General features: G+C 65.2%; 7 protein-coding genes across 12 annotated transcripts in view; 3 read left to right on the plus strand and 4 right to left on the minus strand.

Annotated features, from left to right (window-relative positions):
- The window catches only part of ZNRD2 (zinc ribbon domain containing 2), a 2441-nt gene extending 1070 nt beyond the window's left edge, over positions 1–1371 (minus strand). Inside the window, 4 exon segments of the mRNA XM_063182387.1 lie at positions 1–133; positions 135–207; positions 1100–1169; positions 1290–1371. The exon segment at positions 1–133 is cut by the window's left edge and continues 63 nt beyond it. Coding sequence (XP_063038457.1) covers positions 1–133; positions 135–207; positions 1100–1169; positions 1290–1349 — 336 coding nt within the window. The 5' untranslated portion in view covers positions 1350–1371.
- A 1281-nt stretch (positions 1372–2652) lies between these two features.
- On the minus strand, positions 2653–5752 carry LOC134433585 (RNA-binding protein 4B-like). The gene is given in 5 exon segments (XM_063182396.1): positions 2653–2688; positions 2691–2872; positions 2874–3348; positions 4999–5420; positions 5527–5752. Coding segments are annotated over 4 exon segments (1104 nt in total). The 5' UTR covers positions 5411–5420; positions 5527–5752; the 3' UTR covers position 2653.
- A 4090-nt stretch (positions 5753–9842) lies between these two features.
- On the plus strand, positions 9843–12982 carry CCS (copper chaperone for superoxide dismutase). The gene is made up of 8 exons (XM_063182386.1): positions 9843–9930; positions 10557–10629; positions 10715–10852; positions 11458–11638; positions 11729–11789; positions 12417–12494; positions 12580–12683; positions 12758–12982. The coding sequence occupies exons 1-8, from the start codon at positions 9895–9897 to the stop codon at positions 12912–12914; spliced, it is 828 nt and encodes a 275-aa protein (XP_063038456.1). The 5' UTR covers positions 9843–9894; the 3' UTR covers positions 12915–12982.
- Positions 12983–13149: 167 nt separating this feature from the next.
- RBM14 (RNA binding motif protein 14) lies at positions 13150–18154 on the plus strand. 2 transcript variants are annotated; one of them, XM_063182394.1, is made up of 3 exons: positions 13150–13569; positions 15662–17285; positions 17642–18154. In XM_063182394.1, the coding sequence occupies exons 1-3, from the start codon at positions 13224–13226 to the stop codon at positions 17847–17849; spliced, it is 2178 nt and encodes a 725-aa protein (XP_063038464.1). In that variant the 5' UTR covers positions 13150–13223; the 3' UTR covers positions 17850–18154. The 2 variants fall into 2 exon arrangements, with proteins under 2 accessions (XP_063038464.1, XP_063038465.1); XM_063182395.1 differs by lacking the exon at positions 15662–17285 and having other exon boundaries at positions 17642–17821.
- Positions 18155–19098: 944 nt separating this feature from the next.
- Positions 19099–23873, minus strand: LOC134433586 (RNA-binding protein 4B-like). Of its 5 annotated transcripts, none has more exons than XM_063182398.1 (4): positions 23795–23849; positions 21821–22242; positions 20076–20777; positions 19099–19610 (listed from the first exon to the last, which is right to left on the minus strand). In XM_063182398.1, the coding sequence occupies exons 2-3, from the start codon at positions 22230–22232 to the stop codon at positions 20083–20085; spliced, it is 1107 nt and encodes a 368-aa protein (XP_063038468.1). In that variant the 5' UTR covers positions 22233–22242; positions 23795–23849; the 3' UTR covers positions 19099–19610; positions 20076–20082. The 5 variants fall into 5 exon arrangements, with proteins under 5 accessions (XP_063038468.1, XP_063038470.1, XP_063038467.1 ...); XM_063182402.1 differs by lacking the exon at positions 19099–19610 and adding an exon at positions 21452–21539 and having other exon boundaries at positions 20641–20777; XM_063182401.1 differs by lacking the exon at positions 19099–19610 and adding an exon at positions 21452–21555 and having other exon boundaries at positions 20641–20777.
- A 1065-nt stretch (positions 23874–24938) lies between these two features.
- Positions 24939–56780, minus strand: LOC134433581 (spectrin beta chain, non-erythrocytic 1-like). Its single transcript, XM_063182390.1, is given in 44 exon segments — positions 24939–25273; positions 26199–26241; positions 26789–26962; positions 27894–28042; positions 28139–28217; positions 28393–28556; positions 29263–29459; positions 30296–30380; positions 31023–31161; positions 32186–32430; positions 33190–33591; positions 34051–34255; positions 34911–35041; positions 35910–36260; positions 36615–36704; positions 37013–37237; positions 37755–38018; positions 38667–38813; positions 39334–39424; positions 39579–39781; positions 39872–40628; positions 41039–41176; positions 41675–42842; positions 43263–43416; positions 43494–43796; positions 44300–44458; positions 45333–45450; positions 46286–46353; positions 46355–46474; positions 47346–47458; positions 47547–47592; positions 47594–47663; positions 48302–48382; positions 48805–48871; positions 48874–48895; positions 49635–49803; positions 50746–50816; positions 50818–50875; positions 50877–50898; positions 52837–52927; positions 52930–53089; positions 54801–54866; positions 55463–55616; positions 56711–56780. Coding segments are annotated over 44 exon segments (7860 nt in total). The 3' UTR covers positions 24939–25042.
- Positions 56781–63648: 6868 nt separating this feature from the next.
- Positions 63649–66458, plus strand: part of RCE1 (Ras converting CAAX endopeptidase 1) — a gene marked incomplete at its 3' end in the record, with an annotated part of 2982 nt that continues 172 nt past the window's right edge. The window contains 6 exon segments of the mRNA XM_063182392.1: positions 63649–63783; positions 63785–63816; positions 64759–64864; positions 64962–65045; positions 65875–65889; positions 65891–65954. Of these exon segments, the coding sequence (XP_063038462.1) occupies positions 63649–63783; positions 63785–63816; positions 64759–64864; positions 64962–65045; positions 65875–65889; positions 65891–65954 (436 nt within the window).

Here is a 66458-nt window from a genome sequence, read left to right on the forward strand (position 1 = left end):
CAGCTCCCGCGCCGCCCACAGCAGCTTCTGCAGCAGCGCCGCCCGCGCCGCCGCCACCGCGGCCCCGGTGGCGCCATCGGGATCGGGATCGGTACCGGCATCAGCACCGGGGGGCTCCGGGGGCTGGGCGGGGGGAGCCCCGGAACGCGGCGGCCGCGCCCTCGCAGCGCTCGGGGCGGGGAGGGCCGGGGGGAGGGGCGGCGGCGGCTGGGGGAGGGGAGGGGAGGGAGGGGTGAGGGGGGGGCACCAAAGGTTTGGGGTTGTCCCAACCCCCTCTCCAAATCCAGTCAGGTGCAAAATCGCCAAAAATTCCTAGCCCCGCCCTCAAATTCTGACATCGCCATCGTGTTCTCAGCCTGTGTGCTCCCCCCCAAAATCCCGCAAATTCCACCCCAAAAAATCTCAAATTCTCTGCCCCAAAATCCCCATTTTCCCCCCCTTCAAAATCCCCAATTCCTCCCAAAAATCATCATTGCCCTCCCCAAAAAACAGAATTCTTCCCCCAAAAATCCCCAATTCCCCCTCCAATTTCCCAATTCCTCCCCTCCCAAATCCCCAATTTCCATCTCCCCAAAATCTCCTGAATTTCCCCCTACTCAAAATCTCCAATTCCCCCCCCCCAAAATCCCCAATTTCCCCCCCACCCAAAATCCCAAATCCCAACTCAAAATCCCCATTTCCCTCCCCAAAAATCCCCAATGCCCTCCTCCCCAAAATCCGGAATTCCCCCCCCAAAATCCCAAACCCTTCCCCCCCCAAAATCCCAATTCCCCCCCCACAAAATCCCCAATTCCCCCCTCCAAAATCCCCAATTCCCCCCCAAATCCTCAATTTCCCCCCCCAAAATCCCCAATTCCCCCCAAATCCTCAATTTCCCCCCCAAAATCCCCAATTCCCCCCCAAATTCCCCAATTCCCGCCCCCCCAACCCCCAAATTCCCAATTTCCCCCCAGATTTTCCCGTTTCCCCCCCAAATTCCCGCATTTCCCCCCCAAATTCCCAATTTCCCCCCAGATTTTCCCGTTTCCCCCCAGATTTTCCCGTTTCCCCGCAGATTTTCCCGTTTCCCCCCAGATTTTCCCGTTTCCCCGTCCCGTACCGTGGCCCTGCTCGGGGTCCTGGCAGCTCACGCACAGCAGCCGCTGCTCCTTGTCCTGCAGCAGAACCGTCTGGGGGGGCACGGGGGGGTCACGGGGGACCGGAACCCCTCCCCCACCCCCTCCGGTACCGCCCAATTCCCGGGGGGGTCCCGGGGGGGGTCCCGGTGCTCCCCTCCCCCCTCCGCTCACCCCGCACTCCGGGCAGGAGCTCCCCAACATTCGGTACCCCCGGAGCAGCAGCGCCCCCATGGCCCGGCTCGCCGGTCCAGCCGCTCCCGCCGCGCCTCGGCCTCGTCCGTGCCTGGGGGGAAGAACCGGAGGGGCTCTGTTACCGGGGGGGGGGTCTCGGTTACCGGAGGGGGTCACGGTTACCGGAGGGGTCCCAAACAGTGGGGAGAGTGGGTGAAGGGGGACTGGGATGAGCTGGGGGGGACTCGGAGCGGCGGGAAGGGGTCACGGGGCGGCCCCGAGATGGCGGCGGGGGTCCTGGGAAGGTCCCGGTAATGGCGGAGGGGGTCACGGAGAGGATTCTCAGGGCTCGGTGCGGTCCCGGTGGCGGGGGCGGGTTCCGGGGTGGCTCCGGTGGTCAGGGGGGTCCCGGGGGGGATCCGCGCCCCGGGGGTTCCCGCCGGTGCCTCACCGCCGTTCAGCGCCATGATGGTCGCTGCGGAGACGGCGTCGCGGCGGAAGTGACGTCACACAGCACAGAAGTCCGGGCAGAAACAGCGACGCGAATTTGTGAAATAAGTTCCGGCGGCAAAATAAGTCCCACGGTCCGTGACTGAAATGGGGTCGGGTCCCCGTGCGGCGCAAATTTGCATAACCCCGCCTCTCTCCCGCCATAGACCGCGCCCATCCCTTCCGGCAATCTGATTCGCCGCTCGCGCCCCCTATTTGCATTCGCTCCGCCCACTCCCGAACAGAGCTGATTTGCATATACCGCGCGGGATTTCAAAAATGCCCGATAGGGCTGCGCGCTGATTGGACAGAACCGGCCCCGCCCATTTCAGACTCCGCCCCCCACGGTCCAGGCACGGAAATTCGGTGAGAGAATTCGGTGACAGCAATCGGTGAAAATGTGAAAATGTTTATTTTGCTGGAAAAGGGGCGGGTGAGGCCGGGGGTGCCCCCGCCCGGGCAGAGGGGCGGGGGAGACCCTGGGGAAGCTCCGTACAAAAAGGGGGGGCTCAGGCGGTGGGGGGACACAGCTCCATCCGAAGCCTCCGCACCTGGAAGAGACCAGAGAGGTGAGGGGACATGGGGGACACCGGGACACTCGGGGACAACCGGGGAGACGCGGGGACATGCGGGCACCGGGACGTGGTGGCTCCGGTGGGGACGGGGGATCCCCGGTGACGGGGAGGGGGACACGGCGGCAGCAGCGACCCGGGGCCTGTCTGACCTGGTGCAGCGACATCCGGGGGCTGCGGAGCCACAGCAACGGTGGCGAGTCCCGGGGGGTCCGCAGCGATCCTGGGGAGGGGGGAAATGCCGTTACCGGGCGCCAGCGGCACGGAAACACCCGGCAGGGCCCAGACCCCCCGGTGCTCACCTCAGAAGGCGGAGTATTGCACCCGCTCCACGTAGGATCCCACCCGAAGCGCTGCAGGTCGTAGAGGGACGCCCGGGCCACCGAGGAGACGGGCGACAGCTGCCCACGCTCGTACGTGTACGCCTCTCCGACGGTGCTGGCCGCAGCGGCCGTGCGGCGCAGGGGGCTCCTGTCCCGGGTGTAATACGTGGAGGACGCGGCGGCGGCCGCGGCGGTGGCGGGCGGCGGCAGCGACGGCGGCCGCCGCGCCCGGGGTGGGCAGCAGCGCTCGGTCGTACGCGTCTAAGGTGGTGGGGATGCGGCCGGCCATGGCCGTGGTGGCGGCCATGGCCGAGGACTGGACCTGGGAGTACTGGGCGTACTGGGAGTACTGGGCCATGGTCTGCTCCGCGTAGGCGTCGTACGCCGAGGCCGTGGCGTAGGAGCGGACGCGGTAGCGCTTGTAGTAGTCGGCCATCCCGCCGTAGGCCTCATCGTAATACACGGTCTCCCCATAGCCTGCGGTGTAGGGAGTGCGCACGGCTCCGTACTGCTCGTTATAGGCCTCGGCAAAGTCCGCCACTTGCCCCGGGCGATCGACCGGGCACTCCTTAGACCAGTGCCCCTCCTTCCCGCAGCGGTAGCAGCCGCTCTTGTCTCCCATCCCGGGCGCCGTCCGCAGCCGGCTGGTGGACAGCTGCACGCGCATCCGCTTGCCTTGGGGAGAGGGAGACGCGGCGTCACCCCCGGGCACCGCGCCCGGCCTGGCCCGGACCTCGGGCATCGGGCAGTGGGATCCCTGGAGCCACCGCGACAGTGACATCAGGCCATGGGATCCCGCACTGCCACAGGTATTGGGCCAGAGGATCCCCCAGAGTCACCTCAACACCGACATCAGGCCATGGGATCCCCCAGAGCCTTGGGCATTGGGCCATGGGATCCCCTGGAGTCACCCTGATATTGGACCATGGGATCCTCAGAGCCACCCTGACGCTGACATTGGGCCATGGGATGCCCCAGTGCCACCCTGGTGCTGTCATCAGCCCATGGGACACCCCACTGCCACGGGCACTGGGCCACGGGATTCCCTGGAGTCACCCCAACATCGGACCATGGGGTCCCCCATGATTGATCCCAGCACTGGCACACGGCCATGGGGACCCCCAGAATTGATCCCAGCACTGGCACAAGGCCGTGGGGTCCCCCAGAATTGATCCCAGCACTGGCACAAGGCCGTGGGGTCCCCCAGAATTGATCCCAGCACTGGCACAAGGCCATGGGGTCCTCCAGAATTGATCCCAGCACTGGCACAAGGCCGTGGGGTCCCCAGAGCCGCACTCACACCAGCACCAAGCACAGAGACCCCCAGAGCCGCCCCCTGCTCTGGCACTGCGGGGTCACACAGGGCTGGCACCACACTGTGACGTCCCCAAGGACCATCCCTGGCATTGGCAATCTGTGTGGGTCCCCTCAGCGTCACCCTGGCACCGTTGGTGACCCCCAGAATCACCCTGACACTGTGGGATTCCCCAGAACCACCACCACCCCTTGGGGACCCTGAGAGCCACCTGTGGCCTGGCCAGTGAGGGACATTTGGGGACACGGAGGAGGTGACAACCCCAAACCTTCCTGCGCACAGCCCGAGGAGATGAAAGCCCAGGAGCTGCTTTGTTTGGGGTCCCTGTCAGAGGCACAAACTCCAGCCATTGTTTTGTTATTAAATTATTTAATTATCACACCAAGATTAAATGATATCGTGGATCAGAACATCTGAGACTGTGGTGGGCTGGGGCTGGTGGTCCATGGGATCCCCAGAAATGGCACCAGCACCAAGGGACCCCCAAGAGGTGGCAGCAGCCATGGGGACCCCCGAGAGCCACTCCTGGCACTGCTGAGGGTGGGGGGTGACAGGAGCCACCAGGGTGGGCACCAGGCCCCGCAGACAAGGGGGGTCCCTGTGGTTGCAGGCAGGACTTGGGGACAGTGGGAGCCAATGGGACAACGGGAGCCAATGGGACACGGCGTTGGCTCCCAGCCCTGTTTTCTCCCAAATTCCAGCAGCAAAAGGACAACACCAATCCCATGAGGTGACCCCAGAGGTGGATCTCACCCTGACCAACCAGGGTGGAGTAAATCCCCTAGAATTCCTACAAACTTTGGTGCTGTGGGGTCACTCTGCCCCGACATGGAGCCACCACAGTGTCCCCAGCCCTGACACTGGATGAGAGCACGGGGACATCCCCAGAGCCAAATTCCAGAGCTCCAGGACGAGAACAGGCTCCAAACACAGCACCAATCACAGAGTGGGGCCGGTAACACCAAAAATCAGCCAAAATCCTCCCAGATCAGAACCTCCCCACGGCTCACCTTGGAACTCGGTGTTGTCCAGCCCCCGGATGGCCTCCACGGCATCCTCGGCCCGCTCCATGTGCACGAAGGCGTAGTCCTTGACGATGTCACATTCAATGACGGGGCCGTACTCCTCGAACTTGGCGCGCAGCTCTAGGTTGGTGCAGGCGGGGCTGATGTTGCCCACGTGCAGCTTGGTGGAGGCCTTGCTCTTGTTCTTGCTGGCCTCCACATTGATGCAGACGCCGTGCAGCTTGTGGTGGTGCAGGTTGCGGATGGCGTCCTCGGCCGCCGTCCTGTCCTCGATGTGCACGAAGCCGTAGTTCTTGATGATGTCGCACTCCAGCACCTTCCCGTACTGCTCGAACAGGGAGCGGATCTCCTGCTCCGTCGCCTCCCGCGGCAGGTTCCCGATGAACAGCTTCACCATCGCGACCCGCCTGAGGGGTGTCAGGGAAAGGGGGGCTTGGTGAGGCCCTCCCCGCACAACCGCCGGTCCTGCTGAGGGGTCGTAGCCGCTCCGGGGATGGGGAAGGTTCCCCCCACCTTTCATCGATTCTCCTCCAGCTGATTCCCGATGGGATCCCCCTCACTCCTCAGGGCACCCCGAAGCAGAGACCCCCTCAGGAAAGACCCCCGGGCCCGGGCTCCTCATAATGAGCCGAGAGACCTTCAAGGTATCGAGCGGAGTCTCAGCCCGGTTGTGATCCGTGAGACCCCAGCCCACGGAGGGGCACCCGGGTCTCCCCCAGACCGCATCCCGCTCCCATCCCGGGTCTGAGCCTCTTCCTGGACGCCTTCCCGAGGCCGCGGGACGCCGTGCAATGCTCCCCCCCAGACAGCAGCACCCCGGTCCCTCTCCGCTCCTCCCGGTTCCACCCGTGTCCGCCCCGGGGCCCCCCGAGTCTCACCGCGCCCCCCCCTCACCCGGTACTCGATGACGGCAACAAATGGCGGTAGCCGCCTCACGCGGGGCCACGCCCACCGCGCGCGCTGATTGGCCGAGAGCGGCAGAGTGGTGCGACGCGATTGGCTAAAGCGCTGCGAAGCCCCGCCCAGAGGCGGTCCAGACAGTGTCTTGCACAAAGCGTTCCCGCCCTCGCGGTGGCCAATGGGGAGCGGCGGCGCGCCGGAAGTGAGGAGGAAGGCGGGGCTTTTAGGGCACGTGAAGGCAGTGCTGACCAATCAGCGCGCGGGGGAGGGGTGTGGCCTGGCGGCACGCGGAGCCGGGAGAGTCCGAGCCGGGAATCGGGACCGAACCGGGAAACCGGGACCGGCAGGAACAGGGACCAATCCGGGGAACCAGGACCGAGTCTGGGAAACCGGGACGAGCCGAGGAACCGAGTCCGGGCCGGGGAACCTGGACCGACAGAAGCAGGGACCGGCACCGGGACAGTGACAGACCGCTCCTGCCGCCATCAGGATCCACCGATACGGGGACAGGGACAGTGACCAACTGCCCCCACCGGCACCGGAACCGACTGGGACAGACCGGGACCAACCGCTGCCATCAGGATCGATCGGCACCGGCACTGGAACCGGTGCGGCATCGATTCGGTCAGAAACAGCGACCCGCCCGCTCTCACCGGGGCGTCGCGGCCACCGGGACTGGCCGGGTATGGCCCCGCCCCTCCAACATTAACCACGCCCCTTCCACCGTAGCCCCGCCCCCGTCATGTCCACGCGGTGCTGCTGCTGCGGCGGCTCCGGCACCGGGAACGGAACCGGGACAGCGACGAGGAACAGGATGGGGACCGGGAGCAGGACTGTGACAGGGACCGGGGCCAGGACTGTGACAGGGACCCGGAGCAGCAGCGGGACCGGGAGCAGGACTGTGACAGGGATCGGGACTGGAATGAACCCACGAACGGGACCGGGATGAACCCCGTGAACGGCCCCGCGATCAGTACCGTGCTCGTGACCGGCACCTCGCACCCACCGGATCTCCCTCCCCGGTGCTGCCCATCCCCGCTCCCCCGCCGCAGCCGCCGCCGCCGCCGCCCGTACCCCGCCCAGCGCATTTACCGGGTGCGCTGCTCCTTCCTGGAGCTCAGCGACGAGCAGGCGCTGCGGCGCTGCCGCCTGGACCGCGCGGCCATCGCGGCGCTGTGCCGGGAGCTCGGGGCCGACCTGCAGAGCCTGACCGGCCGCAGCCACGCTCTGCCCGTGGCCGTCAAGGTCACCTCGGCCTTGGCCTTCCTGGCCTCGGGCTCCTTCCAGACGGCGTCGCGCCTCAGCACGGGCATCAGCCAGTCGGCCATGTCCAACTGCCTGGCGCAGTTCCTGGCGGCCTTGCAGCGGCGGGCCCGGCCGCTACATCGCCTTCCCGCCGCCCGCCGAGCCCCCCGGGACGCCCCGGCGGCGCTGCCCGGTGTGCTGGGCTTGGGTGGGCGCCATGCACGTGGCGCTGAGGGCGCCGGCGGATAACGAGCCGCTGTTCCGCAACGCCGCCAATTTCCACTCCATCAACATGCAGGTGGTGTGCGACGGCCGCGGCCACATCACCAACGTGGTGGCCAAGTTCCCCGGCTCGTGCGCCAACGCCACCGTGCTGGAGAACTCGGCCCTGGCGCGCCTGATGGAGGGCAGCAGGAGCGAGGGGGTCTGGCTGCTGGGTGAGGGGGTTTGGGGGTGGGAAATGGGGAGATGGAGGACGGGGGAGGGGGGTTTGGGGTGGGAAATGGGGGTCTGGCTGCTGGGTGAGGGGTGTGGAGTGGGAAATGGGGGGTTTGGGGTGGGAAATGGGGATATGGGGTGGGAAATGGGGGGTTTGGGAGATGGAGGAGAGGGTTTGGGGTGGGAAATAGGGGGGATGGAGGATGGGGAAAGGGGTTTGGGGGGTTTTTGGGTGTTCTGAGGCAGGGGGATCCCAAAGATCATGGCTCATCGAAGGAATATTGAGATGGAAGAAGGGGGTCTGGGTGCTGGGTGAGGGGGTTTGGGGTGGGAAATGGGGATCTGGCCTGCTGGGTGAGAGGTTCTGGAGTTCAGGTGTGTTCCTGGTGCCCAAGAGTTGATTTAGGGATGTCCCTGCTGCTCCAGGTATCACTCAGGTGTATCCCCACCACTCCAGGTATAACTCAGGTGTATCCCTGCTGCTCTGGGTGTGTCCCTGATGCCCCAAGTGTGACTCAGGTGTATCCCCACCACTCCATGTGTAACTCAGGTGTGCCCCCACCGCCCCAGGTGTAACTCAGGAGTGCCCCTGCTGCTCTGGGTGTAACTCAGGTGTGTCCCCACCACTCCATGTGTCACTGATCTGTATCCCCACCGCCCCAGGTGTCACTCAGGTGTGTTCCTGATGCTCTGAGTGTAACTCAGGTGTGTCCCCACCACTCCATGCGTCACTGATCTGTATCCCCACCGCCCCAGGTGTCACTCAGGTGTGTCCCTGCTGCTCTGGGTGTCACTCAGGTGTGTCCCCACCGCCCCAGGTGTCACTCAGGTGTGTCCCTGATGCTCTGGGTGTCGCTCAGGTGTATCCCCACCGCCCCAGGTGTCACTCACCTCTCTCCCCCGCCCTGCAGGTGACGGCTCGTACCCGCTGAAGCCGTGGCTGCTGACGCCCATCGCGGGCCCGCGGGGCGCGGCCGAGCTGCGCTACAACGCGCTGCACTCCCGCACGCTGGCCCCGCTGCGCCGCACGCTGGGGCTGCTGCGCCGCCGCTTCCGCTGCCTGGCGGGCGGGGGGCTCCAGTACAGCCCCCCCAAGGTGTGCCAGATCTTCCTGGCCTGCTGCATCCTGCACAACATCGCCCTGCGCCGCCGCGTTCCCCTCCTGGAGCCGCCCGAGCCGTGCCCGGCGCTGCCCGAGCCGCCCCCGCAGCCGCCGCCGCCGCCCGGGCCCGGAGCTCGGGAGGGGCGCGCGGTGCGGGCCCGGCTGGTGCAGCGGGTGCGGGAGGGCCTGGGCTGAGGGGGGATAGGGGGGGCTGGGGTGCTGCTGGGGGGGGGGTGAGCCCTCATTTGGGGGGCTGAGCCCTGATCTGGGGGAGCTCCGGGTCCTTGGGGGGAACTGAGCTGTGATTTGGGGCGTTCTGAGCACTTTGGGGGGTGCTGAGTCCTGATTTCGGGGGGTCCTGACTCTTAACATGGGGGGGGTTCTGAGCCCTCTGGGGATCCTGACCCCTGATTTGGGGGCCTCTGAGTGCTCTGAGGGGTGCTGAGCCTGATTTGGGGGTGCTGAGCCATTGTTTGGGGGAGCTCTGAGCACTTTGGGGGGTGCTAAGCCTTGATATGGAGGACTCTGAGCCCTCTGTGGGGTCCTGACACCTGATTTGGGGGGCTCTGAGCACTTTGGGTGTTCTCACCCCTGATTTGGGGGGCTCTGGGTCCTTGGGAGAGGCCGATATCTGGTTTTGGGGGGCTCTGAGCCTCTGGAGAAGCTCTAACCCCAGGTAGGCTGGTCCATAATTTTGGGGGTGCCCTATTTCCACCAATTTTCCCCACATCTCATCCTTTAACCGTGTCCGTGCTCATTTTGGGACAAATAAATGATTTTTTTTTACAACTATTGTCCCACTGTGTTTTGGAGAGGGGAAGTTCTGGTCATTTTGGGGACCCCTAAAGGGGATTTTGGGGGTCCTTGCTGCGTGCCCATGGGTGGGACCCCTGCACCCCCCGTCCCCCAAAAGAAAACCCAAAATTTCCCCCCCCCCCCCAACCCCCCCTGCACCCCACAGGCCGCCGCCATTCCCACTTCCGCCTTCCCAGAACCCCCCAAATCCGTTAAAACCCTAAAAAAATCCCCGTTAGGCCCGTTCCGAACCCGGCGCTGTTGCCATGGCGATAGAACGCCGGAAGTTGCGCAACCGCTAAACCCTTCCCCCTCAGTGCGGCCATATCCGGTCCGTTGTTGAAACGGGTCCGTGGTGCCGCAGAGACCCGAGAGCGGTTCCGGGTCCGGAGTCCGCGGCCATGGCGTCACCGGAGGCCGGCGGGAGCAGCTGCCGGGTCGGGACCCCCGGGACGGGCCGGGGGGTCGGGACCGGGAGGGCCGAGGGGCTCGGGGAGTGCGGGAAAGGCGGGCGGAGCGGTTCGAGGACTGGTGGAACGGAGAACGGGCGGTTTGGGGGTGAAACGCTCCGGTTTGGGGAGATCTTGGGGTGCCAAATCCCTCTCAGGGCGGTTTTGGGGTGCAGGAGCGCTGGCGAGGAGGTTTTGGGGGTTCAGGAGGGTGTGAGAAGCATTTTTGGGGGTGCAGGACCGCCTGGCCGGGGGAATTTGGGGCTTCAGAGCCTCACCCGTGACAGTTTTGGAGGTTCAGGACCCCTCTTAGGGCGGGTTTGATGTTCGGGACCCCATCAGAAACACTTTTAGGGGTGCAGCACCCCCTGGCAGGGCGGGTTTGGGGGTTCAGAGCCTCAGGAACAACTTTTGGGGGTTCGCAATCCCTTCCACACCATCTCAGACCCCTTCCCTGCGTGTTCAGGGCTCCTTTCCCCTTCACTTTTGGGGCTCCACCTCCCTTCTCACCGCCCATTTTCGAGGTGCTGACACCTCCCCTCTCATTTCCCCCCCTTTTTCCCCCTTCGCCCACAATTTTGGGGTTCAAACCCCCCCGTTTATCCTCCCCCCAGCTGGAGTTCGATGTTCAGATGAGCTGCCAGGGCTGCGCCGATGCCGTGCGGGCAGCGCTGGAGGCGGCTCCAGGTGAGACCCCCGAGACCCCCAAACCCCGGGGACCCCCCCAAAGGTTTTTGGGGACCCCCCCCAGAGCCCCTTTGTGCCCCCCCAGAGGTGAAGCTGGTGGAGCTGCGGCTGCAGGAGCAGTCGGTGCTGGTGGAGACCACGGCGGCGGCCGAGCGCGTGCGGGAGCTGCTGGAGAATTCGGGGCGCAGGGCCGTGCTCAAGGGCATGGGGGGCTCCTCCGAGGGTCAGTCGGGGGTTTTGGGGGGTCCTGAGGGGGTTTGGGGGGTCCTGAGGGGGTTTGGGGGGGGGCTGAGGGGGTTTGGGGGATCACAGTGCGGTTTGGGGGGTCCTGAGGGGGTTTGGGGGGCTCCTGAGGGGGTTTGGGGTGTCCTAGTGGGGTTTGGGAGGAGTCTTGAGGGGGTTTTTGGGGGTCCTGAGGTGGTTTGGGGTGTCCCAGTAGGGTTTGGGGGGGTCCTGAGGTGGTTTGGGGTGGTGCTCAGGGGGTTTGAGAGGGTCCTGAGGGGTTTGGGGAAGTCCTGAGGGAGTTTGGGGTGTCCCAGTGGGTTTGGAGGGGTCACAGAGGGTTTTGGGTTCTCCTGGGTGAGTGCGGGTGGTCCTCTGGGGGTTTTGAAGGATCTCAGAGGGTTTTTGGGGGGGGTCACAGAGGGATTTTGGGGTCTCCTGGGTGGGTTTTGGGGTATCCTGAGTGGATTTAGCTGCTCCTGGAGGGTTTTTGCCATCCCTCTCTGTGATTCAGTGTCACTTTTGGCGGTGACATTTTGAACTCCCCGAGTTGATTTTTGCACCGGGGGTGTTTGGGGGTGCCTCACCCTGCCCTGTCCCCCCCAGTTCCCCCCGGAGGAGCAGCAGTGGCGGCACTGGGGGGTCCCGGGGGGGTCCGGGGGCTGCTCCGCTTCCTGCAGCTCTCCCCCAGCCGGTGCCTCGTGGACGGAGCCGTGTCCGGGCTCCCCCCTGGCCCCCACGGGCTCCACATCCACGAATTCGGGGACCTCTCGGACCCCTGCAACAGGTGAGAGGGTGGGGAGGGGGCTGTGGGGGGGTACAGGGGGTGGGGACCCCCAATTTCACCCCCATATTCCATCCACACCCTCAAAATCAGCTGTGGGGGCCACTTCAACCCTGATGGGGAGAGCCACGGGGGACCCCAGGACCAGCACAGGGTGAGCTGGGGGGCTTTGAGGGGATTTTGGGGGGTCTCTGGAGGATTTGGGGAGGTCTTGGAGGGATTTGGGGGGTTTCTGGGGGTTTGGGGGGGGGTAATGAGGGGATTTGAGGGGGTTTCTGGGGCATTTAGGGGGTCCTGGAGGGGTTTTGTGGGTGCAGTGTGGGAATTTGGGGGGTTTCTGGAGGATTTGGGGTGGTCTTGGAGGAGTTTGGGGGAGCAATGAGGGGATTTGGGGGGGTCTCTGGGGGATTTTGTAGGATTCTGGGGGGTCCTGGATGGGTTTGGGGGGGCAATGTGGGGATTTGGAGGGATTCTGGGGGATTTTGGGGTGGTCTTGGAGGGGTTTGGGGATGCAATGAGAGGATTTGAGGGGGACTCTGGGGGGGTCTTGGAGGGTATTGTGGGGTGGGGGAATTTGGGGGTCTCTGAAGGATTTGGGGTGGTCTTGGAGGGGCTTGGTTAACAATGATAGGTCAGGTGGGGTCACTGTGGGATTTTTGAGGTTTCTGAGGTGCAGTGAGGGGATTTGGGGGGGTCTCTGTGGGTTCCAGGGTGTCTCTGTGGGGTTGGGGGTTGCTCTGTGATTTTTTGAGGGGCTTCTGACCCCCCCTGCCCCCCCCAGCACGCCGGGGACCTGGGGAACATCTGGGCGGACTCTGAGGGCCAGGCCCGGTTCCGAATCGAGGACTCGAAGCTGAAGGTGGGAATTGGGGTCTGGGGAGGTCTGTCCCTGTATTTGGGGGGGGTCTCTCTGGGGTTCTGACCCCCCAAATCCCCCTCCCCAGGTGTGGGACATCATCGGCCGCTCTGTGGTGGTGGCTGAGGGCGAGGATGATCTGGGCCGGGGGTCGCACCCCCTGTCTCGCGTCAACGGCAACTCGGGCCGGGGGTGAGCACTTGGGGGGGTATTTTGGGGAGGGGTCTTTGTGGGGTCACCCCCCCTGACCCCTCCCGTGTCCCCAGGCTGGCCTGTGGCGTGGTGGCCCGCGCTGCCGGGCTCTTCCAGAACCCCAAACGCGTCTGTACCTGCGATGGCGTCACTCTCTGGGAGGAGCGCGACCGCAGCCGTGGGGCTCCCCTGGAGACGCCCGCCATGGAGACTCCCAGCTCCCACCTCTAGGAGCCCCCCGGGAACGAATAAAGAGTTGGGAGCCCCCCGCTCTGCAGAGGCTGCGGCTCCTTTAAGAAGAGGCGTGGTTTTAAAAAGAGATGGGCGGGGCTATCGCGGCGGGAAAATAGTGGGCGGGGCTCGCGCGAGCACGGTGCACACGGCACGCAGGCGCGCCGAGGGAGGGCGGTGCGCACGGCACGCAGGCGCGCTGCGCACGGCACCGCCCCCGCCGCCCTCAGGAACCGCCGCCATTTTGAAGCCGCCGCCGCCGCTGCCGGTTCTGTCCCCGCCACGCTCCCCCCAGCGATCCCCGCCGCGATGCGTCCTGGCATCAAACTCTTCGTGGGCAACGTCCCCGAGGAGGCGACGGCGGAAGAGTTGAGCGAGCTGTTCGCAGGCGCGGCGGGGCCGGTGCTGGGCGTCGCCCTCATGAAACAGTTCGCTTTCGTGCACCTGCGGGACGAGGCGGCGGCCGCGCGCGCCATCTCGCAGCTCAACGGGCACCAACTGCACGGCCGCCGCATCGTGGTGGAGCCATCCCGGCCTCGCCCCACCAACACCTGCAAGATCTTCGTGGGGAATGTGTCGGCCGCGTGCACGAGCGGGGAGCTGCGCTCGCTCTTCCAGCAGTACGGCCCCGTGGTGGAGTGCGACGTGGTGAAAGGTACCGGACCCGCCGCCGGGGCCGCGCGGCCCCCGCCGCCCAGCTCGGCCCGCGCCGCCGGGTGATCCGTGGCACCCGAGTTCCGTCCGACTGCGGCGTCGCCCCCGCCCGGACCCCAGCGCGGCCCGGGCTGGTGGAGCGGGGGGATTTCTGCCGCCTCCCCTTTGCCCCGAGCGGGGCCGTGCGAGCCCGAGTGAGCTCCCGTAACCCCCCTTCTGCCAGCCACGTCCGGCTCCATCGCATCCGCCCGCCCCCCGGCCGGGGCGGTGCGGGCCTGTGTAGGCGGTCCAGACCCCTTAACCCCCCCCTCTGGCAACCACGTGTCTTCGATCGCCTTCCCCAGGCTCAGGTGGGGCTGTGCCAGCCCCTGTGGGTGCCCCTGACCCCGTAACTTCCCCGGTAACCCTCCTCCAGCCGGCCTCGTGCTCTGCAATCGCCTCCCCAAATCCCAGGTGGGGCCATATGAGCTGGTGTGGGCTCCCCAGCCCCCTCAATCTCTACATGATCCCTTTTCTAACCAACCTCCTTATCCTCCCTCAAGTGGCCCAGGTGGGCTCCCCACACTCCTGAACACCCCATAACTCTTCTTCTGGCAGCTTTGTTCTGTGCCATCACCACCCCCAGTCCTGGGGGGGTGACCCCTGCCCACTGCTGCCACCTTTGTGACCAAATCATCCCCAGGACACAGTCTGGCCTCCACAGACACACTCAGCTATCGAGCTGGGACATGCACAGAACACCCTGTGAAACCCCTGAGGGGTTCAATGGCTTCACACTGGGGACCCTCAGCACAGCCTGGTGGGGTCACCCACCTCCCCCAACTCAACTGTCAGCTATGTCACACTGATGGACTGACAGGTGTCACTCCACATCCCTCTCCTGACCCTGCTGTCATCTCATCCCTTCTCACCTGACTCTGGAGTCCCGGTGATGTCCCCACAGTGCCCATGTGCCCCTGCCCACAGGAGGGGGACAGTGCTCCTCTGCTCTCTCGTTCCAGGTCACAGTCACCAGCACAGCTGGCAGAACCTGTCCCCTCAGGTTTGGGGGTGCCATGGCCACCCCGAGGGGATGGCAGCAGGGCTGGGGGTGACATGGAGGGGACATCCCCTCTTTGGGCTTCCAGAGTGGGACATGTGGATGTGGGACAGGAACCGGGGGGGATGGGATGGTACTGGGGGGATAAAGGAGAAGGTGGCATGGCACTGATGCTCAGAGGTCTGGGATAGGTTTGCTTGGCCAGTGATGCTCCCAGCACACCGCACACCCTTGGGTGGGTTGTCAGTGGTTCCGGTGGTCTCGGTCTGTGACTGCAGGGAAACACCACGGGGTCGCTGCCCTCCTGACCCGTCGTGCCACGGGGGTGACCCCCCGACCACCATGGGGGCATCCAGCCCCCAAACCTGTTGGGCCAAGTGCCACAGGCGGCTGCCAGAGCTGCCACCAGGTCCTGCTTCCCTGCTCCTCGCTGTCCTCAGTCGCCTCTGTGCTGCTGAGCCGTGGTTGTGCCGTATGGCACTGGCTCCTCGCCATGGCTGGGCACTCACTGGGGGTGCTCAGGGGCCCTTCCCTCCCTCCCTCTTCTCCCTCCTCTTCTTCTGTGTCTTAAGTCCCTGTTCCCTTCTGTCCTTGTCTTCTTCTGTCTCCATTTCCTCTCCCCCTTTTCTCTGTCCCTGTCCCACTCTCTGTGCTGGCGCCGGTTCTCTCAGCTTTGCTCCGCTCACTGCCAGGCCATCCCACTGAGCCCACAGTGCTGGCACTGCCAGCCCAGGCTGGGCCCTTGCTCCCCCAGTGCCAGGGAGGGGCTGGGAGGGCGCACAGGAGGCAGAGCCTGGGGGGACACGGAGGGAGCCGGGCGGGCTGGGGGAGGCTGTGAGCTGGGGGACGCCGGGTGGGCTGTGACCCAACGAGCGCGGGGCAGGGCCGATGGTGGTGGTCGTGTCTCCTCCGGCGAGCGGGGCCGGCAGCGCCGTCCCGGGGCCAGCAGCGCCCGTCCCGCGCCCGTCCCGCTGCCGCCGCACGGCTCGTTAGCGCCGGCTCCTGTAACGAGTTGTGTTTTCTCCCCTCACTGCTCTCTCTGCTGCTTTGTCAGACTATGCCTTTGTGCACATGGAGAACGAAGCCGATGCTAAAGTTGCCATCGAAAACCTAAATGGGAAGGAGGTGAAGGGGCGCCGGGTGAACGTGGAGCTCTCCACCAATGTGCAGAAGAAGGGCACGGGCCAGGCGCCGCCGCCCGCCCTCGGCGTCGACAAGACCAAGCGCATCGGCCTCGAGTACCGCGAGAAGTTCCAGCCCAAGATCGAGGGCTTCGACCAGCAGCGCCGGGTGGCTGACGCTGCCTTCCCCTCCGCCACGGGCGCCGGCTACGCCACCACCCCCTCCCTGTACGATTACCAGCAGCGCTTCGGCGCCAAGTACGACGCCTTCGATGCGCAGCCCCGGCCCGCCTCCCCCTCCTACTTTGGCAGGGACCGCAGCCCGCTGCGGCGCTCGCCCACCCGCGCCGGCTACGCGGCGGTGTCACTCCCCATGACGGCGCAGCCGGCCGCCTACCGCGCCCAGCCCTCGGCCTCGCTGGGGGCCACGTACCGAGCCCAGCCCTCGGCCTCCCTGGGTGTGGCGTACCGCCCGCAGCCCACCACGGGCCAGGCCGCCGCCTACCGCGCGCAGCCCTCGGCCTCGCTGAGCAGCGCCTACCGCTCCCAGCCCTCGGTCGGCTCCCTGGGCGCCGCGGGCGCTCAGCCCGCTGCCGCCAACTCCCTTGGCTCCTATGGCGCCCAGCCAGCCGCCGCCGCCTCGTACGGCGCCCAGCCCGCGGCCGCCAACTCCCTCAGCTCCTACGGCGTCCAGTCCGCTGCCCTGGCCTCCTCCTACAGCGCCCAGCCCGCCTCGGGCTACTCGGCCGGCTACAGCGCCCAGCCCGCCATAGCCACCTACGGCGCCCAGCCCGCTGCCGGTTCTGCCGGCTCCTACAGCACCCAGGCCGTGGCCGTGCACGTGGCATCCTACGGCACCCAGCTGGCCGCAGGCTCCTATGGCGCCCAGCCCATGGATGGCCACGCCGGCTCCTACAGCGCCCAGCCCGGCGCCGTGCTGTCTGCCGGCTACAGCGCCCAGGCCGTGGCGGTGCACGCCAGCTCTTACAGCGCCCAGGCCGTGGCAGGTCACGCCGCTGCTGCCTACCAGCCCGTGGCCGGCCACTCTGCCTCCTACGGTGCCCAACCCGCGCTGTCCACCTCGTATGGCGCCCAGCCCACCGTGGGCCACTCGGCCTCGTACGGCGCCCAGCCCGCCGCGGGCCTGCCCGCGTCCTACGGCAGCCAGCCCGCGGCCGCCGCGCTCCCCGCCGGCTACGGCGCGCAGACGGGCTCCTCGCTGGCCGCGTCCTACGGAAGCCAGGCCGCCGTCGCCGCCGCTTCCTACAAGGCGCAGGCCTCTGCCCCGCTGACGGCCGCGTACCGGGCGCAGGCCTCTGGCGCCATGGCGGCCTCCTACCCGGCGCAGCAGCCGTCCTCCGCCGCGCTGGCGGCTGCGTACCGAGCCCAGCCCGGCAGCGCCTACGACGGGCCGAGCCAGCTGGGGCAGCCGGCAGGCTCCTACCTGGGCCTGCCACAGGCCGCCGCCGCACCGCCCTACGAGCGCACCCGCCTCTCCCCGCCTCGCAGTGCCGCCTACGACGACCCGTACAAAAAATCGTCCTCTCTGGCTAAAAGGTACGGTGCCGGGCGGGGCACCGACCCCCACCCCTGCCTCCCACTGCTCGCCGGCTCCCCGGGCTCCGGCGCACCGCTCGCGGCTTGACCGGTGCCGTGTGGCACCGGCGCGGCCCGCTGTCGCCCGGCACGGTGGGCACCACGGCTCCGCTCGCGCCGCGCAGATCCTAGGGAGGGGACGGGGCTTGGTGCGGGTGAGGGGAGGTGATGGCACACAACGGGGCCTCCGTGGCATCCGATCCCGTCCTGCGCCGGCTTTGCCCATCGCGGTGCGTCCCCAGGTGGGACACAGTGCTGCCGCGGCGGATCCGAGCCCCGTCCCCTCCTGGCTGATCCCCCTCTCTTCTCTCGCCCAGGTACGGCTCCGAGCGCCGTCTGTCCGAGCTGGCCGATTACCGGCGCCTAGCGGACTCTCCGCTGGCGTATCGCCGCTCGCCCACCAAGTCCCCGCTGGACTACCGCCGGCTGCCGGACGCACACTCCGAGTACGCCCGCTACTCGGGCGGCTACAGCGACTACCTGCCCCCCGCCCGCATCCACTCAGGCTACCAGCGCCGCCTCTGAGCTGGCCACGGCCCCGCCGGGGCACGGACGGTTCTTTTTCAGCCGATTCTTTCTGGTTTTGCTGTTTGAGTTTTTTAGAAGGTTCCGCGGTTACAGTTGGCAGTGGCCGCACGGTTCATCCCCTGCTGGTGCTCGGTGCCGGTTCATAACCCGCCAGTGGTTGCAGCCATGCGGCTCAGACTCTTTTATACCACGAGTTGTCCCATTTTTTGGGTGAATTCCCCGTTTCCACCATCAGGCCCGGCACGGTGCTGGGGGTTTTTTATGACTGTAAATAAATGCTGGGGTCTGCTCCGGTTCCCGACGCCTCCCGCCTGGTTCTTTCCCAGTCCTGGGGGTCCATTCCCACCCCTGGGGACACCTCCCAGTGCCACCATCACCACCCAGCCCTGGCTGATGGTGCTGCCAATGCTGGAGCTGCTTTCCCACCACGGAGGAGTGCATTTGGAGGATGAGCAGCGTTCAGAGCTGGCAGCAGGAAGCACCAGACTCGGCCCTGCCACGACACCACCGCACAGGATCACTGGCACTGACCTGTGCTTTTGTTTTGGGTGAGAAAAGCTGGTTTGAGGGGTGGTGTGTGCCATGTCATGTACCGCTGTCACCACCGTGAGAGGCGCATCCTGTCCCCATCTCTCCCCAGGGACCAGTCACAGCCCAGTCTGGCTGTGCCGCAGGAGGGATGGCCAAGGCTCATTAACCATCATGGTTAATACCCAGGCAGGAGGATCTGACGCTTCTCCCCTCCTCCCCAGGGTGGTCACACACCCCTGGCCCCACGTCCCCAGGTGTGGCGATGGCAGCACCCGCGGGTGACCACGGCACCGATCGGCACTGGCGAGGCAGAACTGGCAGCATCACCAAAGGCATGTCCGGGACTTAATGACCTTAATTAATGAACCCCGAAAGGCAGGAGCAATCTGGGGACAAACGAGCCACTTTGAGGACATAATGTACCAATCGGGGACAAACAAGACAGTCTGCAGACTAATTAGCCCTGAGCAGGTTAAGCGGCAGCTCCTGCTGCTCATGGGAGGAGGAAGAGCTGGGGGTTAAAGCCCCTCTGTCACCCATGGGTGCCCCTCTGGGAGCTCAAGGATGGTTTTGGGGGTGTTCCCGTTTGCAGCAGTCCCTCCCTGGGGGCAGAGCCAGGCAGGGCACAGGCAGCACCGGGGAGTCCAGAAGGTTCCGTGCCGTGTTCTGAGGGGACGTGAGTGCAAAGAAAGAACCGTGGGCGGAGCCAGCGCCGTTTGTTAAAAATTTTGAGTTTTATTTTACCGGAAAGTGGGGTCGGGGGACTCTAAATCACTCGGGGGGTTCCACCCCCGCCGGCGCGGCGCGGCGGCCTCCGGTCAGCTACAGCGTTGGGCTAAAAACCTACCACTGGATTATCCACCCTCTTAAAAAATAAAGGAAAAAAAAAAAAAGGCAAAACGACGACTCGGGAAGAGCTCCGGGGGAATAGGGGGGCGGCGAAGCAAAGCAAAGCTGGCGCTGGGGCACGGCTGCGGCTGCGCGCTCACACCTGAGCCTGGGGTGGGGACCCAAAACTACCTGGAAAAGCAAAATCCTGCCCAGGGGGGCGGGGGAAGCTGGGGGAGGGGCTGAGCTAATCCTGCCCGGGCTGAGGACGAGCCGCGCGTCCGCAAGGAACGGGCCCGGGAGCGGCACGCGGCGGCGGTGGCACCCGGCGCGGCCCGAGACGCGCGGCGCCGAGTCGGCGTGCGACGGGACCCCGACGTCCAGCCGCACAAATCTTACCTGTAAGAGAAAAGAGGAGTTGGCGCAGGTGCCCCCGGGGCCGATCCGGAACCGTGCCGAGCCCCGGTGCCCTGGGGAGCTGCGGCTTCCTGGCAGCAAGAGAATCCTGACGTAGAGCAGCGGCGGGGCTCCGGCCCCCTCGGACCCTGGGCCCGCCGGGACCTGGGCACAGCCCGAGCGAGCAGGAGCTGCCCCCAGGCCGGGGGGGCTCTGCGGGAACCCCCCACCCCGCAGGGACTGTGCCGGGACGGTGCCCGGCCCAGCAGGAACATGAGTTACAGCCATGACAGTGACACCAGCACCGCTCCGCTCACCACGGCGCCTCCTCACCACGGCCGGGCTTTAACGCCCGTGGGGCCTGTCCGTGTCACCGTGACCCGTCACCCGCCTCAACCTCAACTGGCACAACCGGGACCACCGGCAGCGGGGCCACCCCGCGGTGCCGAGAGCCAACAATGCGCTCACCTCCGGCTCAAAAGGCGGAGTATCGCGCCCGGTCCGCGTACGGGTCCCGCCCGAAGCGCTGCATGTCGTAGAGGGACGCCCGGGCCACCGAGGAGACGGGCGACAGCTGCCCACGCTCGTACGTGTACGCCTCTCCGACGGTGCTGGCCGCAGCGGCCGTGCGGCGCAGGGGGCTCCTGTCCCGGGTGTAATACGTGGAGGACGCGGCGGCGGCCGCGGCGGTGGCGGCGGCGGCAGCGACGGCGGCCGCCGCGCCCGGGGTGGGCAGCAGCGCTCGGTCGTACGCGTCTAAGGTGGTGGGGATGCGGCCGGCCATGGCCGTGGTGGCGGCCATGGCCGAGGACTGGACCTGGGAGTACTGGGCGTACTGGGAGTACTGGGCCATGGTCTGCTCCGCGTAGGCGTCGTACGCCGAGGCCGTGGCGTAGGAGCGGACGCGGTAGCGCTTGTAGTAGTCGGCCATCCCGCCGTAGGCCTCATCGTAATACACGGTCTCCCCATAGCCCGCGGTGTAGGGAGTGCGCACGGCTCCGTACTGCTCGTTATAGGCCTCGGCAAAGTCCGCCACTTGCCCCGGGCGATCGACCGGGCACTCCTTAGACCAGTGCCCCTCCTTCCCGCAGCGGTAGCAGCCGCTCTTGTCTCCCATCCCGGGCGCCGTCCGCAGCCGGCTGGTGGACAGCTGCACGCGCATCCGCTTGCCTTGGGGAGAGACGCGAGAGGCAGGGTCAGTGCGGCCGTGCCGGGGCACCGGCGGGACAGGACGGCACCGGCTGCCACCCCCCCAGCCCTCCGCAGCCACCGGCGCGGGAGGAGCCTCCGCGGGACCGAGCGAGAGCCACCAGATGGACGCCGGACAGCGGCCGACCGGGACGTGCTGCCACGGCTGAGCGCGGCCACACCGGCCGGCCCGGCAAAGCCCCGGCAGCCCGGGATCGGAGCCAGCACTGCCGGCCCCGTGTGACGGCAAAGCTTCGCGCCGGAAAACGCCGGAGCGGCGGAGAGAGGGATGCGACACCGGGAAGCGCCCGGGTGCGAACGGGGCCCTGCCCGAGCGCGGCACGAGGCAAAGCCAAGCGCGGACGCAGCCTGGACAGCTCTGGGTGCAGCTGTGCCAGCCCGGCTGGGTCACTGTTTTTTTGGGGAAGGCCCGGAATGGGGGCGGCGGGACATGTAGAGCCCCGGCAGCACCGGGAGCGCCCGGTCCAGCCCTGCTGCCACGTGGGTGAAGCGCTGGACGCCGCCCTGAGCACCCGGCCGGGAGACACGCTCGCCATCACCGCCGCCAGCGCCGCGGCTCGAGTCCGGCCGCTCGGCCCCGTCGAGCGCCCGAGCGACGCCGGGCGCGGGGTCGGGCGCCTCCGTCACCCTCTTACCAGGCTGGGCAAAGGCTACAAGGGCGGGCGGCAGCCTGGCGTCACCCGCTGCTCCGGCCCGGCACAGGACGTCGCCGTCGGGGTCCTCCTGCGGGGCGGCCGTGCTGGTTAATCAGAGATGGGTCAGTCCCGTCCTCCCCGGCCCAGAGCCCCCGAGCCCGAGCCCTCGCTCCGGCCGCACCGCGCGGGCGGCCCCGGGAGCTGCGGCGGGGCGGGCACCAACCGACACCAACCCCAGAGTCCCGAGGGCGCTGCACGGCCCCGCGGAGACGGCCGTGGTCACGTCCGGGATCGACCCCGGAACGGGGACTGGTGGGAGCATCCACCATGGACCCCGGAGCCCTCCCACCGCCCATCCCCATGGCTCACCTTGGAACTCGGTGTTGTCCAGCCCCCGGATGGCCTCCACGGCATCCTCGGCCCGCTCCATGTGCACGAAGGCGTAGTCCTTGACGATGTCACATTCGATGACGGGGCCGTACTCCTCGAACTTGGCGCGCAGCTCTAGGTTGGTGCAGGCGGGGCTGATGTTCCCCACGTGCAGCTTGGTGGAGGCCTTGCTCTTGTTCTTGCTGGCCTCCACATTGATGCAGACGCCGTGCAGCTTGTGGTGGTGCAGGTTGCGGATGGCGTCCTCGGCCGCCGTCTTGTCCTCGATGTGCACGAAGCCGTAGTTCTTGATGATGTCGCACTCCAGCACCTTCCCGTACTGCTCGAACAGGGAGCGGATCTCCTGCTCCGTCGCCTCCCGCGGCAGGTTCCCGATGAACAGCTTCACCATCGCGACCCGCCTGCGCCGGACAGTGCCGCCGTGAGCCCCAGAACCCCCGAGGAACAGCTCGAGGAACTGCCCACACACAGCCCCGAAACCCCCTGAGGAACAGCCCGAGGAACAGCCCTGAAAGCACCCAAGGAACAGCTCGAGGAACAGCCCACACGCAGCCTCAAAACCCCATGAGGGACAGCCCCCAATCCCTCGAGAAACAGCCCACACACAGCCCCAAAACAGTGTGAGGAACAGGCCAAGGAACAGCCCTGAAAGCCCCCGAGGAACAGCCTGAGGAACAGCCCACATGCAGCCTCAAAACACCGTGAGGAACAGCCCCAAACCCCACGAGGAACTGCCCACACACAGCCCCATAACACCCTGAGGTACAGCCCGAGGAACTGCCTACACACAGCCCCAAAATCCCTTGAGGAACAGCCCAAGGAGCAGCCCGAGGATCAGCCCCAAAACACCCCGAGGAACAGCCTGAGCCTCTGTGAGTGTGAATTCCCTGAATCACCCAGAATCTCGTTATTTGTACCCAGGGCTTTGCCCCCCAAAATCCCACAAGAAACAGCCTGAGCCTCTGTAAGTGTGCCCACAACCACCCTAAATCCTCCTCAAACAAACACCTCAATCCTCTGGGGCTGTACTCTCCAAATCATGAAATAAACACCCTGAATCTCTGTGTGTGTGCCCAGGGTTGTGCCCCCAAATCTCTTGAAACACCCCAATCCCTGGGGCTGTGCTCCCAAACACCCTAAATCCTCCTCAAATACCCCAAACCTGCTCTGTGCTCAGGGCTGGCCCCCCAACACCCCTCAAATAAAGCCCCCAAATGTCTCTGTGTGTCCCTGGGGCTGTAGCCCCAAAGACCCCAGATCTCCTCAAGTAAACACCCCAAAACTCTGCTCATTCAGGGCATAGCCCCAAACACCCCAAATTCCTCAAAAACCTCATGGTAGCCCCCCGGAGCTGAGGCCCTTTTACAGGGCATAGCCCCAAACACCCCAAATCCCCCACAAATTTTGCTTCTGCTCCTTCAGGGCGGAGCCTCAAACACCTCAAATCCCCCCCAAAATAAACACCCCAAAGCTCTGCTGTCCCCCTCCTACACCGTGCCCACAAACACCCCCCAAAAAAAAAAAAAAATCACCTTAAACCTCTGACACCCCAAAAATCACCTTAAACCCCTGAAAACCCAAAATCCGCCTCAGTCTGTGATAGCCCTTGTCCTGCAGGGCAGAGCCCCCGAACTCCCCAAAATCTCTGCGACCCCCAGAGGGCAGCGCCACGCCCCGAACCCCAAAATCCTTCAGGCCTGAGACCCCCCCCAAACCCTTCTTGTCCCCCTCAGATCCCCCTCAGGCCTGAGACCCCTCAGATCTGAGACCCCCCAAACCCCTCCCCTCCACAGGCCCGAGATCTCCTCCGAACCATCCCGGATCGCATCCCCCGCGGCCTGCGGACGTCCCAGCGGGGCGATGGCCGGGCCTGGCCCTTGTGTCCCCGCCGGTCCCGGTCCCGGTCCCGGTTCCCGGTCCCGAACCCCCCGCCCGGGCCCCCCCCGCCCCCACCTGCCCCGTCCGCCGCGCGCTGCTCACAAAATGGCGGCGGCGTCTCCCGGCCCCGCCCCGCCTCCCGCGCACTCATTGGTCGCCGGCGCTGTCGGTCAAAATCCGCAGCGTGAGGTCATCGATCCGCCAGGCGGCCCCGCCTACATTGCGACTGCAGCCAATCACAGGAGGGGGGGCGGAGCGAAAGGTGGAGCGGTCCATGAGGGTACGGCGGGGGGGGGGCGGGGGCGGTCCATTCATGGCGGGGGTGCGCGTCGATCACTGGGAGCTGTACTGGTAGCACTGGGCCTGTACTGGGAGAATTGGAGGCTGTACTGAGAGTGCTGGGCCTGTACTGGGAGCTCTGAAAGCCGTATTGGGAGCACTGGGAGCCGTACTGGGAGCACTGGGAGCTGTAGTGGGAGCGCTGGGCCTGTACTGGGAGCTTTGGGAGCCATACTGGGAGCACTGGGAGCCTTACTGGGAGCACTGGGCCTGTACTGGGAGCTTTGGGAGCCGTACTGGGAGCACTGGGAGCCTTACTGGGAGCACTGGGCCTGTACTGGGAGCTCTGGGAGCCGTACTGGGAGCACTGGGCCTGTACTGGGAGCACTGGGAGCCGTACTGGGAGCACTGGGAGCCTTACTGGGAGCGCTGGGCCTGTACTGGGGTCACTGGGGGTATTGGGAGTGCAGGGAATACTGGGGGCGCTGGGGGTATTGGAAGCACTGGCAAAATCCTCAAATCCCACCCCTCCCAGTCCATCCCAGTTCCTTCCCAGTCCATCCCAGTCCCTCCGCAAACCCTCCCAGTCCCCCCCATCCCCCCCAGTCCATCCCAGTCCCCCCCAATCCATCCCAGTCCCCCCCAATCCATCCCAGTTCCCTCCCAACCCCTCCCAATCCTTCCCAGTCCCTCCCAGTTACCTCCCAGTCCCCCTCAGTGCCCCCTAATCCCTCCCCGTCCCCCCGGATCCCATCCCAGTCCCTCCCAGTCCCCCCCCAGTCCTTCCCAGTCCCTCCCAATCCCATCCCAGTCCCTCCCAGTTCCCTCTAATACCTCCCAGTCTCCCCCAGTCCCTCCCAATTCCCCCTGCCCCTCTCCCCAGCACACTCAGACCCCCCAATCTCTGTCTCCAATCACTTTATTGGGGTGGGGGCTGCACGGTGACATCACCGGGACAGGGGAGGGGGGGGACACACACCGAGCCCCCCCCGTGTCCCCCCCGTGTCCCTCCGTTCCCACGGGACCCCCCCAAACTCTCCGTCTCTATTTGTTCTTCTTGAAGAAGCTGAAGCGTTTCTCCCTCTCCTTGTGCTCGCGGGCCCGGGGGGCTCCCTCGGCCGGGGGGGGCACCGGGGGGAGGCTCAGGGCCCTCGACATCGCCTTGGGGGGACCCCCGGGCACCCCCGAGCCCTCCCGGGGCCCCCCCGAGCCCGGCACGGCCCCGGCGGAGGCGGCGGCAGCTTCGATGGCCCGGAGCCAGAGCGCCATGTCGGCCTGGGGGGGACAGCGGGACAGTGGGGACACCGAGGGGACAGTGGGGACACCGAGGGGACAACGGGGACACTGAGGGGACAATGGGGACACCGAGGCGACAATGGGGACACCGAGGGGACAGTGGGGACAGTGGGGACACTGATGGGACAATGGGGACACTGTGGGGACAGTGGGGACACTGAGGGGACAGTGGGGACACCGAGGGGACAGTGGGGACACTGAGGGGACAATGGGGACACTGTGGGGACAGTGGGGACACCGAGGGGACAGTGGGGACACTGAGGGGACAGTGGGGACAATGGGGACACCGAGGGGACAGTGGGGACACCGAGGGGACTATGGGGACAGCGAGGGGACAATGGGGACACTGTGGGGACAGTGGGGACACTCAGGGGACAGTGGGGACACTGAGGGGGGCAGGGGACATTGGAGGGACAGTGGGGACACCGAGGGGACAGTGGGGACACTGAGGGGACAGTGGGGACAATGGGGACAGTGGGGACACCGAGGGGACAGTGGGGACACTGAGGGGACAGTGGGGACACTGAGGGGACAGTGGGGACAATGGGGACAGTGGGGACACCGAGGGGACAATGGGGACACTGAGGGGACAATGGGGACACTGTGGGGACAGTGGGAACACCGAGGGGACAGTGGGGACACTGAGGGGACAGTGGGGACACCGAGGGGACATCGGGGACAGTGGGGACATTGAGGGGACAGTGGGGACACCGAGGGGACAATGGGGACATTGAGGGGACAGTGGGGACACTGAGGAGACATTGAGGGGACACTGAGGGGACAGTGGGGACACACCGGGGGGACACCGAGAGGACAGTGGGGACACGGGGGCGGGGGGCAAGGGACATCAGGGGACATCGAGGACACGGAGGACACTGAGGGGACAATGGCGGGTGGGTCTCACCTCGTCCTTAGCCTGGAACAGGAATTCCTTCCCATCGCTCAGCCTGGGGGGGGCCGGGATCAGCCTCCAGCACCCCCACTGTGACCCCCTCGTGTGCCCCCATTTTTCCCCATCTTCCCCTCCCCATTTTTAACCATTTCCCTGCCCCAATATTCCTACTTTAATTTCTCTTTTCCCCCCTATTCTCCCCCAATTTCCCCCCATTTTCCCCTCAGTTTCCCCTCCGTTTTTCCCATCTCCCTCCAAATTTCTCCCCATTTTTTCTCCTATTTCCCCCCATTTCACCCCAATTTCCCCCTATTCTCTCCCGACTTCCCTCCCCATACTCCCTCCATTTTCCCCCCAATTTCCCCCCCATTTCTCCCCCAATTCCCCCATTCTCCCATTTCTCCCCAATTTTCCCCCTAATTTTCCCCCATTCTCCCCCCATTTTTGCCCCAATCTTCCCCCTCATTTCCTCCCAATTTTCTCCCTATTTTCCCCCCATTCTTCCCCCAATGTCTCCCCCATTTCCCCCCCTTCTCCCCCAGTTTCCCCCCATTTTACCCCCCATTTCCCCCCCATTCTCCCCCCAATTTCCCCCCCGTTACCCCAGCCTGAAGACGTGTTTCCGTTTGCGGTAGGCGGTGGCGGGCTGGCAGCGGGCCCCGCGCAGGGGGGTGGGGGGCTCGCCGTGGTACGGGACCCCCGCCCCAGCCCCCCGCGCGTCCTTGAACACGCTCAGGACCCCCCCCCGCAGCACGCAGTACAGGCTCTGCCACGACCTGGGGGGCACAGGGGGGGATTTAGGGGGGGTTTAGGGGACCCCCACCCTTAGGACACAGCCTGGGGTCTGCCTGGGGTCTGGGGGAGTCACTGGGGGGGGTCACAGGGGGTTTAGGGGACCCCCACCCCGCAGCACGCAGTACAGGCTCTGCCACGACCTGGGGGGCACAGGGGGGGATTTAGGGGGGGTTTCGAAGGGGTTTAGGAGGGGTTATGGGACCCCCACCCCTCCAGACACAGCCCCGGCTCTGCCAGGACCTGGGGGGGGTCACAGGGGGGGCTTAGGGGACCCCTCCCACCTGAGGGGGTCACAAGGGGGTCTCAGGGGGGTTTAGGGTACCCCCACCCCTCCGGACACAGCCCCGGCTCTGCCAGGACCTGGGGGCCGTTGTGACTTTAAGGGAAAGGCGCGGCACTTAGTGGGCGTGGCCATGGCAGGGCGCGGTCATGTGGGCGGAGTCACTATGCCCATATAAGGCAGTGACACGTGGGGGTGTGTGTGAGGAGGCGTGGTCTGTGCGCATCAGGGGGCGTGGCTTGTGTGGGAAGGTAAAGGGGCGTGGCAGTGAATGGGGCGTGTCCCCAGGGCGTGTCCCTGAGGCCGGGCAGTGACCCCAGGCCAGGCCATGTCCCTAGGGTGTCCCCCAAGGTGTTCCCAGGGTGTCCCCAAGGCCAGGCCATGACTCCAGGTGTCCCCAGGGTGTCCCCCAAGGCTGGGCCCTGTCCCCAGTGTGTCCCCAAGGTGTCCCCAAGGCCTGGCCATGTCCTGAGGGTGTCCCCAGGTGTCCCCAAGGCCCGGCGGTGTCCCCAGCTGTCCCCAATGTGTCCCCAGCTGTCCCAATCCTGTCCCCAGCTGTCCCCAAGGTGTCCCCAAGGCCCGGCAGTGTCCCCAATGTGTCCCCAGCTGTCCCCAGGTGTGTCCCCCCTCACCTGTTGGTGGCTCTCTTGCCGGGCGCCTCCAGCTCCTGTTTCCGGCACAGCCCCCCCTCGAGGGTCTCGGGCGGGGGGGGGGCGCGGGGGGGCAGCGTGGCCGCCCCTCCCCCCGGGCCGGGCCCCCCCTCCTGCGCCGCTTTGGGGACCTGGGGGGGGGCACAGGGCTGAGGGGGGGGGGTCCCACAGGGGGGTCCGGGGGTGTTCCCCCCGCATTTGGGGGGGGTCGGGGTGGGGGGCGTTACCTGGCCCGCGGCGCCGTCGGGGCGGATCCCGTTGAGGGCCGGGGGCTCCGGGGGGCGGCTCTGGGGGGTGGGCGTGGCCCTGGGGGGGGGTGGGGACACGGGGGACACCCCCCTGTCACCCCCAGAGCCCCTTCCCCAAATCCCACACCTCCTTCCCCCCCCCCCCCTCAACGCGGGGGTCCCCCAACCCCCCCCAAATCTCAATGTTCTCCCCCCAAAATCCCCCCCACCCCTCCACCTCGCCCCTCCCTCACCTCGGCCCCTCCCCGCCCCCTCCCCCGTCCTGGCTCTCGGGGGGCACCAACGGGGGGCTCCCCCCGAGCTGGGCCTGCGCCGGGGGGGGCTCGGGGGGCTGCAGCTTCCTCGCCGCCTCCTCCTCCTCCTCCTGCTGCCGCCGCCGCCGCTCCTTCTCCTCCAGCTGGGGGGGATCAGGGGCTCAGGGACACCCCGGTGACACAGGGATCCCACGGGGACACCCCCGAGGGTGTGGGGGTGACACAGGGACCCTCAGCTGTGTCCCCTTGCCACACCCCGTGTCCCCCTCCCTGTGCCCCCCACGTCCCCCCATCGCCCCCTCCTCATTTCCCCCTTATTCCCCCCATGTCCCCCTCCCCATTTCTCTCTCATTCCCCCCCATTTTCCCCCCATGTCCCACTCATGTCCTTGATGTCCCCCTCCCGATTTCTCCCCCATTTTCCCCCCATGTCCGCGTCTCCATTTCCCCCTCCATGTCCCCCCTGTCCCCCATCCCCACGTCCCCCCTATGTCCCCATGTCCCCCATCCCCCTGTTCCTCCCTGTCCCTCTATGTCCCTCTCCCCATTTTACCCCCATGTCCCCCTGTCCCCCCCGTCCCTATTTTCCCCCCGTGTCCCCCCATGTCCCCATTTTCCCTCACGTCCCCCCTGTCCCCCCTGTCCCCATGTTTCCCCCTGTCCCCGTGTTCCCCCCATGTCCCCTCCATGTCCCCGTATCCCCCATCCCTGTGTCCTCCCCATGTCCCTCATTTTCCCCCCATTCCCCCATGTCCCCCCATCCCCATTTTCCCCCCATGTCCGCCCTGTCCCCATGTCTCCCTGTCCCCATGTCACCCCCTGTCCCCATGTCCTGTGCCCGTGTCCCCACCGTGGTGAGGCGGCTCAGGGCAGCGAATCTCTCCTCCCAGGCTGCCGCCGCCTTCTGGAAGCTCTGGTGCCGCTTCAGGAGGGTCTCGGCCTCGGCCAGGCTGGAGCCCAGCTCGGGGGCGCGGGCCAGGGGCTCCCTGCTGGCCAGCCAGGCCTCGGCCGCGGCCGCATCGCGCCCGAACACCAGCACCTCCAGCACTGGGGACACGGGGACGGTCACCAGGGGGGACAGGGACAGCCCAGAGCCACCCCTGTGCCACCCCTGTGCCATCCCTGTGCCATCCCTGAGCCACCTCTGTGCCATCCCTGTGCCCTGCCACCATGGCCATCGTGCCTGAACACCAGCACCTCCAGCACTGGGGACATGGGGACAGTCACCCAGGGGACAGGGACACCCAGGAGCCATCCCTGTGCCATCCCTGTGCCATCCCTGAGCCACCTCTGTGCCATCCCTGTGCCCTGCCACCATGGCTATCGTGCCTGAACACCAGCACCTCCAGCACTGGGGACACGGGGATGGTCACCCAGGGGACAGGGACAGCCCTGTGCCATCCCTGTGCCATTCCTGGGCACTGCCACCATGGCCATCGTGCCCGAACACCAGCACCTCCAGCACTGGGGACATGGGGACAGTCACCCAGGGGGTGTGTGCCACCCCTGTGCCACCACACAGGGCACAGCCACCATGGCCATCGCGCCCCAACACCAGCACCTCCAGCACTGGGGACACGGGAACAGTCACCAGGGGAAAAAGGGACAGCCCAGAGCCACCCCTGTGCCATCCCTGTGCCACCCCTGGGCACTGAGAGGGGACACGGGGCACAGGGACACCCCAGAGCCACCCCTGGGCACTGAGAGGGGACACGGGGCACAGGGACACTCCTTTGCCACCCCTGCCCCCCTTTGACAGGGACACGGGCACAGGGACCCCTCAGTTTGCACCTTCTGGGTGGGGGCCTGGCACAGGGGACATGAGGGGACACAGGGGACACGGGGGGGACATCGGGGGGACATGTGGTGTCCCCAGTCCTCACCAGTCTGCAGCCACTCCAGCTTGTCCTGCCAGCGCTCCCCGATGTCCCTGCGGCGCTCCTGGAGCTCGGCCAGCTCCTGGGACAGCTGTGGGGACACGGGGACAGGGGAGGGGACACAGATTGGGACACGCTCATGGGGACAGGGGAGGGGACACAGATTGGGACACGCTCATGGGGACAGGGACAGGGGACGAGCTTGTGGAAAGGATGGGGACACAGGGATGGAGATACAGGAGTGGGGTTGGGACACAGGGACAGTGACAGGGACATAAGAGTACAGGGGATGGGGACACAGGGATGGGACACAGGGACAGGGACAGGGACATGAGGGGACACAGGATGAGGACAAGGACACGGGGACAGAGATACAGGGGTAGGACACAGGGACAGGGACATGAGGGGACACGGGATGGGGACAGCATCCTGGAGATGAGCATTTGAACAAGGGATGTAGGGCTGGGGACTTGGGGACAGTGCCAAGGACAGAGAGGTGGGGATGAGGACATGGTGACAGGGTGACACAGGGAGGGGGTGACACAGTGACAGGGTGACACAGGGCTGGGCGACACAGGGCTGGGGTGGTGACACGGTGCCAGGGTGACACAGTGCCAGGGTGACACAGGGCTGGGGTGGTGACATGGTGCCAGGGTGACACAGTGACAGGGTGGTGACACGGTGCCAGGGTGACACAGGGCTGGGGTGGTGACACGGTGCCAGGCTGTCCCACCTTGTCGGCGTCGTGGTGGCCCCGCTGCAGCAGCGCGGTGGCCGCGGCCACGGCGGCCCCGAAGGAGCCCTCGCGCGCCTCCAGCTCCGCCCGCAGCCCCTGGTGCTGCTGGATCAGCAGCTCGGCCGCGGTGACATCCCTGACGGGGGACAGGGACACCGGGGCGTCACCACGGGGTCACCTGGCTCTGCCTGGGCACGGCGGGCAGGGCCGGGCCACCAAGGTGGCCGCGGTCACAGCCCCGCGCTGGGGTCACTGCGGTGTCCCTGGGGTGTCCTTGAGTTGTCTCCATGTGTGTCCTCATGTTCCCGTGTGTCCCCATGTGTCCCCATGTCCCCACGGTGTCCCTGTGTCCCAGTGCCGTGCCCCCCTGTCCCTGCAGTGTCTCCGTGTCCACACAGTGTCCCCTCCATCCCCAGAGTGTCTCCGTGTCCCCCCTGTCCCCGCGATGTCACTGTGTCCCCCCTGTCCCCACAGTGTCACTCCCATCCTCGTGGTGTCCCCATGTTTTCCCCCTGTCCCCTCAGTGTCCCCACATCCCAGTGCTGTCACACCCCATCCCCACAGTGTCCCCCTCTCCCTGTGGTGTCCCCATGTCCCCCCTGTCCCCGCAGTGTCCCCGCAGTGTTCCCCTGTCCCCACAGTGTCCCCCCTGTCCCTGCAGTGTCCCCGCGGTGTCCCCATGCCCCCCATCCCCACAGTGTCCCCCTGTGCCCCTCATCCCCACAGTGTCCCCACAGTGTCCCCATGTCCCCCCATCCCCACAGTGTCCCCCTGTGCCCCTCATCCCCACAGTGTCCCCACAGTGTCCCCATGTCCCCCCATCCCCACGGTGTCCCCATGTTCCCCCGTCCCCGCAATATCCCCACAGTGTCCCCATGTCTCACCTGTCCTCACAGTGTCCCCATGTCACCCCCATCCCCACAGTGTCCCCCTGCCCCCCATCCCCACAGTGTCCCCACAATGTCCCCATGTCCCCAGTCCCACCTGTCCCTGCAGTGTCCCCATGTCCCCCATATCCCTGCAGTGTCCCCATGTTCCCCTGTCCCACCTGTCCCTGCAGTGTCCCCACAGTGTCCCCATGTCCCCCATATCCCTGCAGTGTCCCCATGTTCCCCTGTCCCCGCAGTGTCCCCACGGTGTCCCCCTGTCCGCAGCCGCACCTGGGCCTCTCGCGGGCCTGCAGCTGCAGCTGCACGCCGTCCATCCAGAGCCGCAGGTCGCGGGCGGCGCGCAGGAACCGGAATTGCTCCACGCTGTCCCCGAGCAGGCGGCGCCGGCGCTGGCAGCGCCCGCGGAGCTCGGCCCAGGCCGCGGCCACCGCGCCCTCCTGCGCCCGCAGCTCCTCGGCGCGAGGGCCCGCGTACGCCGCGGCCAGGCGGGCGGCAGACTCCTGCACGGCCGACACCTGGGGACACGGGACAGGTGAGATATGGGACCGGTGTGATATGGGACAGGTGAGATATGGGACAGGTGAGATATGGAACAGGTGTGACAGGCAGGCGGCAGACTCCTGCACGGCCGACACCTGGGGACACGGGACAGGTGAGATATGGGACAGGTGAGATATGGGACAGGTGTGATATGGGACAGGTGTGACAGGTGTGACAGGCGGGCGGCAGACTCCTGCACGGCCGACACCTGGGGACACGGGACAGGTGAGATATGGGACAGGTGAGATATGGGATAGGTGTGATATGGGACAGGTGTGACAGGCGGGCGGCAGACTCCTGCACGGCCGACACCTGGGGACACGGGACAGGTGAGATATGGGACAGGTGTGATATGGGACAGGTGTGACAGGTGTGATATGGGACAGCCATCACCTGGGGACAGGTGAGATTTGGGACAGGTGTGATATGGGACAGGTGTGACATGGAACAGGTGTGACAGGCGGGCGGCGGACTCCTGCACAGCCGACACCTGGGGACATGGGACAGGTGAGATATGGGACAGGTGTGATATGGGATAGGTGTGACATGGGACAGTGTGACAGGTGGGACAGCTGTGACATGGTACAGGTGACATATCCCACTCACAGCCACCTCCCGTTGTTCCCAACCCCTCCTGTCTCCATGTCCCCTCACCTGCGCGCTCAGCGCCTGCACGTCGTGCTCGAAGGCGCGGTGCTGCCCTCACCTGTCCCCTGTCCCGTCCCCGTTCCCTGTCCCTGTCCCCCTCCCCGTCCCCTCACCTGCACGCTCAGCGCCTGCACGTCGTGCTCGAAGGCGCGGTGCTGCCTCTCCAGCCCCTCGGCGCCGCGCAGGTCCCGGCCCAGCTCCTCGGGCACCTGCCGGGCCTTGGCGCGGAGCTGCTCCAGCACCTGGCGGGCGTCGCGGCGGAAGCGCTGCAGGTCGTGGGCGGCCGCCAGCTCCTGCGCCCGCGTGGCCACCAGCTCCAGCAGTTCGGCCCAGGCCTCGTTGAGCCCCGCCTGCCACTGCGCCACGGCCGCGCGCTCGGGGTGGCCCCCGGAGATGAGCGCCGCCGCCGCCGCGTTGGCCGCGTCCACCCGCTCCTGGCCCAGCCCGCCCGTGTCCCGGGAGAACTCGCGGAACTTGTCCCGCAGCAGCTGCGGGGACACGGGACACCGTCAGGGCACGGGGGACACGGGACAGCAGACAGGGGACGTGGGGACAGGATGGGGGACACGGGACAGGGGTCAGGGGGACAGGGGACGGGGGACACGGGATGGGGGACAGAGGACATGAGGACGTGGGATAGGGGACACAGGACAGGGAGACACAAGATAAGGGTCAGGGGCACAGGGGTCAGGGGACATGGGGACAGGGGTCAGAGGGACACAGGACAGAGGGTCAGGGAGGGTCAGGGGGACACAGGTCAGGGGACATGGGACAGGGGTCAGGGGATGTGGGAGACAGGGGATAGCAGGATACGGGACAGGGGACAGGGGGTCAGTATCACAACACCCATGTCCCCCGTCTCCCCTCAGTGTCCCTCCATGTCCCCCCCGTGTCCCTTCAGAGTCACAACACCCGTGTCCCCTCAGTGTCCCCTTGTGTCCCCTCACCGTGACGTGCTCGAAGTCCTGTCCCAGCTCCCGGGACGCTGCCACCACCTCTCTCTCCGAGATCCACTGCTCCAGGTCGTCGAGGTCGCGGCGCAGCTGGCACAGGCGGTGGTGGCCCTGCAGGGTGGCCCTGCGCTCCCCGGCCAGGTGACACAGCCCCGCGTGCAGACGCTGCAGCTGCGCCGCGCGGGCACGGAGCCGCTCGCTGCAGGGGACAGGGACAGGGGGGTCGCCGGGGGACAGAGGACAGGGACAACGGTGTCACCAGGGGATAGGGGACAGGGACAGCGGTGTCACCAGGGAACAGCGATGTAACCCGGGGGACAAGGGACAGTGGTGTCACCAGGGGATAGGGGACAGAGGTGTCACCAGGGAACAGCGATGTAACCCGGGGGACAGTGGTGTCACCAGGGGACTGTGGTGTCATCAGGGGACAGGGACGACAGTGTCACCAGACGACAGGGGACAGCAGTGCCACCCAGGGACAGTGGTGTCACCCAGGAGAGCAGGGACAGCGATGTCAGGGGACACACACGGACATCAGTGACAACGGACGCGGCAACAGGGGACACAGGGATCTCGGGGGACAGGGCTGTCAGGGACCACAGTGGCCATGTGGGGGTGTCCCCCAGGTGTCCCCACCTGTTGGGTGTCCCCAGGGTGTCCCCGGGTGTCCCCACCTGTTGGGTGTCCCCAGGGTGTCCTCAGGGTGTCCCCAGGTGTCCCCACCCGTCGGGTGTCCCCAGGATGTCCCCACATGTCGGATGTCCCCAGACTGTCCCCAGGGTGTCCCCAGATGTCCCCAGGGTGTCCCCAGGCTGTCCCCAGACTGTCCCCAGAGTGTCCCCAGGTGTCCCCACCCGTCGGGGTGCCCGCTGCCCGCCATGGCCCGGCCCTGCTCCGCCAGCAGCTCCACGGTGCCGCCGTAGTCGCGCAGCTCCTGCTCCAGCCCCAGGTGCCGGCTCAGCATGGCCTGGGCGCCCGGCTCGTCCTGGGGACACCACGGGGACACCGCGGGGCTGTCACCACCCCCAGCAGGTTCTGTGGGTGCCCCTGACCCCTCCAGGCCACTCACTGACCCTCCCAGACCCCACAGAGCCCCCAAAAATCCCCTCTGACCCTCCCTGACTCCCCACAAACCCCCTCTGACCCCCAGAGATCCCCTACAGACCGTCCCAAAAACCCCACAAACCCTTCCCAATCTCCCTGAATCCATCACAGATGCCCCCACAGACCCTCCAGACCCCCCAAACCCCCCATAGACCCTACAGACACCCCATAGACCCTCCCAGACCCTCCAAACCCCCCACAGACACACCCAGACACCCCATAGACCCTCCCCAGACCACCCAAATCCCCCCATAGACCCTTCCCAATCCCCCCGAACTCACCACAGACCTCCCCTAGACCCCTCAAACCTCCCACAGACACCCCCAGACACCCCATAGACTCCCTCAGACCCCTCAAAAACCCCATAAACCCTTCCCAATCCCCTGAACCCATCATAGACCCTCCCCACAGACCCTCCAGACACCCACAGACCCCCCCAAACCCCCCCAGACCCTCCAGACACCCCCAAACCTTCCCCAATCCCCCCCAGACCCTTCCCAATCCCCCTGAACCCATCACAGATCCCCCCATACATCCTCCACACACGCCACAGACACCCCCGTACACCCCAAACCCCCCCACAGACACCCCCAGACACCCCTCAAACACCCCCACAGACCCTCCAGAACCCCCCCAACTCCCTCCCCACATCCCCCCATAAATGGAGGGTGACTCCGCCGTCCCCAGGAGGGGCTCCCGTCCCTGGCGGTGCCCCGGCCCTGAGGGGGTTCCCGTCGCTGTGCCCCCACCTTGGCCTTGTCCTGGGCCAGCATGTGCAGCTCCCTCTCCCCCAGCCAGGCCTCGGCGGCCGCGGCGTCGCGCAGGAAGCGCTGGGCGGCCAGCGCGGCCTCCAGGCGCCGCTGCCTCCGCTCCACCTGCGCCCTCAGCTCCTTCCAGGCCTCCCTCAGGGCCGCGACCCCCTCGGGGACCCCCCCGGGCACCCCCGGCTCCGGGACCCCCCCGGGGACCCCATCGGGCACCCCCGGCTCCGGGACCCCCTCGGGCACCCCCGGCTCCGGGAGCCCCGGGCCGGGCAGCGCCCCCCGCTCCAGCAGCTCCGACACGCGGCGCTCGCGGCCCTGCAGCTCCTTGTGCAGCGTCTGAGGGGCAAATGGGGGGGCAAATTGGGGGGCAAATTGGGGGGTTTGTGAGGGAAATTGGGGGGTGTAGGGGAGGTTTATGAGGGAAATTGGGGTGTCTATGACGGAAATTGGGGGGTCCAGGGGGTCTGGGAGGGGTTTATGAGGGAAATTGGGGGTCTGGGGGGGCTGTGGGGAGGTTATGGGGGAAATTGGGAGTCACTGAGTGAAACTGAGAGGCTTGGGGTCTATGGGGAATTTATGGGGGGGTTTATGGGTTCATGGAGGAAAATGTGGGGTCTGCGGGGGTCTGTGGAGGTCATGGAATGAATCCTGGGGGTACACAGGGGGACATTTGGGGACCTTGTGACCCACCTCGTTCTTCTGGAGCAGCAGCTGCACCGAGGGCAGGTCCTTGCCGTGGTCTGTGGACATGGCCAGGGCCTGGCGCTCCTGCACCCACAGCTGGGGACACGGGGGGACATGGGGTTCAGTGGGGACGTGGGGGACACTGGGGTCAATGGGGAATGGGAGTCAGTGGGGATATCAGGGACATCGGGGACATTGGGGGTCATCGGGACACTGTGGGGACAAGGATGAGGGGGACTCAAGGACTGAGTGTCAGGAACAGCCATGGCGGGGAGAACTTGGGGTTCAGAGATTGTGGGTCCAGGATTTGGGATCAGGAATGGGATGGGGGTCAGGTATTTGGGGTCAGGAACAGGGGAATCATGCACGGGAACCCCAGGGGATTTTGGGGTCCCCCCACTCACGAGCTCGTCCTCCAGGTCCCTCCGGAACTGGTGCAGCTCCCTGGCGGCCGCCAGGCTCTGCCCGCGCTCCCGCAGCGGCTCCCGCAGCTCCCGGAACTGCTGCTCCAGCTCCCGCACCTGCTCCTGCACCCCCGCACTCCGGGGGTGCCCCGGGCTGAGCCCCCCGGCCTGGGCCCGCAGCGCCCCCACCTCCTGCTCCCGCAGCGCCGCCTGCGTCTCCAGCAGCTGCGGGGAATTGGGGGTCAGGGACACCCGGGGATCCCCAAAATCTGCACCCCAAAACCTGAACTCTAAAAGCTGCAGCCGAATCCTGCATCACAGACCCGCACCCCCAAATCTGCACGCCAAAACCTGAACCCCAGAACCTGCACTCAAAATCTGCACCCCCAAATCTGCATCACAAAACCTGTGCCCAAAAACCCAAACCCCAAAAAGCTGAACCCAAATCCTGCATCAGAAACCTTCACCACAAAACCTGAGCACCCCAAAATCTGCACCCTAAACCTTTACCTCAAAACCTGAGCACCTCAAAATCTACACCCTAAACCTTCACCCCAAAACCTTCACACCCCAAAATTTGCACCCTAAACCTTCACCCCAAAACCTGCTCATCCCAAACCCACATCCCAAACCCACCCAAAACCCACCCCCCAAACCTGTACCTTCACCCTCCACCCCAAACCTTCACCCCAAACCTTCCCCCCATTCTCCACAGCCCCATTTCCCATTTCCCAGCCCTGACCTGGTGCCGGGTCAGCAGGACCCCCACGCTGGTCAGGTCCTGGCCGCAGTGGCCGGAGCGGAGCTGGGCGCGGACCCCGGCCAGCCACGAGCGCAGCCCGGCGCAGGCCTGGGCGCAGCTCTCGGCACGCGCGGCCTCGGCCAGACCCCGGCCCTTGGCGGCCGCCGCCGCCTCCACCTGCGCCCACAGCGCCCGCAGCTCCTGCCGGGGAGCGGTCACTTGTCCGGCCAGGGCTGGACGTGCCCGTGCCAGCTGCTCGCCATCCTGTGGGACACGGGAATGGTGGCACTGAGTTATGGGAGAGACCCAAAAACCATCATGGAATGGGCAACGTCAAGGTTGGAATTTTGTGAAATTATTGAGGTTGGACTCGATGAGTCGTGGGGTGATGAGGGTTGGGCACGTGGGGTGGTGGGATCATTGAAACTGGACCCATGGAACCATCAAGGTTGGACCCAAAAAGTCATGGAATGGGCAATGTGAAGGTTGGAATTGTGTGGAATTGTTGGGGTTGGACCCGTTTAGTTGTGGGGTGATGGGGAATGGACACATGGGGTGGTGGGATCATAGAAACCCATGGAACCATCAAATTTGGACCCAAAAAGTCAGGAATCGTCAATGATACATGGGATCCTTGAGACTGACCCAGCAAATTGTGGGATTGTGAAGACTGGACCCATGGAATGGTGACATCATCGAAACCAGACCCATGGAGTCATGGAATTATTAAGGCTGGACCCACAGAACCACGGAATCACTGAGGTTGGACCCATGGAATCAGAATTGCTGAGGTTGGACCCATGGAATTTTGTGACTCAACATCCCTCTCCCATATCCCACTTTTCCCAAGGGCTGCCCCTTCCTGGATCCCGTTTTCCCCCATTTTCCCCCCATTTCTCCCCATTTTCCCACCTTCTCCAGTGCCTCCAGCCAGCCCCGGTTGGCGGCCAGCTCGGCGGCGAAGGCCTGGTGCTTCTGCCACTTGCCCTGCAGGTCCCGTGTGCCCTCGTAGGACACGTCCCGGGCCACCGGCAGCTTCTCGTTCAGCCACAGCGTCAGCTGGGAACGGGGACGGGGACGGGGACGGGGATGGGGATGGGGATGGGGATGGGAATGAGAATGGGAATGGGAATGGGAATGGGGATGGGAATGGGAATGGGAATGGGAATGGGGATGGGAATGGGAATGAGAATGGGAATGGGAATGGGAATGGGGACAGGGATGGGGATGGGGATGGGAATGGGCACAGGAATGGGCACGGGAACAGGGATGGGAACGGGAACGGGAATGGGAATGGGGATGGGGACGGGAACGGGAACGGGGATGGGAATGAGGATGGGAATGAGAATGGGAATGGGCACAGGAACAGGAATGGGGACAGCAATGGGGATGGGAACAGGGACAGGAACGGGAACAGGGATGGGGATGGGTTCAGGACACAGATCAGGATCTCTTCCCACAGTCCCATCCCAGCCCAGTTCTTTTCTTCACCCCATCCCCATTTTAACACCATCCATCCCCAATCTCCACCCTAATCCCATCCCAATCCAATCCCATCCCAATCCCCACCCCGTCTCACCTCCTGCCCATCCTGCAGGAACTTCTGCAGCTCCCAGTTATCCCGCAGCCGCCCCAGCAGCTCCTGGGCCGATTCCCGGATCTTCTGGTGCCTGTGCCAGGGCCAGGAGGGGTGAGAGACCCCATTCCCAGGGGGTGAGATGGGACTGGGATGGGACTGGGACGGACTGGGATGGACTGGGATGGACTGGGACAGATTGGGACGGGACTGGGATGGACTGGGACAGACAGGGACAGGTCTCTCACCTGCTCTCCACCGACTCCACCGTCTCCCGCACCTTTTCCGCGTGGACGCCGCCCTCGTCCAGCAGCTTCCTGCCGGTGTCCGTGAGCGCCCGGACGCGCTCTGTGCCGGTGTCCAGCGCGGCCAGGAACTCCTCCAGCCTCCTCACGGCCGCCTCCGCCCCCGGCACCGTGCTCGGCATCTCCGTGTGGGCCAGCGTGTGCTCCTGCGGGTCGGGACCGGAACCGGGATCGGGATCGGGACCGGGATGGCACCGGAGCCCCGGGATGCCCCGGAACACCCCGGCTCCCCTCACCTGCTTCCCCAGCGTCCCCTCCACCTGCTTGGCGTCCCGCAGGAACACGTGGAAGGCGACAGCCTGGGCCAGGAGCCGCTGCCGCTTCTCCCACACCCGGCCCAGCTCTTCCCAGTCCGCATCCAGCGCTTCCAGGCGCTGCAGCAGGGACAGACTCTGCGCGTCCGTCTGTCCCCGCGTCACCTCCCGGCCGGCGGCGCGGGCGCTCCGGTAATCGGCGCCGTAGTGCGAGATCTCGGTGCGGAGGCTCTCGTGCTGCCGCAGGGAGCCCTCGGCCTCGGCCAGGGACGCGGGCACATCCTCGGAGCCCGCGGCCGCGCGGGTGCGGGACAGCCAGGCCTGCAGCGCCGCCAGGTCCCGCAGGAAGCCCTGGAGCCGCCGCGCCTGCCCCAGCGACTCCTCGCGGCTCCGGTGGCACCGGCGCAGCGCGTCCCACTCGGCCTCGAGCGCCGCCAGCTCCTCGCCGATCTCGGGCGCTCTCTCGGGCTGCTCCCGCTGCAGCTTCTCGCCCTCGGCCCGCAGCTCCCGCAGCTTTCCCTGGATGGCGTCCAGGTCGCGCCCCATCCCCGAGAGCTTCGCCTGCAGCGCCGTGATCCCCGCCAGGTCCCGGCCCAGCGCCCGCGTGGCCTCGATCGCCGCCGTCTTCTCCCGCATCCAGCCCCGCGTCTCGTGGCACTCCAGGCGGAAATTGTGGAAGTTCAGCGCCGCGGTCAGCGCCACCTTCTTGCGCTCGGCCAGCGCACGGAACCGCTCCCACCTGGCACGGGCGGGACCGGGGCACGGTGGGACGGGGCCCGGGGAATGCTCGGGGCGTCCCAACCCGAGAATTCATCCCTGGAGTGCCCCAGCCCCGAGAATTCATCCCTGGAGTGCCCCAGCCCGAGAATTCATCCCTGGAGTGTCCCAATCCAGAGAATCCATCCCTGGAGTGCCCCAGCCCGAGAATCCATCCCTGGAGTGTCCCAATCCAGAGAATCCATCCCTGGAGTGCCCCAGCCCGAGAATCCATCCCTGGATTGTCCCAGCCTGAGAATTCATCCCTGGAATGTCCCAGCCCAGAGAATCCATCCCGGCCTGGTACACCTCCCTGAGCGCCTGGAAAATCCATCCCTGCCCGGATCCACGCCCAATCCCAGCCCGGAATGGCCCCGCCGGGGCCGCCCCCACCTGTCCCGGAGCTGCTCCCAGGTGTCGCGGGCGCTGTCCCGGTTCCTGTCCCCGGATCCCCGCAGCTCCTCCGTGACGCGGCCCACGGAGGCCACGCGCGCCGCCAGTGCCGCCAGCTCCGGCTCCAGCGTCTCGAACCTGCGGGAGCGCCGGGAATCACCGGGAGTGACCGGGAATGCCGAGCCGGAGATGGGGACGCTGGGAAGCCCAGCAACCCCGTGCCAGAGGTGGGAGTGCCAGAAATCCTGCGAATGCCACAAATTCTGGGAATACTGCGCTGGAAGTGGGAATTTGGGGAATTTTGGGAGCGCTGGGAATGCGGTGTTGGAGGTGGGAATTTTGGGAATGCTGGGGATATCTCAGGTCGAGGTGAGAGTTCAGGGAATACTGTGCTGGAAGTGAAAATTCTGGGGAAACGGGAACAGCTGGAACGCTGGGAGTGTTGTGGTGGAGGGAGGAATTCAGGGAACACCGGGAATATTGGGAATACTGGAGACATCCTGAGGAAAAATGGGAATAACGGGGCGATCCTGTGCATTCTTGGGGAGATTCCTGGGGGAATCCCAGTGGGGGCGACCACGGGGATAACTTTGGGAATAACTCAGGGATTCGCAGGGTGCAGCGCGGGGCGCTCACCGCTGCTGCACCACCTCCAGGTCCTCGATCCGCTCGGGAATCTCCATGGAGAGCAGCCACTGCTCCCTCTCTGCCACCCAGAGCGCGCAGGCATCGGCCTCGCTCCGCGCCGCGAACAAGCCCAGCGCGTCCCGCAGCTCCAGGCGCCGCAGCTCCGCCCGCTCCTCCAGCTCCCGGTGCCGCCGCTCCAGCTCCGCCAGCCGCTCCGCCAGCCCCGGCACCACGTCGGGAAGTTCGGCGGCGTCGCCGGGCACCGCCTGCTCCCGCAGCGCCGCCAGCGCCGGCCCTCGCCGCCGCATCTCGTCCTGCAGCTCCCGCAGACGCCGCTCCAGCATCCCCGCCGAGCGCTCGTCGTGCCCGAGCTCCGGCCCCGCCACTCTGCGGGCGGCGGCCGCCAGCCACGCCTCGGCCTCGGCCGCCTCCGCGTCCAGCTGGAAGCGCCCCGCGGCCGCTCGGAGCCGCCGCTCCCGGGCCCCGGCCAGCGCCGGCAGCGCCGCCCAGAGCGACTCCAGCTCCCGGATCCGCCGGGACACGGCGGCCGCGGGGTCCGGGGAGCCGGGAGCGGGGCCCGGGGGTCCCTCAGGGCGGGCCGTGGGTCCCCCGGTGCGTTCTGTGGAGCCGTCGGGGCGTTCCGAGGGTCTGGTGGTGGATGGCGAGGGTCCCTCTGTGGATGCAGCGGGGGATTCCAGGGAGGCGTTCTTGGATTCCGGGGGTCCCTCCGTGGATCTGGAGGTGGATCCAGCAGCGGATTCCGCGGGTTTTGCGCTTCCCATTGATCCGGCAGCGGATTCTGCTGATCCAGGTGTGGATTCCGCCGATCCAGGTGTGGCTCCGTCGGGGGCTCCCTGCGCCAGCAGCTCCCGGCCCCGCTCCAGCAGCTGCCGCAGCGGCCCCGCGCGTCCCCCCAGCGCCCCTCGGATGGCTTCGAGCTGGCTCAGCATCCTCAGCGCTCCCGGCAGGTCCCGGCCCAGCTCCGGGCAGCGCAGGAGCCGCTCCTGCTCCCGCATCCAGGCCTCCTCCTCGCCCGCGTCCCACAGGAACTTCCAGAGGCGCCGGGAGCGCTCCAGCCGCAGCCGCCGCTGCGCCGACAGCGCCGAGAGCCCCCGGTACCGCAGCTCCAGAGCGGCCACGCGGGCCCGCAGCTGCTCCGGGGGGCACGGGCGGTACCCTGGGGGACACGGGGGGCGTCAGCGGGGCTGGAGGGGTACGGGGGTCGCGGGGCTTGGGGGTCCTGGGGGCTGGAATGCCCCAGGGTTCAGGGGTACGGTGTTTAGGGATGGGTTCCCAGGGTTTGGCATTCGGGGATGCTGAGGATTTGGGAGAGCCAAATTTTGGATTTGGGAGGTTGGGGGTCTGGGATTTGGAGGTCCCTGGATTCAGGGATTTGGTGTTTGGGGTCTCGGTTTTTGGGGGTCCCAGTTTTTGGGGTCTCGGTTTCTGGAGGTTCGTTTTGGGGTTCTGCTAGATCCCGCTTTTGGGGCTCTCAGGTGAGTGGGGGTCCTGGGATTCGGGTGTTTCTGGGTTTGGGGGGTTCCAGGGCATCCCGGGGATCCCAATTTCGGGGTTCCCAGTTTTGGGGGTCACTCACCGCCCCCCTCCCCGAGGAATCGCTCGGCCGCCGCCCCCACACTCCGAACCCTCTCGGCTTGGGCCGCCACGTCCCCCTCGACCAGGGCGTGGATCTGCAGCAGATCGTCCACCTGGCTCAGGTGCTGCCCGAAATCCCGCGACTGCAGCCGCACCTGGGGACACCGGGGGGTCACGGGGGGGCGTCCCACGAGGGAACCCCACCCCCCCCCCCTCGCAGCCCCCTCCCCACCTCCATCTCCTCCATCCAGCCCATCAGGTGCTCCAGGTCGCGCAGGAGCCGCTGCAGCTCCAGGTGCGCCCGGAGCCGCTCTCGCCGCGCCGCCACCTGAGCCCGCAGCGCCTCCCACAGCGACACCACGTGGTCGCGCCGTGTCGCGATGCCGCCCATGTCGTGATAGCGCTCGGCCTCCAGCTCGGCCGCCACGGCGGTGACGGCGCGCACGCGGCTGCCGTAGGCGGCGATGTCGCTCTCGATGGCCTCGTGCTTGCGCAGCGCGGCCTCGACACCGCCCAGCGACCCCCCGAAATTGTCCTGGGGGTTGGGGAGGGGGCGTGAGGGAGGGGGCACACCAGGGACCCCCCGAAATCGTCTTGAGGAGTGGGAATGGGGAGAGAAGGGGTAAAACATGGGGCGGACACTCCAGAGACCCCCGAAATTGTCCTGGGAGGGTGGAAAAGGGGTGGTGAGGGAGGGGACGACCCAAGGACCCCCCCCCAAAATCATCCTGGGGTGGGAGAAGGGGAGAGAAGGGGTAAAAGGTGGGGGGACACTCTGGGGACCCCTCCCCAAATTGTCCTGGGGGAAAAAAAGACTGAGAGGTGACAAAGCGGGGGGGGGGGGCACATCCTGAAACTGTCCCGGTGGGGACAAGGGGAAGGCCCCTGGGGTGGGGGGCGCTTTCAGGGTCACCTGTGCCACCAGGTTGTCCCCGAATGGGAGTGGGCTGAGGGTCCTGGTGTCACCTGTGCCACCAGGCGCTGGTTGTCCCTAACTGGGGGTTCTCTGGGGGGTCTCAGGGGTCCCTGGGGTGTCACCTGTGCCACCAGGCGCTGGTTGTCCCCCAGCCAGGTCTCCCTGAGCGCGGCCTTGCGGTGGAACCTGGCCGCCAGCTGCTCCAGGTGCTGCTGCCGGAGCAGCTCCGAGCGCAGCGCCAGCTCCCGCCCGTGCTCCGCCTTCTCCAGCCGCTCCCACGCCTGCGGGACGGCACCGTGTCACCTGGGGCACCTGGGGCACCGTGTCACCTGGGCACCTGGGGCACCTGGGCACCGTGTCACCTGGGCACCTGTGTCACCTGGGCACCTGTGTCACCTGTGTCACCTGGGGCACCTGGGCACCTGTGTCACCTGTGTCACCTGGGGCACCTGGGCAGCTGGGGCACCTGGGCACCGGTGTCACCTGTGTCACCAGGGGCACCTGGGCAGCTGGGCAGCTGGGGCACCTGGGGCATGTGTCACCTGTGTCACCAGGGGCACCTGGGCAGCTGGGGCACCTGGGCACCTGGGGCACCTGGGGCACCTGGGCACCGTGTCACCTGGGCACCATGTCACCTGGGGCACCTGGGCAGCTGGGGCACCTGTGTCACCTGGGCACCTGAGCAGCTGGCACCTGTGTCACCTGGGCACCTGTGTCACCTGCACAGCTGGCACACCTGTCACCTGGGCACCTGCACAGGTGGCACCTGGGGCACCTGGCACAGTTGGTACTTGTGTTACTGTGTCCCCCCCACCGTGTCCCAGTGTCCCCCCCGTCTCTGTCCCTGTCACCCCCAATGTCCCCGATGTCCCCAGTGTCCCTAATGCCCCCAATGTCCCCATGTCTCAATGCCCCCCGTGTCCCCAATGTCCCAAATGTCCCCATGTCCCCATGGCTGTCACCCTGTTGATGTCAGCGCTGTGGGGATCCCCCGTGTCCCCCAATGTCCCCAATGTCCCCATGTCCCCACAGCTGTCACCCTGTTGATGTCAGCACTGTGGGGATCCCCCGTGTCCCCCAATGTCCCAATGTCTCCAATGTCCCCAATGTCCCCCCTCATGTCCCCAGTGTCCCCAGTGTCCCCACAGCTGTCACCCTGTTGATGTCGGCGCTGTGCGTCCCCTCCCGCGGCACGAACTGGCGCTGGTTGTTGGCGCGGAGGCGGCTCCGGAGCGAGAACAGCAGAACCTCCAGGGAGCCCTTGTCCTCAAACCTGGGGGGACCCCGAGAATTCACTGAGAGAACCCCAAAAAATTCACTGAGAGAACCCCAAAAAATTCACTGAGAGAACCCCAAAAAACTCACTGACAGAACCCCAAAATGCACCGGGGGACCCCAAAATGCACCAGGGGGACACTAAAGCCACTCCGAGCCCTAGGAACGCCCCAAAACCCCTCAGAGAGAACCTGAAATCCCCTGGGGGGACCCCAAACCCCACCAGGGTGACCCCCAAACCCCCTCTTGGAGACCCCAGACCCCTCAGTTCAGCCCCCAGACCCCAGTAGGGAGATCCCGAATCCCTTCTTAGAGACCCAAACCCAATTTGGGGCCCCCAAACCCCTCCGGCAGCCCCAGACCCCTCTGGGCAGCCCCTAAACCCCACTAGAGAGACCCCAAACCCCTTTTGGTGGCCCCAGGCCCCTCAGGGAGCCCACAGACCCTTCTGGACAGCCCCTAAACCCTCAGTGCAGCCCCCAGCCCCCTCAGTTCATCCCCCAGCCCCCTCAGTGCAGCCCCCAAACCCCTTTGGGACCCCCAGCCCCCTCAGTTCAGCCCCCAGCCCCTTCGGTTCAGCCCCAGACCCCTCAGTTCATCCCCCAGCCCCCTCAGCGCAGCCCCCAAACCCCCTTTGGGACCCCCAGCCCCCTCAGCTCAGCCCCCAGACCCCCTTTGGAGGCCCCAGCCCCCCTGTGCAGCCCCCAGCCCCCTGGTGCAGCCCCCAGCCCCCTCAGTTCAGCCCTCAGCCCTCATTTCAGCCCCCAGCCCCCCCGGTGCAGCCCCCAGCCCCCCCGGTGCAGCCCCCAGGCCCCGGCCCGGGGGTCCCTCACCGGGGCGGTTTCTCGGTGGTGCGGTAGGCGCTGAAGGCCTGGAGCTGCCCCTGCAGGCCGGGGATTGCCGCGGGGCAGGCGCCGGTCCGTGAGCAGCAGCAGCGAGCGCTGGATCCAGCCCAGCAGCTCGGCCGCCTGCGCCTCGTAACGGCCGGCCAGGCCCTCGGCCTCGCGCGCCGCCTCCAGCACCTGCCGGGCACGGACAGACGGACAGGGCGATGGCTGGCTGGCCTCACATCCATCCAATATCCATCTGTTTGTCTTCACATCCATCCATCATCCATCCATCATCCATCCATCATCCATCATGTCCATCCATCCATCATCCATCCATCATCCATCCATCATCCATCCATCCATGTCCATCCATCATCCATCCATCCATCCACCCACCCATCCATCCACCCATCCATCCATCCATCATCCATCCACCCATCCATCATCCATCCATCCATCATCCATCCACCCATCCATCCATCCATCATCCATCCACCCATCCATCATCCACCCATCCATCATCCATCCATCCATCATCCATCCATCATCCATCATCCATCCATGTCCATCCATCATCCATCCAACCCCACGCCCCTCTGTCCATTTATCCCCTGTCCATCCAGTCCCCTCCTTCTCCGCCCCTTTTTGAGCAATCCATCTCTCTGTCCATCCCCTCTGTCCATCCCCCACCCGTCCCTCTGTCCATCCCCCATCTGTCCCTCCCTCCCTCCCTCCCTCCCTCCCTCCCTCCCTCCCCTCCCCCCCATTCCCGCAGATTCTGTCCAGTCCCCACCCCCCGACACCATCTGCCCATCGTCTGTCTGTCCATCTGTCCATCTGCCCATCGTCCATCTGTCCACCCCTTCCTCCTCCCCCTGTTCCTTTTCCATCCACCCAGGGTGTCCATCCCTGTGTCCATCCCTGTGTCCATCCCTGTGTCCCCCTCCATCCTGCGTCCCCCCCATGTTTGCCTGCCCCCCCCATGTCCGTCTGTCCCCCCCCATGTCTGTCTGTCCCCACCATGTCCGTCTGTCCCCCCCGTGTCCGTCTGTCCCCCCCAGACCTTCCGATGCGTTTTCCCCTCCACAGCCAGCGCCTTCATCCTGGAGAAGTGATGGTAGAGTGCGGCCACGTAGGTCAGCACTGAGCGCTCGTCCGGCTGCTCCACGGCCACATCTGGGGGGCACGGGGGGTCAGACCCCAAATCCACCCCCAAATCCCCCCAGGGACCCCCAAATCCCCCCCCAGCCCCCCAGCCCCTCACCCTCGGGGTCCAGCAGCCGGGTGACCCCCAGCTCGCGCTCGGCCACAGCCGAAGGCGCTCTGCAGGTTGTGGAGGGCGTTGGCTCCGCGCAGGGACCCCACGTCCAGCAGCTCCGGCCTGGGGACACCGGACAGCTGAGCACTGAGCACTGACCAGTGACCACTGACTAGTGACCACTGACTAGTGACCAGTGACCCATAGCAACTGACCAGTGACCAGTGACCAGTGACTAGTGACCACTGACCACTGAGCACTGAGCACTGACCAGTGACCACTGACCCATAGCAACTGACCAGTGACCACTGACCAGTGACCAGTGACCCATAGCAACTGACCAGTGACCACTGACCAGTGACCCATGGCTACTGACCAGTGACCACTGACCAGTGACCCATAGCAACTGACCAGTGACCAGTGACCACTGACCATAGCACCCCATAACCACTGACCACTGGCCCACAGAACCATAACTGCTGACCACTGACCCATGGCACCCCACAGCCACTGACCGCTGACCCACAGCCACTGACCACTGACCACAGCACCCATAACCACTGACCACAGCACCCCACAACCCCTGACCCTGCCCCATAACCCCATAGACTCCCACCCCATAACCTCTGCCCTATAACCCCCCCATTGCCTCCCCCAGGACCCCCTCCCCACACCCCCAGCCCCTCCCCACACCCCAGCCCCTCCCCAGCCCCTCCCCACACCCCCAGCCCCTCCGCAGCCCCCCGGTCCCGGTCCCGCACCGGTGCCGGTGGATGAGGGCGCAGAAGGCCAGCCCGTCCCTCCAGCTCGTGGTGAAATTCTGCACGTTCACATTGGGGTACCTGGGAGGGGGGGGACAGGAGGGGTCAGAGACCCCCAAAAAACCCTCACAGAGACCCCCAAAACCCCTGGGAACACCTCCAGATCCAGCAGATCCCTCCTGAGTCCCCTTAGAGCCCCCCCCCAAAGCCCCACAGAGCCCCTAGGAGCCTTCCAGAGTCACATGGAGACCACCCAGAGTCCCCCCAGGACCACCCAAGACCCTCTCAGGACCCCAAAACCCCTCCAGAGACCCCCAAAGCCCCCTGGGAACACACCCAGACCCACAGATCCCTCCTGAGTCCCCTTAGAGCCCCCCCAAAGCCCCACAGAGCTCCCAGGAGCCTCCCGAGCCCCATGGAGACCACCCAGAGCCCCCCAGGACCCCCAACCCCCCCCCCCAGAACGCCCTGGGACCCCCCTAAAGCCCCCCAGGACCCCTCACCCCGCGGTTTTCATCTGGCACCAGGCCAGCAGAGCGTCCTTGGCCGATTTCCTCTCCCGCGTGTCCCGGTCTCCACGCTGATGTCCTGGATCTGGGGGGCAGAGCCCAAAAATGGGGTCAGGGACCCCCAAATTGGGTTAAGAACCCCCCCAAAGTGGGTCTGGAATACCTAAAATGGGTGCAAGTATCTTGTGGTGGGGTCAGGATCCCCAAAAGTGGAGTCTGGGACCCTCCAGTGGGATCAGAACCCACAAAAGTGAGTGTGAGATCCCCCCAAAAAAGAGTCTGGGGAAGGTCTGGGGGATTTCTGTGATCAAACTGAGACCTCAGGGTGGGTTTGGACCCCCCAAAATTACCCCAAACTCCCCAGGGCAGCTCCAGGACCCCCCAAAATTACCCTAAAACCCCCAGGACAGGTTCAGGAGCCCCCAAAGTGACCTCAAACCCCCTCAGGTGAGTTCAGAACCCCCCTAAATGACCCCAAACTGCCCCAGGACCGCTCCAGGACCCCCCCAAAATGACCCTAAACCCCCAGGATGGGTCCTGACCCCCCTAAATGACCCTAAACCCCCAGGATGGGCTCCTGACCCCCCTAAATGACCCCAACCCCCCCCCGGACCCCTCAAAATGACCCCAAACCCCCCCAGGATGGGCTCCTGACCCCCCTAAATGACCCCAAACCCCCCAGGACCCCCTCAAAATGACCCCAAATCCCCCAGGATGGGCTCCTGACCCCCCTAAATGACCCCAAACCCCCCAGGATGGGCTCCTGACCCCCCAAAATGACCCCAAACCCCCCAGGAGCCCCCCGGAGCGGCCCCAAAGGGCACCTGGAAGCGCAGGATGATGGTCCAGACCAGCCCCAGGGTCAGGCGGGGGTTGCCGTCCACGATGTCGTGCGAGCCCACGTTCTCCAGGTGCACGCGCTGCTCGCGCAGGAACCGCAGCGCCTTCTCCACGTTCTCCAGGCAGTGGATGCGCATCCGGCCCCGCGTGGGGGCGCGGCTGGGCGGGGGGCGACGTTAGAGAGACCCCCGAGGGCAGGGGGGCGACGTTAGAGAGACCCCCGAGGGTAGGGGGGACGTCATTAAGGAATCCCCCAAGGCGAGGGGGGGAAATCGTCAGGGAATCCCCCCCCCCAGTTTAGGGGGGCACAATCAGGGGAGGCCCCGTGGGTCGGGGGGCACAGTTGGAGGCTCCCTCTGGGTAAGGGGGGGCCATCGTTAGGGACCCCCCAAGGGCAGGGGGCGCGTCAGGGAATCACCCACGAGTCGGGGGGCACCACCAGGGACACTCCCAGGGCAGGGGGCGACATTAGAGAGACCCCCAGGGCAAGGTTAGAGAGACCCTTGAGTAGGGGGGGCAATGTTAGAGGGACCACTGAGTAACATTAGAGAGACCCCAAGGCCAGGGGGCATCGTTAGAAGGACCCCCAAGGGTGGGGGGCGACATTAGAGGGACCCCCAAGGGTGGGGGGCATCGTTAGAGAGACCCCCAGGGCCATGTTAGAGAGACCCCTGAGTAGGGGTTAATGTTAGAGAGACCCCCAAGGCCAGGGGGCATCGTTAGAAGGACCCCCAAGGGTGGGGGGCATCGTTAGAGAGACCCCCAAGTAGGGGGGGCAATGTCAGACAGACCCCCAAGGGCAGGGGGGCACCGTCAAGAATTTCCCTATTTTGGGGAGGGTCCCCATTGTGGGGGGGCGTTCCTACTTTTGGGGAGGGTCCCCATTGGCAGGTTCCTGTTTTTTTGGGGGGCTTTCCCCTTTGAGGGGGGGGCGTCCCCAATTTGGGGGAGGGGTCTCACTCACCAGGGTCTCCCCCGAGAGCCCCTCGAGCAGCTGGGGGTCCCTTTTTGGGGGAGGGTCCCCAGTGGTGGGGTCCCTTTTTTGGGGGGGTTTCCCCTTTGAGGCAGGTGTCCCCAATTTGGGGAGGGGTCTCACTCACCAGGGTCTCCCCCGAGAGCCCCTCGAGCAGCCTCAGCAGGAGCCGCCCGTCCCTCAGGTCGCTGTTACAGGTCCCCCAGGTGCGCCCCCCCCGCCAGGTGAGAATTCACCCACTTGGTGAAGGTTTCTCTGCACGGCCTCGCGCTCGTCTGGGGGGCACGGCGGGGGTCAGGGACCCCCAAAAACCCCCCAAACCCCCCCCTAAAACTCCCCCAAATCCCCCCAGACCACCCAAAGCCCACCCAGATCCTTCAAACCCCACCCAGAGCCCCCAAACCCCACCCAGAGACCCAAACCCCACCCAGAGAGCCCCGAATCCCATCTGAGACCCCCCCTCATCTTTCTGCACGGCCTTGGATAATCGGGGGAGTCAGAGACCCCCAAAATTCCCCCTAAAACTCCCCCAAATCCACCCAGACCACCCAAACCCCACCCAGATCCTTCAAACCCCACCAGAGCCCCCAAACCCCACCCAGAGACCCCAAATCCCACCTGAGCCCCCCCTCCCCTCCTCGGCCCCATCTGGGGGTGCACGGGGGGTTCAGAGACCCCCAAAATTCCCCCCAGAGCCCCCCGGGGTGGGGGGATCCCCCCACAGCAGCCGGCGCTGGATTAACGCTAAGAGGATTTGGGGGGGGGTCCTTGGGGGGCTCCTGAGGGGGGTCCTGGGGAATTTGGGGGAGTTTTGGGAGTTGGGGGTTTGTCCTGAGGGGGTTTTGGGGTGATTGGGGTGGGAAATTTGGGGCGTTCCCCACAATTTTTCATAATACGTCCCCATTCTTGGGGGTTTCTCAATTTATTTGGATTTTCCCATTTTTGGGGGTTTTTCACCCATTTTTGTGGCTTTCCCCAATTTTTTTAGGGCTCATTCCCACATTTTGGGGTTCCCATCCTCATTTTTGGGGTCTCTCCCTATTTTTAGGTGTTTCTCCCTCTTTTCTGCATTTTTCCTCCTGTTTTGAGGGGATTTTCCCCCATTTTTTGTGGTTTTCCCTCATTTTTGTGCTGTCCCCTCTCATTTTTGGGCTGATTTCCCCATTTTTGGGTCCATCTCCCCAATTTTTGCATTCCCATCCCCATTTTTGGGATCTCTCATATTCCTGATGCACTCCCAACATTTTCTGGGTCCTTTTCTCCATTTTTAGGGCTTTTCTCCCATTTTTTCCACTTTTCCATCACTTTGTGTTTTATTTACTGTTTTTGCTCCCACAACATCCAGAGCTCCCAATTCCCACTTTTTTTGGATTTTCCATATTTTTGGTGGCTTTCTCCCCAAATTTTCTGGGTTCCACTCCATTTTTTATCCTTTCCCCCCATTTATTGTGTGTTTTTCTCCATTTTTCCCATTTTCCCCCAATTTTTTCCCAATATTTCCCACCCCAAATTTTCCCCATTTTTTTCCCATTTTCCCCACCCCAATTTTCCCCAATTTTCATCCCATTTTTCCCCCTTTTTTCCCATTTTTTCCCAATTCCCCCTCCCAATTTCCCCCCCCATTTTCCCCCTTTTTCCCCCCAATTTTTCCCCATTTTTTCCCAATTTTCCCCCCCAATTTTCCCCATTTTTTCCCAACTTGCCCCCCCAATTTTTTCCCCATTTCCCCCCAATTTTCCCCTTTTCCCCCCCAATTCCCCCATTTTTTCCCAATTTGCCCCCCAATTTTTTCCCCATTTTCCCCCCAATTTTCCCCCTTTTCCCCCCCAATTCCCCCATTTTTTCCCAATTTGTCCCCCCAATTTTTCCCCATTTTCCCCCAACTTTTCCCCATTTCCTCCCCCAATTTTCCCCATTTTCCCCATTTGCCCCCCCAATTTTCCCCCCATTTTCCCCCCAATTTTTCCCAATTTCCCCCCCAATTTTCCCCATTTTTTCCCAACTTGTCCCCCCAATTTTCCCCCCATTTTCCCCCCAATTTTTCCCAATTTCCCCCCCAATTTTCCCCATTTTTTCCCAACTTGTCCCCCCAATTTTCCCCCATTTTCCCTCAATTTTTCCCCATTTGCCCCCCCCATTTTTTCCCCATTTTCCCCCATCCCCCCCCCCATTTTTCCCCCTTTTCCCCCCATTTTGGGGTCCCCCCCCCGTACCTGCCAAGGCTTTGATGCGGGAGCGCTCGAAGCGCCGGGCGGAGCCTTCGTCCTCCTCCTCCTCCTCCTCCTCCTCCTCCTCCTCCTCCTCGCGCTCCCGCTCGGGCCCCCCGCGCCCCCCTCCCCCTCCCAGCGGGGGTCGCTGAACCGCGGCAGCTCCAGGGGGTCCAAGGGGGGGGCGACAGCATGGCGGCCTCGGGGTACCCCCAAATTTGGGGAGGGGGCGGCGGCGCTGGGAGAGCTCAGGGGGCAGCTGGAAAAATGGAGGGGGGGGGGTTTGGTTACTTTGGGGAGCGACCCCTCCTCAAAATGGCTCGTGGGGAGGCCCGAAATTAATGGGGACCCCCCCCCTTTAAATTAAAGAGACCCCCCCCCTCAATTAACGGGGACCCCCCCTTAAATTAAAGAGACCCCCCCCCTCAAATTAACGGGACTTCCCCCCCTAAATTTAAGGGAGACCCCGCTCAAATTAAGGGAGGCCGTCCAAATTAACGGAGACCCCCCTCAAATTAACGGGGAACCCCCCCTCAAAGTAACGGAGACCCTCCTCAAATTAACGGGGAACCCCCCCTCAAAGTAAGGGAGACCCCCAAATTAACGGAGACCCCTCGAAATTAACGGGGACCCCCTCAATTAACGGAGACCCCCTTCAAATTAACGGGGACCCCCCATAAAATTAAGGGAGACGCCCAAATTAACGGAGACCCCTCGAAATTAACGGGGACCCCCTCAATTAACGGAGACCCCCCTCAAATTAATGGAGACCGCCCCCAAATTAACGGAGATCCCCAAATTAAGGGAGACCCCCCGAAATTAACGGAGACATCCCCTCAAATTAACGGAGACCCCCCAAACTAACGGAGATCCTCCCAAAAGTAATGGAGACCCCCCCCAAAATTAACAAGGGCCCCCCAAATTAACGGAGACCCTCAAATTAAGGGAGACCCCCACCAAATTAACGGAGACCCTCAAATAAAGGGAGAGGACCTCCCCAAATTAACGGACCCCCCCCAAATTAATGAAACTATTCCTCAAATTGAGACTCTTTAGTCGAAATTAATGAAGCCCCCCAAATTAAGGGAATGCACCCCAAATTAATGAAGATGCTTTAAATTAAAGGGAGACCCCTCCCCAAATTAATAAAAAGTTCCCAAATTAATAAAGACAGCACTAATTAGCAGGAATTTCCCCGAATTGAGATCCCCCTAAACTCCTCATCAAACTTCATTTCAGTTGAGACCCCTCCCCAAATTAAATCGAGACCCCCCAGATCCCCCCCAGGACCCCCCAATTCCTCTACGGGACCCCCAAAACTCCTTCAAGTTCCTCCCCCCTCCTCCTGAGACCCCTCCCAAAACTCTCAGGGTCACCCCAGGACCCCCAAACTCCACCGAGCCCCCCCCAACCTCCCCGAAGCCCCCCATGAGTCCCCCCAAATTCCCCCCGGGACCCCCAAAACTCCTCCAAGCCCCCTCCCCATCAACAGAGCCCCCCCAAAAAACTCTCCGGGTCACGGGAGCGCCCCCAAATCCTCTCAAACAAACCCCGAGCGCCCAAATTCCTTTCCGGACCCCAAAACTCCTCGGAGCCCCCTCCCCCCCGCTGCCCAGAGCCCCCCCAGCGCCCCCCGCTCCCCCCGCGCTCCCCCCCCGTTAATGCTCTTAACGGGGATCAGCGCCCGCAGCACCGGGAGGGGTCAGGGGGGGTTTGGGACACAAACACGCGAATTTGGGGGTGGGGGGTCCCCAAATTCCTCCCGGGACAGCGCGGGGGGGGGCCCTGCCCGGGGGATGCGGAGCCGCTGCCCGCAGTGCCCGGGGGGGGGCGCGGGGGGGATCAGCGGGCTCGGGGGGGTTGCGGGACCCTTGGGGGGGGTTCTGAGGGTGGGTTTGGGGTGGTTTTGGGGGGGGGTCTCCCCTCAGTTTGAGCCCCCCAGTGTGTTTGTGCCCCCCCCCCCCCCTTACCTGCGCTGCGGTCGCGGCGCGCGCTGAGCCCGCGGCAGCTCATCAACACCCGGGGGGCGGGGCTTGCTGGCCACGCCCCCTCCGCCGTCACCACGGCAAACGCCTCCTGGACACAGCCCCCTCCCCAGCTTGTTGCCATGGCGATAAGGGAGGAAGCCACGCCCCCAATTTTCCCGCCACCCGCGCGTGCCGCCCGCCCGGGGGCGCTCGAGGCGTGGGGGGGGCAAAGATGGCGGAGGAGGCCGTGAGGGGGGTGAGGGGGTTTTTCTTGTTTTTTTGCGGTTTTTTTTTGGGTTTTGTGGGATCGGGGATCACAAGAGAGGATTGCGGGAGCTTTAGGGGTCCCTGGGGGTGGTTTTGGGGGTTCTGAGGAGTCACTGAGGAGGGTTGTGGGGCTTGGGCGGGTATGGGGGGGGCTCTTTGTGAGGGGTCAGTGGTCGCTAAAGTGGGTTGGGGGCTTCTAACGGGTCTTTATGAGGGGTCGAGTGTCCCGAGGGAAGTTTTTGAGGGGATTTGGGGGGTCTCGGTTGGTGTTGGGGGTCGCAAGAGGGTTTGAGGTGTTTTGGGGCCTTTCAGGTCCCTTGGAAAGAGAGAGCTCTTGGGAAAGGGGTTCCGGGGGATTTTTGGGTTTTTTTTTAGGGAGGAATATGGGGTCTCCCCACCTTTTCTGGCCCTGCAGGTCCTGGAGCAGCTCCTGGTGGTTCTGGGGACCTCCAAAAATGGGGAGCCCCGACGGGGAGCGCTGCTGTGGCTCTGATGGCGGGGGCGGCTCTGGGGGGGGCCCCTCTGCACCCTCACAGGTGGGTGGGGGGGGTCCTGGGGGGATTCTGGGGGGTCCTGGGGGGTCCTGGGTGATCCAGGCTCCCCTCAGTCCCCCCTGACCCCCTCCCCTTATCCAGTGGCAGCCACGGGACCCCTCAGCCGACACCTCGACCCTGAAGCAATGGGGAGGGGTAAGAGACCCCAGAGACCTCCCAAAACCCCTCAGAGACCCCCAAATCCCCCAGAGACCCCCAAAGTCCCCCAGAGACCCCTCCAAACCCCCTAGAGACCCCAAAAATTCCCCAGAGACCCCAGGACCCCCCAGAGACCCCCCTCAAAACCCCCCAGAGACCCCCCAAAACCCCACAGACACCCAAAACCCCCCCAGAGACCCCAAAACCCCTCAGAGACCCCCAAAACCCCTCAGAGACGGCCCAAACCCCACAGAGATTCCCCAAACCCCTCAGAGACCCCCCAAAACCTCTCTGGGATCCCCAAAATCCTCTCAATCTCCTCCCCAGCCCCACTGGGGGTCCCCTAAACCTTTAACCCACCCCCCCCAAAATCCCCCCCAGCCCCTCGGGGGGTGCAGGAGCTGCCGGGAGCCCCCCAAAATCTCCCCCCGTGCTGCGGGCGGATCCTGGCCCGGGCTCAGGTGCAAAGGAGCTTCCAGGTGAGTTTTGGGGTTTTGGGGGGATTTTGGGGGGTCCCCCCACTCTCTGTTCTCTTTCCCAGCCCCCCCCCCAAAGTCACCTTGATGGAGGAATTGGGGTCGGGGGGCCCCAGGAGCCCCCCGGGAATGGGAATTGGGGCAGGAGGATAAAAATAGTCGGGGTGGCCTGGATTTGGGGGGGTGGGGGGGAAATAATGGGGTCACGGGGGGGGGGGGGGAGGGGAAATGGGGTCATGGGGGGGTGGGACCCCCCCAAAACACGCGGGGGAGGGGGGTGGGACCCCCCAAATTGGGCTCGGTTCTTTGGGGGGGTATTGGGGTCCCTCCTGTGCTTCCCCCCCGGGGGTCGTGGAGGATTTTGGGGTCCCCCACCCTGTGTCCCCCCCCAGATCTGTCACCCCCCCCCGGCGCCCCCCGCCCGGGGGTCCCTGTGGCAGCTCCTGCAACCGGACCAGCCTCGTGCACCCCGAGGTACCCGGGGGCATTTTGGGGGTCCTGGGGGGGTCCCCAAAAAGGGGAGGGGGTTCCTCAGTGGCCCCCTTCATGCCCCCCCCTTCAGGTCGAGTTTCATTTCTGTGTCAGCATCGATGGGGAGGGTCACATCCAGGACCCTCAGGTGAGACCCCCGGGGACCCCCAAACTGGGGACACCCTGACATTGGGGTCACCCAAACTGGGGTCACCCACCCCTAACTGGGGACACCCAAAACTGGGGACCCCCAAACTGGGGACACCCCACACCCTGGGGACCTCCAAACCTGGGGTCCCCCACCCTTAATTGGGGTCACCCCACTCTTGGGGACCCCCCCCCCCTAATTTGGGGGTCCCCCCCTCTCGTGTCCCCCAGCCCGGAGCACCCCTGGGCGCAGGTGGGAATGAGGCTGAGGGTGCAGAGCCGGCACTTCACTGGGTACGGACTGGGGGAACTGGGAGGGGACTGGGGGAACTGGGATGGATTGAGGGGGACTGGATGGGACTGGGATGGGACTGGGGGGAACTGGGAGGGACTGGGAGGGACTGGGATGGATTGAGGGGGGACTGGGAGGGACTGGGATGGGACTGGGAGGGACTGGGAGGGACTGGCATGGATTGAGGGGGACTAGGAGGGACTGGGGGGAACTGGGAGGGACTGGGATGGGACTGGGGGAACTGGGAGGGACTGGGGGGAACTGGGAGGGACTGGATGGGACTGGGGGGTACTGGGAGGGACTGGGATGGATTGGGAGGGACTGGGATGGGACTGGGATGGATTTGGGGGAATGGGATGGACTGGGATTGGACTGGAGGGGACTGGGATGGGTGTGGGGAGGATCAGGATGGGACTGGGATGGGACTGGGGGGAACTGGAGGGACTGGGGGAACTGGGAGGGACTGGGATGGACTGAGGGGTACTGGGAGGGACTGGGATGGATTGAGGGGACTCAGATGGGACTGGGAGGGACTGAGATGGGACTGGGACAGGTTAGAACGGAAAAGGATGAACTGGGGTGGGGCAGGAGTAGCACAGTGTCAACTGGATGAACTGGGATGAGATGGGGGTGCAGTACAGGGTGAAACTGGGATGAACTGGGATGAGACAGGGGTAGGTCTGGGATAGATCGGTCCAGACCCTGTCCAGACTGGTCTGTACTGGTCCGAACTGGTCCGGACTGGTCTGTACTGATCTGAACTGGTCCAGACTGGTCTGTACTGATCCGAACTGGTCCGGACTGGTCTGTACTGATCCGAACCGGTCCGGACTGCTCTGTACTGGTCCGAACTGATCGTACTGGTCCGAACTGGTCCGTACCGGTCCGTGCCCCCCAGGCCGCCCTGCAGCCGCCTCCGGCCGTGCCCGGGGCCGCCGCTGCCGCTGCCGGTGCCGCCCCCGCTGGCGGCCGCGGGGTTCGGGGGGGACCTGGAGCGGCTCCCGGTGTGCGCCCTCGGGACCCCCCCGGGCACGGACCCCCCCCTGTGCCGGGTGCAGATATCCGGGAGGGGGCACCGGGGGGCTGGGGGGCATTTGGGGTGCTCAGGGGAGGATTTGGGGTGTTCAAGGGGGGATTTGGGGTGGTTTGGGGGAGATTTGGGGTGCCCAGGGGTGGATTTGGGGTGTTCAGAGGGTGTTTGGGATGGGGTTTGGGGTGGTTTGGGGGGATTTGGGGTGTCTGGGGCGGGATTTGGGGTGCCCAGGGTGGGATTTGGGGTGTTCAGAGGGTGTTTGGGGTGGGGTTTGGGGTGGTTTGGGGTGTTCAAGGGGGGATTTGGGGTGGTTTGGGGGAGATTTGGGGTGTTCAGAGGGGTGTTTGGGGTGGGGTTTGGGGTGGTTTGGGGGGATTTGGAGTCTTGGGGTGGAATCTGGGGGGTTTGGGGGGATTTGGGGTGTCTGGGGCAGGATTTGGGGTGCTCAGGGTGGGATTTGGGGTGGTTTGGGGAGATTTGGGATCCTGGGGTGGGATTGGGATGTTCAAGAGGGGATTTGGGGTGTTCAGGGTGGGATTTGGGGTGCTCAGGGTGGGATTTGGGGGGTTTGGGTGGATTTGGGGTCCTGGGGGTGGGATATGGAGCATTCATGGGAGTATTTGGGGCGTTCATGGGGGTTTCGGGGCACCTGAGCGGGTTTGGGGTGCTCAGGGTGGGATTTGGGGGTATTTGGGATCCTGGGATGGGATTTGGGGTGCCCAGGGTGGATTTGGGGTGCTCAGGGTGGATTTGGGGGGATTTGGGTTCCTGGGATGGGATTTGGGGTGTTCAGGGTGGGATTTGGGGTGCTCAGGGTGGGATTTGGGGGGATTTGGGTTCCTGGGATGGGATTTGGGTGTTCAGGGTGGGATTTGGGGTGGTTTAGGGGATTTGACATCCTGGGATGGGATTTGGGGTGCTCAGGGTGGGATTTGGGGTGGTTTAGGGGGATTTGGGGTCCTGGGTGGGGATTTGGGGTATCCATGGGGATTTGAGGTGCCCAGAAGGGGTCCCAGAGTTTTTGGGTTGTCCAGGGGGGGTCTCAGGGTGCTGTGGTTGGGAAATTTGGGTTCCCTGGTGGATCTCGGATGCCAAGGTGGATTTGGGTGCCCAGGGTGGGATTTGGGGTTCTGGGGGTTTTTGGGGACCCCACCCCCCTCGTTGTTGTCCTTGACCTCCCCACCTTTACCTGTTTGACCCCGCGGGGGTCCCCGTGCCCCCCCGGCCCCCCCAACCCTGCAGGACCCCTCTGTGCTGGGGGACTGGGGGGGCTTCGGCCTGGCTGCGGCCCCCCTGAAACCCAAAACCCCCCTGAACCCCAAAACCCCCCCGGACCCCAAAAACCCCCCCGGACCCCAAAACCCCCCCGGACCCCCGAGGCTCCAGTGAGGATGAGGAAGGTCCGTGCAGTTCCTGGGTTTTTTCTGGGGGGGAATTTGGGGTTCCTCCCTCTCTCAGCCCCCCCATATTGTCCCCACAGATCCGGTGCCCCCCGATGTCACCTTTGGGGTGCGCTGGGACCCCCCCGAGGGGGACGGGGACCCCCAAAGTTCCCCCGAGGGGGACCCCAAAACCCTCCTGGTTTTCCTCTTCCTGCGGCACCGGGACCCCTTTGGGGGGTACGACACAGGTAAGGGGGGGGAGACCCCGATTTTGGGGTGTCCCCAAGCCCTGGGAGTGTCCCCAGACTCTGGGGGTGTCCCCAAACCTTTGGAGTGTCCCCAAATTTTGGGGGTGTCCCCAAACCTTTGGAGTGTCCCCAAATTTTGGGGGGTGTTGCCATGGCTCAAAGGGTCCCCAAATTTTAGAGCTGTCCTGAGGTCTTGAGCTGTCCCCGAGTTTTGTGAGGTCTCCTCATCACTTTGGGGGTGTCCCTGTGGTTCGGGGGTGTCCCCTGTGGGCTGTCCCCTTATTTCAGGGCTGTCCCCAAGATTTTGGGGGTGTCCCCACGGTTTTTGGGGTGCCCCCCAGTTTCCCCATTCCAGCTCAGCCCCCCGAGCTGGGCTGACCCCAAAATCTGTAAGCTGACCCCAAGGTTTGTGGGCACCCCCTCAGTTTTGGGGTTACCCCGGTGGTTCAGGGGTGTCCCCCCGCTCCTGAAGGGGGTCCCCCACAACTCGAGGACCCCCCCCAAATGTCGGGGTGCCCCCCAGGGACGCGGCGGCTGCTGCTGGCCCAGCTGGAGCCCACGCTGCGCCTCGGCCGCGCCGCGCTGGCCCGGGGGCTCCGCGCGCTCCTGCTCCCCGTGCTGGGGGGGGCTGCGCCGCCAGCGCCAGGTGCGTGTGGGGTTGGGGTCCCCCTGAGCCCCCCAAACCTGCTGTGACCCCCCCAAACCCGCCGTGAGTCCCCCAAAACCCCCCCCTGAGCCCCCAAACTGCCCCTGACCCCCCCAAATCCCCCCTGAGCCCCCAAACCCGCCCTGAGCCCCCAAACCTGCTGTGACCCCCCAAACCCGCCCTGAGCCCCCCAAACCTGCTGTGACCCCCCAAACCCGCCCTGAGCCCCCAAACCCCCCCTGAGCCCCCAAACCCCCCCTGAGCCCCCAAACCCCCCCTGAGCCCCCAAACCCCCCCTGAGCCCCCCAAATCCCCCCTGAGCCCCCCAAACCCCCCCTGACCCCCCAAATCCCCCCTGAACCCCCCAAACCCCCCCTGAGCCCCCCAAACCCCCCCGCAGGCCCGGCAGAGCGTGGCCCGAGCCCAGGCCCTGGCAGTGGCCAGGGTGGGATTTGGGGTGTTCAGAGTGGGATCTGGGGTGGGATTTGGGGTGTTCAGGGGGAAATTTGGGGTGTTCAGGGGGAGGAATTTGGGGTCCTGGGCTGGGATTTGGGGTGCTCAGGGATTTGGGGTGTTCAGGGTGGGATTTGGGATGTTTGTGGCAGTTTTGGGGCACCTGAGGGGGTTTGGAGTGCTCAGGGTGGGATTTGGGGTCCTGGGGTGGGATTTGAGTGTGTTCAGGGGGAGTTTGGGATGGTTTGGGGGAAATTTGGGTCCTGGATAGGATTTGGGGTGTTCAGGGTGGGATTTGGGGTGTTCAGGGGAGATTTGGGGTCCTGGGGTGGGATTTGAGGCGCTCGGGGGAGGAATTTGGGGTGTTCAGGGTGGGATTTGGGATGGTTTTGGGGTCTTGGAGTGGAATTTGAGATACCCAGGGTGGGATTTTCAGGTCCCCCCGACCCCCCTAAACCCCCCCTGACCCCCCAAACCCCCCCTGACCCCCAAACCCCCCCTGACCCCCCCAAACCCCCCTGACCCCCAAATCCCCCCGCAGGCCCGGCAGAGCGTGGCCCGAGCCCAGGCCCTGGCGGTGGCCGCGCTCACGGCCGTGGTGGCCGCCAGCTCCAGCGGCCGCTTCCGCAGCGCCTGCCTGGGCGCCCTGCAGGTTTGGGGGTTCGGGGGGGTCCCCCCGGGGTTCCAGGGGGGTTTGGGGGTGTCCCCCGATGTCACCGCGTCCCCCCTTCAGGTGCAGGACACGCCGGCGCTGGCGGCGGCCCGCGCGCCGCAGATGGGCCGAGGTCTCGCGGCGGCCGGGGCTGCCCCGCGGGGGTGAGGGGGAAATTGGGGGGGTGGGGGGTCCCCAAAACCCCCCCGGGGCACTGAACCCCCTCCTGTGCCCCCCAAACCCCACCCTGGGCACTGAACCCCCTCCTGTGCCCCCAAACCCCACCCTGGGCACTGAACCCCCCTCCTGTGCCCCCAAAACCCCCCGGGGCACTGAACCCCCTCCTGTGCCCCCAAACCCCACCCTCGGCACTGAACCCCCTCCTGTGCCCCCAAAACCTCCCCCGGGGCACTGAACCCCCTTCCTGTGCCCCCCAAACCCCACCCTGGGCACTGAACCCCCTCCTGTGCCCCCCAAAACCCCCCCTGGGCACTGAAACCCCCCTCCTGTGCCCCCCAAACCCCACCCTGGGCACTGAAACCCCCTCCTGTGCCCCCAAACGCCCCCCGGGCACTGAACCCCCTCCTGTGCCCCCCAAACCCCACCCTGGGCACTGAACCCCTTCCTGTGCCCCCCAAACCCCACCCTGGGCACTGAACCCCCTCCTGTGCCCCCAAACCCCACCCTGGGCACTGAACCCCCCTCCTGTGCCCCCCAAAACCCCCCCGGGGCACTGAACCCCTTCCTGTGCCCCCCAAACCCCACCCTGGGCACTGAACCCCCCTCCTGTGCCCCCCAAAACCTCCCCCGGGGGCACTGAACCCCCTCCTGTGCCCCCAAACCCCACCCTGGGCACTGAACCCCCCTCCTGTGCCCCCCAAACCCCACCCTGGGCACTGAACCCCTTCCTGTGCCCCCCAAACGCCCCCCGGGCACTGAACCCCCTCCTGTGCCCCCCAAACCCCACCCTGGGCACTGAACCCCCTCCTGTGCCCCACAGGGACGCCCCAAAAGCAGCGCCGGGGAAGGAGGGCGCGGCAGGGTGAGGAGGAGGAGGAGGAGGAAGGGCACAGGAGCAGCCAGGGCCAGGTGAGGTTTGGGGGTCCCTCCCTCCTGTGGGGACCCCCAGGAGCCTCCCAGTAACCCCCAGGACCCCCCCACTGCAGGACCCCGATGGGTGGATGCCCTGAGGGACGGACAGAGCCTCCTCCCATCCCAGTGCTCCCAGTTCAGCCAGTCCTGCCTCATCCCAGTTACACCAGTCGGGCCCAGTTCCTTTCATGGGTTTCATTTCCTCCAGTCACTCCCAGTTCTCCCAGTTAGTCCCAGTGCCCCAGTTAACGTTGATCCCAGTTCCCCCACCAGCCCCAGTTCACGCAGTCACTCCAGTTCCCCCAGTACTCCCAGTTTCCCACAGTCATTCCCACTTATCCCAGTCATTCCTGCTTGGTCTCTCCTGTTCATCCCAGTCCCTCCCAGTTCATCCCAGTCCTCTCCAGACCCTCCCAGTTCCCATTTCGCAGTCCATCCCAGTTTCCCTGTGCCCCCCAGTGATCCCAGTTTCTTCCAGTCCCTCCCAGTTTCCCAGTCTATCCCAGTTCCCCCCAGTTTCCCCAGTCCATCCCAGTCCTTCCCTGTTTCCAATCCCCCCAGTCCATCCCAGTTTCTCCCAGTCCATCCCAGTTTCTCCCAGTCCATTCCAGTTTATCCCAGTCCAACCCCCTCCCTGCCAGTTTCCAGTCCCACAGTTTCCAGTTTCTCCCAGTCTCTCCCATTTTCCCAGTTCCTCCCAGTCCATCCTAGTTCCTCCCAGTCCATCCCAGTTCCTCCCAGTCCATTCCAGTTTCTGGCTCCATCCCAGTTCTTCCCAGTCCGTCCCAGTTTCCCGCTCAACCCCATCGCCCCGCCCATTACCGGCGCATCCTCATTTACATAACCACACCCACGGCCACAAGCCCCGCCCCGACGGCTCCGTAGCCACGCCTCTCTCCCTCCCTTCGCCCCGCCCCGCCTTTGCGGCCCGCCCCCGCTCCTCCCCTGGCCCCGCCCCCGCGCAAGCTCCCGCCCCTCCCGCTCAGGCCCCGCCCCCGCCATGGCGGCCCCTCAGCCCCCGGTTCCCCTGGGCCGGGCCGGGGTCGGGAGCGGCCCCCGGAGGCACCGGAGCCGCCCGGGCCGGGCCGTGCTGGCCGCCGTGCTCGGCTGCCTCAGCCTGGCCTGCTCCTACGTGGGGGAGCCTGTACGTGTGGGGCAGCCCCCTGCCAGGTACGGCCGGGGGGATCCGGGGGGATTTGGGGTGTCTGAGGGGGATTCAGGGGGTCGGGGGGCGAGCACGGCGGGCCAGGGAGGGACCTGAGAGGTCTTGAAGCACCTGCGGGGAAATTGGGGTGTCTGGAGGGGGATTCGGGGGGTCTAGGGGGGGATTTGAGGGGTGTGGAGGGCGCCTAAGGGGTAATTGGGGTGTCTGGAGGGGATTTGGGGGGGATTCGGGGGCTCTGGGGGGGATTTGAGGGGAATTCCGGGGATTTGAGGGGGATTCGGGGGGCTGGGGGCGGGCATGGCAGGTCAGGGAGGGATCTGAGGGGTCTGGGGGGTAATTGGGGTGTCTGGGCGGGATCTGAGGGGGAATTGGGGAGTCTGGGGAGGACTTGGGGGAATTCAGGGGGTCTGGGGAGGATTTGGGGGGAATTCAGGGGATCTGGGGGAGATTTGAGGGGTCTGGGGCCGTCTCTGGGGGTCCCAGGGAGATTTGGGGGGTTTGGGGTCTATGGGACACCTGGGGAGGAATTTGGGGGGGGTCTCTGGATTATGGGGGGGGCTGGGGGAATGTACAGGGTATTGGGGTGGGCTCTGGGGTTCCTTGGAGGGGAGGATTTGGGGTCACTTGGGGGGGATTTGGGATCTCTGGGGGCAATTTTGGGTCCTTGGGGGGGATTTGGGGTCCCTGGGGGATAATTGGGGTCTTTGGGGGGGATTTACGGTTCCTCAGGGGGAATTTTGGGGTCCCTGGGGTCAATTTTGGGTCCCGGGAGAGGATTTGGGGTCCCTTGGGGTGTCCGTGGGGTCGGGACAGCCCTTTGTGGATTTTGGGGTGATGTTAGCTCCTTAAAAGGGGCTGGGGGGGTCTCTCAGTGCCTGGGGGTGTCGGGGGGTACCCTGGGAGGGTTTTGGGGTGCAGCCCCCCCCTTGGGACCCCTCCCCACCTCAGGGACCACCCGTCGGTGATCAAGCGTCGCTTCACGAGCGTCCTGGTGGTGTCGGGGCTGTCCCCAGCCCTGGTGTGGCTCTGGAAGGAGCTCACGGGGGTCAAGGTGAGTTTGGGGGGGGTCCCCAAAATCTGAGATGGGGTCTCAGAGCCCCCCCAGACCTCGCTGACCCCTCCCCAATTTCCATTTCCCCCCTCCCCAGGCTGACACCCCCCTGCCCGCCCTGCTGGGGCTGCGCCTTGAGGGGCTGCTCCCGGCCACGCTGCTGCCTCTGCTGCTCACCATGGTGGGTCTGGGGGGGCTGCGAGCCCCAAAATCCCCCCTGACCCCCCGGGACCCCCCCCAGAATTTACTGAGGGCCCCTCTCCCCAAATGCTTTTCCTGGGCCTTTCATGTGTGGTGGGGGTGGGACCCCCAAATTCCTCTCAGGACCCCCCACAATCCACTCAGGACACCCCAAAATCCACTCAGGACACCCAAAATCCACTCAGGACACACCTATGGACCCCCAAATCCCCCTGACCCCCCAGGAGCCCCTCAGAATTTATTGAGCACCCCCCACCCCAAATGCTCTGCCTGGGCCTTCTATGTGTGGTGGGGATGGGACCACCTGGGACCCCCAAAATTCCTCTCAGGACCCCCCAAAATCCATTCAGGACCCCCCAAAATCCACTCCAGATCCCCAAAATCCACTCATGACCTCCCCAGGGACCCCCAAAATCCCCCTGACCCCCAGGACCCCCCCAGAATTTATTGAGGGCCCCCCACCCCGAATGCTTTTCCTGGGCCTTTCATGTGTGGTGGAGGTGGGAGGGGTGGGACCCCCTGGGATCCCCAAAACCCACTCAGGACCCCCCCAAACCCACTCAGGACCCCCCAAAACCTCCCCTGAGCCCCCCAAAACCCTTCTGGGACTCTCAAATCCCTCTAGACCCCCCCCAAATCCCCCCAACCCAAATCTGCCACCTCTTCTAATCCCACTCCCCATGGTGGGCATGGGGTGAAAAACGGGGAACCCCCCCCTCAAAACCCCCCAGATCCCCCCCATTGACCCCGGGGGATGGAAAAGGGGGGTGTGACCCCCCTGACCCCCCCAAACCCCCCTGACCCCCCAGATCCTGTTCCTGGGCCCCCCTGATCCAGCTGTCCATGGACTGTCCCTGGCGCTGGCTCGATGGCATCAGGGTGGCCCTGGGTAAGGGGGCACAATTGGGGGAGGGGGCGCCAATTTGGGGGGGCAGGAGTTGGGATTTGGGGAGCTGGGGTCCCCAACACTGGGGGGGTTTGGGGGAGATGAGAGGGTGAAATGGGGGAGTTTGGGGGGGTTTGGGGGTCAGTTCTGTGGGATTTTGGGCTCAGTTTTATGGGATTTTGGGGCTCAGTTTTATGGGATTTTGGGCATACATTCTGTGGGATTTTGGGGCTCAGCTCTGTGGGATTTTTGGTGCATGGGCTGCAGAACCAGGCTGGATTTTTTATGGTTTTTTGGTGTTTTTTTTTGGGGTGTATCATGTTTGGGATTCTGGGGCTCAGCCCTGTGGGTTTTTGGGGGTCCCCAGACCCGCGGGTGTGGGCGCTGTGCCTGGGGAATGTGCTATGAATACAGAACCAGGGCTGCATTTTTTGGTTTTTTTTTGGGTTTTTTGGGGTTTGTCATGTTTGGATTTTGGGGCTCAGCCCTGTGGGGTTTTTGGGGTCC

The sequence above is a fragment of the Melospiza melodia genome, unplaced genomic scaffold (genome assembly GCF_035770615.1).
Source record: "Melospiza melodia melodia isolate bMelMel2 unplaced genomic scaffold, bMelMel2.pri scaffold_208, whole genome shotgun sequence".
Taxonomy (NCBI): Eukaryota; Metazoa; Chordata; class Aves; order Passeriformes; family Passerellidae; genus Melospiza; species Melospiza melodia.

Coding starts and splice junctions, on each gene's coding strand:
- CCS (XM_063182386.1), top strand. CDS start 9,895: ATGGCGTCACCGGAGGCCGGCGGGAGCAGCTGCCGG. Junction 11,639..11,728: donor CTCTCGGACCCCTGCAACAG/GTGAGAGGGTGG, acceptor CCTCAAAATCAG/CTGTGGGGGCCACTTCAACC. Junction 11,790..12,416: donor GACCCCAGGACCAGCACAGG/GTGAGCTGGGGG, acceptor TGCCCCCCCCAG/CACGCCGGGGACCTGGGGAA.
- RBM14 (XM_063182394.1), top strand. CDS start 13,224: ATGCGTCCTGGCATCAAACTCTTCGTGGGCAACGTCCCCGAGGAGGCG. Junction 13,570..15,661: donor GGAGTGCGACGTGGTGAAAG/GTACCGGACCCG, acceptor CTGCTTTGTCAG/ACTATGCCTTTGTGCACATG. Junction 17,286..17,641: donor TCGTCCTCTCTGGCTAAAAG/GTACGGTGCCGG, acceptor TCTCTCGCCCAG/GTACGGCTCCGAGCGCCGTC.
- LOC134433586 (XM_063182400.1), bottom strand. CDS start 22,232: ATGGTGAAGCTGTTCATCGGGAACCTGCCGCGGGAGGCGACGGAGCAG. Junction 20,778..21,820: donor GGACAACACCGAGTTCCAAG/GTGAGCCATGGG, acceptor TCTCTCCCCAAG/GCAAGCGGATGCGCGTGCAG.